We start from the raw sequence: 70,036 nt of genomic DNA, 5'->3' as shown, positions 1-70,036 counted from the left end.
CCGTGAAGTAAATTTGAATGTCAACAAACTCATAAAGTAAAAAATGCCGCTGATGTTGATTACATTTGTCGTTAACTTGTAATTACCGTATTATTTATTGCGTGTATCTAGAATCGTTTTGTCTATTATTTGGCGTAAATGATTTTCTCCCTCGTGCATGAAAAACGTTGCCAGCATAAAAGTTCCTACTAATCAAATAATGTTGCACAAATGGACAATGGGGTGTACCACTATTCAGTCAAAACCAGGGTCAAGTAGTCGGGATATTCTACAAAATATCATTTTTTAAATATAACACCCTGTACATTTTTCCATATGTATTTTGAAAAAATAAGATTTTGGAAAAAAGTCATGCGCATTAAATTAATTAATAACACCAACTAAACTTACAGTTAAAATTCTGCTCTCAGTCGGTAGAGAAATTACAGTTTCAGGGTTTCAGTTCTCAACTTGACCACTCTAGTGACTGTAGCTTCTTGTACGGGATAAAAGAAAAATGTTGATTGTAATTCTCTCGATTTTTTTTATTCTCTTATTTGCGAATTATTGTTGATTTACATTGAATGTTTAATGCCTTTTAATTCTGATATTACAGTACAGAACTGAACGTTTAAAGGAAGCAGCCTTCTAATAATTGAGACCTGAGAATGAAATCTCTTCCCTTAGAGCTTTAAAGTTACTTTTTTGCATAGTTATCAAATTACCGGACTTTTTTTAACGGAAAATCGTATGGAAAGTGTTACTTTTTTTCACGATTTATACTATGCGTTTCCATGGCGTTTTAGTCCTATCCTCGGTCCTATGTATGAAAAGTAGTAATTTTTGAGTGACAGTAAATCGCGAATTTTACTATACATATACATTTGCATGATTAACTCGCGGGCTTCGCCCTCATTAATCAAACTGCAAATTCATGACAAAAAGTACCACTTTCAAAATTAGTTGTACAAACAACTATACATAGGTACGTACATATACCTATTTTGAATAATAATTCAAAAATTTCTATGTATTTTACTATTTTAACGAAATTTTATACTTTATCCCAATAATTAAGGGTTGTATGAGATAATATCTTGAATATAAAGTTATGGTTCTATTACTTTTGCGCACCCCGCATCCTTATCAAAGGAGATGAATAAAAATTCAACTTCTCGCTCATAGTGGTGGTTGGTATTTGAATCGCTGTTATTATGGCGCTTTCGAATACAATATCAAATAAGAAAACTGATCTTATTTACAGTTTAACCCTTTCAGCCACACTCATTTCAACCACCCGATTGTTTAACTATCGCTTTCGAACATAATTTATAAATCATTATTTTATATGAACATGAATAGTAAATATTTTTTATCTGAAATGTGGGACTAGTTTTATCCGTCATGGTACTCTAATGAAAGGTCTCAACGAAAGGAATTACTTTCTACCAACCATAGCCCTCCTCTTCGACCTCTTATCGTGATCGGGTATATTACCTTATATCTCAAGAACGGATTTTCGGAAGAGGGTTCTCACAAAGGACGATTGAGACGTCTGCAAGAAATATATCCATTGGTGATGTCAAAACAAAAGCTTTATCTGCACAAAAGTTGTGCACAATTTATACTTGTTGTAGCCATGTAACTTATTTCACTGCTGTAGTTAAACATGTGTGACCATTTTAATAACGTGCTTCATTTACTACTGGTGCTTACTTCAGACTCGTACAATTTATCTAGGCTTTAATCTACTATTACGTACGGAAGCTGCGTGGATATAATAAGTAGTAGTGTGACAGTAAAAATGTTCCTCATCCCATAGTGAGGATGAACGTCGCTCGTTAAAAGTTTTGAAAGTTTAAATAGCCCTACTTATCCAAATTGCCTTTCAATGTTAAATGGGAACATGCCGTAGGGTTGAGTCACCCGACCATAATTATTAAATAGATTTTGCATTCCGCTGAAGGCCTCCTAAAACCCTTTGCATTATTTAAATGAACTCACGCAAAGAAGTCGATTTTTCACCAAGCTAACACTTTTTCTACAGTTTCGTTGTTTACGTACAAGCGTTTTCCCTTTTAAGGCAGCGGAATGTCACTTTCCTCCGTTCGGTTATAAAAAATTTAAATTTTCTCACCGCCTCTCTGGGAATGATCAACCGTCCGGAAAAGCGGTTTTACTGTTAAGGTTACAACCTTCAGAACGAATTACTCGGTCCGCTTCTCGCACAATGGAAACGTCTCTAATTAGAGATTCCAAACATCTTTTTTCATCCATTGGGGCATTTTATTCAAATTAGATTAGCGGTACACTGTTATAGGTAATAATCACTATAGTTTAAGGTATACAGTAGCGAGTGAAATGTATGATTAAAATTTCATATATAATAATCACTTATTTTTCTTAAATTTATTTTATATGCAAATTTGTACCTATTTCAATCAAAACTTAATGGGTATATTTCATATTAAATTGCGTTAAATTGCCGTACCACACCTTAAACGTTTTAACACCGTAACTTAAATCTTGTTCATTCGTTTGTAGGCATTTTGGTTGATTTATACTGCGATTTGTACAAACAACGGGGAGTTTGTATTAAAATCTAATATGGCAATTTATAATAGAAAGTTAATTGGTATCGTTTCGTTTTGTGTGTGGAGTATAAGAAATGAACGGTAAGGTTGCAAATTAATTGTACAGGTAATAATGAGGCTGTGTGCTTTGCTTGCGCGAGTGTTTGGGAAGGGGGTCATTTTTTGCAAACAAGTTAAATATTTGTGTCATTACCTAGTTCGCTCTGTAATATTAAGCGATCTCGAACTAAAACCAAAAATCAAGTAATTCCGCGAAAGTTTTTAATAAAAAAGAACTAATTGTAATTCCGTTAAGTATGGATTCATTACACTATAGTAGTCTTGATGAATATTTTATGTGGGCCAGTTCAAAGCTCTTCATATTACATCCAGCAGGAGATAGTTTCTAATATTCACCGAGTTGACCACCCGTATATTTGCGAATGTCAATCTATAGTACCCTACTCGCATGGCATCACTGCTTTTTCCAACAACATAGCCCTTTTTCTCGATTTTTCTAGGTTTGGTGCGTCGCGCAGGTTGAATTCTGGATTCGAACATGAGTTAGGTACAGAGAAAATGATTCACGATCCGATTGGTGCCAAAAAAGTTCAATCCAAACGCTTCCCAGTAAATTATTAGTGATTTGAGGATTCGTCTGGTTCGAATTCAATTATCTGAGATGTATGTGTACAAGTTCCAGGATCTCTGGCGGTATTAAGTGAACCCAAGGATCTCAAGGGATTTCAAAGCATATTCCACCTGAATGTTCTCGATGAATCCTCAAGAATGACGTGTCGGAGGAGAGTATATACGTGAACGCTCACAAATTTATCTTCGAATGCCATTTTTTCCCTACCCATATAGTACGTTTCGACTCGCGAATGCAAACAAGAACTTTTTCACTGTCACTTCTTTCGCTATTTAAATCAAGCCCGTTGAAAACTGTAAAACGGGACCTATGTTCTGAACGAAACGACCTTTTTAAACGAAGAGGAAACCCGCATTGTCGTACGTGCTCGGCTTTTCACATAACGTAACGAAAGTTTTAGGTCCGAAGAGATCGCGGCCATCCCGCTCGCTTTCCGCAATTCGTTTCATGGTATCATCAGGCATAATTTTCGTTCATGTTCACTATGAAGCGGTACATGCTAAACAAAATACAAATTCGAAAAAATTTAATTCTAAAACCATCATCCGTTAGCACAGTTACCCAGCAGTGTATCAATATCTACATAAACAATTCTTACATGATGTTGACTGCCTATACTACGTCCCTTTAATTTTCGTGGTAATCCGTCTACGGGTATAAAATCGGCACGATACAATTTCTTCAGTTTAAACTTTCTTCTTTTTTAACGTTAACTATCGGAGCTCGCATTGTTATATTTTACCTTCCAAACATAAACACCGGTCGTGACGGTTGTCCAAAGATTGCATGCACGTTCGTAAATATCAGACGTGTTATCTCTTCGAAAAAATCCGCAGCATTTTTGTACAACTTTGTTTTTCAAAAAAATTGGGAAGACGAACCTACAAATAATGTCATGTGTTAATGTAATAATGTCAAACTCATCTGAATTGGAATACCTACGCATTTTCAAATTACAAATTTCCTAGGAAACCCGAAATGCTATCGACTTTATCTCGATTAAGACTCGAATCAATTAAAAACTCTAATTCTCAGACTACACATCGATTATCCTGGTAGTTAAAAACCCGAATGATCCCAAAATCTCCCTAATTCCCACTAGTAATTTTACTATACCTACTGCCTCTTTTTAATATCACGTGTAATAACCAATTCCCAATTGGGTATTGCGTCAATTGTAATCACTCGATTCATGAAAGCCAAAGACTTGAGCACTATAAATCCGCTGCCTCGTCTCTCCTGAGCTGCGCCAGCAACTACAACCCAATAGCACTAATTTAGAAGAGGAAATATGATATAAATACCAGACGTCTGAGCTGGAGAGGTTTCCGAAACCCATTAAGAGAACAATACTCCATTCAAATTAAACAACGCAGCCAAGATGAGCTTCATTTCCACTGTTGACAAATTTATTCTTTGAATTTCCACCAAGGATATCATTTATTAGGAAAACCAATTAAATCTGCTAAATTTTTATTCTGAAATTTCTATGATATTGTAAGTGCAAAGTCATAACGAAATTTCGAAAAAATTTAAATGCAAATTTACAGTTAGCGTTACATAGTTTGTCCAATGTCTCAATATAATCAAAGCAACGAAATTTTTCTCGCTTGTGCTAATTCTTCAGGCACTAAGTTCTGGTCATTCGTTCGATCGGATTCCTTCTGCAGTTTGAATCTATCTTGTAGAGGAATTATACAGGGTCACTCAAAATTGAGTGCAATGATTTTAAGGGCGTATTTACCAGCCTTCTTCGTTTTCTAGATACAGAGCGTAAAAGTTGTTTTGAAAAAAATCGGTTTTTATTTATTTTATTCCCACCGAAGGAAGGCCCTTATGACGATAAATAAGCCTATCAAATTTTATTTAAATCGGCTGAAAGGTTTTTGAATAATTGACAAAAAAAACGAAAACTTTTATATCCTGTATCGAGAAAACGAAGAAAGTTAGGACATCGATTATATGAAAAAAATAAATACGCCCTTAAAATCTTTGCACTCAATTGTTATTCACCCTGTATTGTTGCAAAAATTGATGCTTTAGTACCTTACAGGAATAAATTACACGAAATATGGGATTTTGTTCCATTATTCAACCCTTTATTTATTTTTTGGGCATTTTTTAAGAATTAAAAAAAAACTGCATGCGGCCTATCTACGCGTTAGTACTTTTGGGGGCGACGTTACCAAATTAAATTTCTTGGGCCGTCACTTGGTTCTCATTTTATATACTCAATTGCTACACCACATGTGCTGGTGCTTTTCAAGTAATGTATCCGGCGCAAATTTTAAATATTACAAGATAATTCCAACGCGACTTTCATCCTTTTCATTTACACAAGAGTAGGTATCCGCTATCGCAGCACAATTACAGACAGAAATTCGAAAAGCACCATATTATACAGTGTGTATCAACAAAATGGAATAAAGTGGTCAATAAGAAATGAAGGCGTGTTCAAAAAAGTTTGGAAATGTCAAATCGGTATTCTTAGTTGCGCATTTTTATCAATAAAAACTTGTTATATAGGATGTGTTACGTAACAGCGGTCAACGTCCACTTACTTTTTTAAATACAACACCCTGTATATTATTCAATTTTGCACTCGTCAAATCTTCAACATACATATTAGGTGATATAGTTTCAGCAAAGAGGAGCACCACCACATTACCATTATTTAAATACTTTATTTAAACAATAGCATTACCAAATCATTGTTCGACAGTACCTCAACCGCATATTTCCAAATAGGTGAATAGGGAGGCCAGCCAATACGCTCCTGATATTACAGCTTCACGACTTCGTGTCATTATGAACACAATTGACAACTTTAACTTGATCGTGGAATTCTTTGCGTGCGTTAATATAATATCATTGAATAATAAATCTTATTATTCAATGATAATATTAAAAATCCCTTATATGGAACACGAGTCATTTGGAGGCATTTATATTGTGTAAACTACGTCATGCGGATGTTTTCTTTTGCATCAGTACCTATAATAATGCAGGGTCACCCTGTATGTGAATTTGATTTATGTATAACGTAAAATGTTGGTTGTAATTTGAGATTAATCACTCGATCATATTCATTCAATTCGATGTTTTGTATTAGAATTATTGGATGTTTAAATAATCGCATTTTCATTTGTTTATTTTATTGTTCAGTTAAGTTAAAGAACCTCTAGAATCCAATTGTTAAAGTTAGCTCTTGTAAATCCGGTAAGTGCGATAAGAAGCTTCGTTATCGCTGCGTTAGTTAATTAGGCGAAGATATGTAGTTTTTTTCACCGACGTAAAAACAGATGGTAGCTATTCGACGACGCAGTAATTTTTGATGAGAAGGAGGAGATGGTTCGTTAAGTGGAACGGAAAGGGAAATTGTTTTAAATAACAGAGAAAGACGTGAGTCGTGGCTTGTTTGGTGGTGGACGTTAATCGTTGCTCTTTGGTATCCGCTTATTGTCTTGGGGATTGGCACTTGCTGCCATATTTGAGCATATTATCGCAAAACAATCCATGTTACCAATTGTAAAGTGTTATGGAAGAAAGTCAGTTGTGTGGCCTAAGAGATTTTATCTAATACTTCGTTGAAAGTGAATGTTTAAGTTGATTCTTGATTTTTTAATTTCTGATTTTGATATATGATTTATACCCAGTTGCACCATTAAAATTAAGCCTTGCTTAAAGTTAAGTCAAACTTAAAATCTATGGTAACGATTATTAAGATAATTGTTGCTGTGGCATTTAATAGTCTCTAGGCGATAGAGACTGTAAAATTGGCAAACTGGACATTTTGAGGTGGAAAAGAAAAAAATGGTGGAATATGTTCAGTTAGGTGTCAAAAACAACATATTAAAAATCCCACCCTCCAGACCCTGTGCTAAAGGCTCCAGCCACCCCACCATCCCCCAAAAACCGTGTTTTCGCTCTTTTTGGCTGATATCTCGCGATCTATGAGGTCTATATGAAATATTTTTAGCTGAAAATATTTCTCGGGAAATTTCATACAAGGTAGATACTCAGAAGTTAGCCTAGGTGTACCTCTTAGCCTAGGAAATTCATAAAAGCGGCGAAAATCATCAATTTTCGTGGCTTTGGGAAAATATATCGCGACCTTTAGGGCTAGATGAAATATTTTTAGCTGAAAATGCTCCTCGTGAAATTTTTTACAAGGTAGATACTCAGAAGTTAGCCTAGGTGTACCTCTTAGCCTAGAAAATTCATAAAAGGAAGCGAAAATCATCATTTTCGTGTTTTTTTTTGCGGTTTTTTGCAAATATATCGCGACCTAGCTAGATGATATATATTTAGCTGAAAATGCTCTTCGTGCAATTTCATACGAGATAGGTAACTGAAGAGTTGGCGTAAAGTCACCTTTCACCTTCAACTTTCATGTGTGAGGAAATATTCATTGTAAAACAAAGTATTTCTATGTACCATTTATTCACGTAAAAACAGTATTTTCATATTAAAATATTCACACATTCATTTATACCTCAACGTAATCATTACCCTTATACTTATCCAAATCAATTCGTACTTTTTCGATCAGACTTCTTAATCAAAAGTTATAGACTAGAAACCAATTTGAAAAAAAATTCAAAGGGCTGTAACTTTTGAACTAGTAGCCCAATCTTGGAACTGTTTGAAATTATGGATTCTACAGGCCACATTCTATAAGAAAATTTTTTTTCCGGGTCGATCTGAGACAATTTTTTTTCGGGGCTCAAAAAAAGGCAGTGTATAACCTTCCTTTTTTACCAAAAATCGACTACACCAAAATTTCTCGGGAAAACACTTTTTCTTATTAATTTGGGTGCGTAGAATCCAAATCAATTCGTACTTTTTCGATCAGACTTCTCAATCAAAAGTTATAGACTAGATGCAGATTCCACTTCTTCAGGCTCTTCGACGTCCTCTAGTGGTAGTGGGTCGTCTGAGATTACCGACTCGTAGTTCTCGTCTTCCGCTTTACCTGATGCATGGGTACCCTGAAGAGACGACGTGGCATTTAGGCACGATGCTCCATGACACTGGACGCCGAGTTCATTACACTTCAGACCTACAACAAGAAGCATTATGTCAAAAAAATTTTTATAATTATGTATACGATTATAATATTCTCTCGTGTGTCCTAGGTGTCCGGTAGAGAAGGTTTACCTGATTTCCTGCAACTGTTTCAGAAAATCAGGTAAACCTTCTCTACCCGACACTTAGGACACACGAGAGAATATTATATTCGTATACCTACTTAATTATAAATTTTTTTTGACATAATACTTCGTGTTGTAGGTCTGAAGAACGAATTCTGCGTCCAGTGTCATGGAACATCGTGCCTAAATGGGACGTCGTCGTTTCAGGGTGCCCATGCAGGTAAAGCGGAAGGCGAGGAGAACTACGAGTCGGTAATTTCAGACAACCCACTAGCACTAGAGGACGTCGAAGAGCCTGAAGAAGTGGAATCTGCAGAGGATAATTATTACGTTGAGGTATAAATGAATGTGTGAATATTTTAATATGAAAATACTGTTTTTACGTGAATAAATGGTACATAGAAATACTTTGTTTTACAATGAATATTTCCTCACACAGGAAAGTTGAAGGTTAAAGGTGACTTTACGTCAACTCTTCAGTTACCTATCTCGTATGAAATTGCACGAAGAGCATTTTCAGCTAAACATATATCATCTAGCCCTGAAGGTCGCGATATATTTGCAAAAAACCGCAAAAAAACACGAAAATTGATGATTTTCGCCTCCTTTTATGAATTTCCTAGGCTAAGAGGTACACTTAGGCTAACTTCTGAGTATCTACCTTGTAAGAAATTTCACGAGGAGCATTTTCAGCTAAAAATATTTCATCTAGCCCTAAAGGTCGCGATATATTTGCAAAAAGCCACGAAAATTGATGATTTTCGCCTCTTTTATGAATTTCCTAGGCTAAGAGGTACACCTAGGCTAACTTCTGAGTATCTACCTTGCATAAAATTTCCCGAGAAATATTTTCAGCTAAAAATATTTCATATAGACCTCATAGATCGCGAGATATCAGCCAAAAAGAGCGAAAACACGGTTTTTGGGGGATGGTGGGGTGGCTGGAGCCTTTAGCACAGGGTCTGGGGGGTGGGATTTTTAATATGTTGTTTCTGACACCTAACTGAACATATTCCACCATTTTTTTCTTTTCCACCTCAAAATGTCCAGTTAGATGTCTTTATCGCCTAGACTATAAGTTAAGGCGATACTTTATTTTGACGGTGCAAATGCCCATTAATCTGTCTAAACTCATTTGGAGAAAAATAAAAATTCTATAAGCACACCTCCAAACTTCCTTGGCAGAAAAAAATCAAATTTGGCTTAATTTCAGAATTTTGAATTTCTAGTTACCTATCGTATTTTGGTCGCTATTTTGTGAGGCAAACCTCTAAAAACCGCCCATGTTGATTGTGTATATTAAGATGTGCTTATCCTTTATAACGCATAGGTATCACATTGTATGCTTTGCATTTCTCGTAATCTGATGGCAATAATCTTTACCCAAAATTGTCATGAAACCCAAGGATGCTATATAATATCATGAAACCTTCATTTTTATGTCTACTTTGTCAGTAAATTTTAGTTTCCATGACAGAGGCAGACCAGACCATTGAAATAAAAGACTAAGGAAGGAGCTTATGTATCTATTATTATAGCTAGGATCCTATTAGGCTTCTCAATATGGCGGATTTAATTTTTTGGCGGATAGTACTGAAATGATATACATTTTACTCCAGACAGATTCATCACTTCTTATAAACGAAATCCATCTATCTCGCCATTCACTGTCTAAAGGAAATCTAAAAAGTAGATGTATTTCAAAAAGTTGTTTTACACACTATTGTTACGGCAATTTATATTAGAATACGATTTCGGGTAAAATTTAGTACAAAACTGGTCAGTAAAACGACATTACTTGTCTCAGATATTAAAGCACTCGGCTTCAAAGGGGCCTCGTACTTCAATATTCCCTCGCCAATAATGTTTCATTTTCCTGACTTTTATGTAAATAACTATGCCATGGGCATTTGCAAGTATACGTTTTAAACTATCTATCCGATACGTGACTAGCTACTATCTGAAAAAATCTTGCAGTTTCTGTCAACGATAAGTGGAAAATATTAACTTCTGTGCACAAACACAACGCAAGCTTTTCAGACAACGCGAGAGCCTGCTTGGCAAAATTCCACTCGACATTCGACAAGAACGGTCCACGAATTTGGTTGGCAATTATAGCAAAAATTAAAAGACTTTTGACACCGTCAAATCCGTCTTTTCCCTAAGTTACGAAAGCACACTAATCCTTCCGTGTCAGATTGATCTTGGCAAAACTATATGAAGAAGTTAACTTTCGCCTTCGATTGCAAAAAAAAAACTTGTACACATACGGAATTGAAGATTTTTTTCCAAAACCGGTAATATCGCGATCACTTCAGCTAATGTGTACACTTCTTTTTATGCAACCGACACCTCTAAGGTTTCATTAGTCGTGTTATTATTAGTACTACATTCAATCAGCGATTGCTATAACGGAACGTTTATTACGCGTTTTTCTACTTCGGGAATGTAACGCTTAATTAGAAAATGCCCATCTAAACGTAACTTTTCTTTTTCAGATGCCTCGTCTTCGAACGAAGCGGTGCATTTACAACAGCGCTTACGTAGTTTAAGTACGGAATTGGTAACGTTGAGGAATCGTCTTCACGTTCAAGGTGCTCCGACTACGAATTTAAAAGGAGTTCATGGATCATCAACGGGAGCACCTACAGTTCAACCTGCAATACCACCACGTGCAGTTCCTGTTTTAGCTCCGCCGGTGGTCCAAGAACTTCGCACCCAGTTACCGACCGCTGGTGCGGATCTCGAAGATCTTATTCATCTGCAGGGCCCGCTTACCGAGGATGCAGTAATGAAATGCCTTCAGGCGAGGTTCGCCGCTTCCAATTTCTATGTGAGTGTTGTTGGTCATTGAACAGAACTGACCTTGAACAGCACCTGTCGCGGTGGTACTTTCGGTCCGCCCTGTTCACGCCTGACCGTGAACTTGCTAACAAAACCTCGACTACTCTGTACATTTACATAATCTCGAGATGGTTTACGATCATTAATAAATTTCTTCCGTACAGACGAACGTTGGGCCGATCTTGCTGTGCGTCAACGCTTACCGAGACGTCGGCAATTCCCTCACGTTGAACAGTACCAGGAGCTTGCCTTTAAGTCCCCAACTCAACAAAGTGGTTCAGGAAGCTGTACGTCAACAGTCGGAAACGGGTTACCCGCAAGCTATTATCCTTTCAGGTGCATTGCTGCGAATACATAAAGATTCTTTATACTGATCGGCTGCTTTATATAGGTACGAGCGGTTCGGGCAAGAGCCATGCCTCTATGTTATTATTGCGACAACTTTTTGCCGTGGCCGGCGGTGGACCCGAGACCGATGCCTTTAAGCACTTAGCCGCCGCGTTTACCGTCCTAAGATCTTTGGGATCGGCTAAGACGGCAACGAATTCCGAATCGAGCAGAATAGTGCGTAATCGCCGAATTGCAATTGATGACCTTTGACGGTTACATTTCAGGGCCAATTTATCGAGGTGCAAGTGACCGATGGCGCACTTTATCGTACTAAAATTCACTGTTACTTCCTAGATCAGACGCGAGTCATCAGACCGCTTCCAGGCGAGAAGAACTACCACATATTTTACCAAATACTTGCCGGATTATCGAGCGAAGAACGTGCGAAGTTAAATCTCGAAGGTTGTTCGCCGTCTACGTTGAGATATTTACAACACGGCGATACAAGACAGGATGTGACCGAAGATTCTTTAAGGTGCTTAGTGTTTTGCAGGCGATCGGGGTAGTAACTCTTCATTTGTAGGTTCCAGGCGTGGAAGACGTGCCTGGGGGTTTTGGGAATTCCTTTTCTGGACGTGGTCAGAGTGCTGGCGGCGGTGCTGCTTTTGGGGAACGTGCAATTTATTGATGGGAACGGTTTGGAGGTCGACGTGAAGGGCGAAACGGAATTGAATGCGGTCGCCGGTTTGCTTGGAGTTTCCGGTGCGGCGCTATTCAGGGGACTCACCACCCGTACGCACAACGCGCGAGGGCAACTTGTCAAATCGGTCTGTGACGCGAATATGTCGAATATGACCCGAGACTGTTTGGCCAAGGCGCTTTACTGTCGGACGGTGGCGACAATTGTTAGAAGAGCGAATAGTCTGAAGCGGCTAGGTTCCACCCTAGGCACTTTAAGTTCGGATTCCAACGAGTCCGTTCACAACCAGGCCGAGATTGCAAGTCAGCACGCTTCGACAATAGGGGGTGGAACCAACGCCGGCAGCAAGTCTATGGCAGCGTTAAACAATGCGGTCAAACACGCTACGGATGGATTTATTGGAATTTTAGATATGTTCGGATTCGAAGATCCGAAACCGAGCCAGTTGGAGCATTTATGCATTAATTTATGCGCGGAAACAATGCAGCACTTTTACAATACCCACATTTTCAAATCGAGCATAGAATCTTGTCGTGACGAAGGCATTAATTGCGAAGTCGAGGTGGATTACGTCGATAACGTACCGTGCATCGATTTAATATCGTCGCTTAGAACGGGATTGTTGAGTATGCTGGACGTCGAATGCTCAATAAGAGGCACGGCCGAATCGTACGTATCGAAAATGAAAATACAGCACAAGCACAACTCTCGTCTCTTCGACCCTAAATCCCTAGAATCGCGTTTATTTGGAATACAACACTTCGCCGGTCGTGTTATTTACGACGCCAGCGGGTTTCTCGACACTAACAAAGATGTTGTTCCAGATGACCTCGTTGCCGTCTTCTATAAGCATAACTGTAACTTCGGTTTTGCAACTCATTTATTTGGAAGCGAACTCAAAGCTCTTTATTCTATTGAAAATGTCCCCCGCGGCATTAGTTTTAGAATATCACCAACCTCACACACGGATTTACTCAACGGCGACGAACCGGTCTCCACGCTGACGCAAGATTTTCATACACGACTTGATAATTTATTAAGAACTCTGGTACACGCGAGGCCTCATTTCGTGCGTTGCATTAGAAGTAACTCCCAAGAATCTTCGAATAGATTCGAACGTACGACGGTTATGCGACAAATTCGATCTCTGCAGATTTTGGAAACGGTCAATCTGATGGCCGGCGGCTTTCCGCACCGAATGCGATTTAAGGCTTTCAATACGAGGTACAGGCTACTCGCGCCCTTCCCTCGGTTGCAAAGAACCGAGGAGAAACTAATGGAAGACTGTAATTTAATCTTAGAACACGTCATCGAGTTAATGTCCAAAGAGCAAAACGTCCATGTTGCCACGAACTGGGCGATCGGCAAGCGACACATATTCCTAAGCGAAAACATAAGGCAACACCTGGAGAAGCTTCGAACGGAAACGCGCCAGAAGTCGGCAGTTTTGATACAGGCCACTTGGCGCGGTTACAGATTTCGGTGCAGATGGGCGACCATTCGAAGAGAAAAGGAATTGCAAACCTCCACGATTAACCAGTCGACGATTACCCGCGCCACTAACAACGGGGCAAGACCGAGACCGCAACCGATAGCCGGCACACCGCCCCCAGATCCAAACGAGAAATGTGATAATAAAATTATTCAGCAAACGTGTAACCTGTTCGGCTTGGATTTGGAGCGGCCGCCTCCCGTTCCGCCGAGTAGATCGTACACTGTCGCGGGCAACACCAAATTGGGCTACCCCCAAACCCGCATCATGAAGATGACCTACCCCGAGGATGGGGGAGGAGACGGCGCCGTCCTGTTGAAAGGTGAGCCGGTACTCGTAGTCGGAGCTTCCCCAAAGAGAGGCCATCTCATCGTAGAGCACAAGCACTACACTCTACACGTACCTTTTCAGTATTTAGAATTAAAACAAAATGTCAATATTTAAATCTTGCCATAACTCCATCACATCAACCTCATGTGTTCATTTGTATATTACTGCAAACCCAACTGTATAAATCTGTAAAATCTCTTCTTGCCATTGTACATAGTAAGATACCGTACGAGATAAATATAATTTTTTACACGATCTCCTTTTTATATTCCTTTCGAGACTCTCTTTTCACTATGGGAAGTTGGAGGTATCACCGCGTCGGAATAATGAAAGGTTGACCATTCCACCGACTCATCATTCGTGCCCGCACGATCTTCTTCATCCACGGGTCCGGTTAGCAAGACCATTATGGCAGCCTAAAACACTTTACACGGTCGAGTGGACACTCTTAGACTAGGCACACATTTGGAAATATAGAATGTCGGAAGCATTTCATATAACAATTTGGGAAACAGCCTTTTTAGACTAATTAAACCTCGCTGAATCCGGAAATGCATGTTTCCACGTCGTGATTTAAACCGGAAGTCCGGAATCCAAGATGGCGTCCAGATTACGTTTGAGCGTATCTATACCTTGTCTCTTTAAATACAATCGTAATTTAAACGTCGATCTTGAGGTTTTCAATGGCAAAGAATTCAATGCAAATGCTTTAAAAAAAGACATCTTGTAGTTTTAGGGCCTTAATTCAATTTTTCGCCCAAAATATGGCAGTAAAAATTTATTTATAAGGGCCATGATTATAGACTAATTCTATGGAAATCCTAACGCGGTATTTTCATTACGAAATAAGGTTACATAATAAACAAAAACGCTCTTTTTTCACTTAATACATTTATTAAACTAACTTTCCAAAATTTAAATTTATTCCTGCTCCTGAGTTAACTCATCACTCAAGATGCGAGAGTTCAGACATTGGCCTTTGCAGTAACACAATTTTGTACAAGACAAATCGGACCTTTTGCATTCGCACATTTTGTTTGCGCATTGCGTTTAACAATTACAAGTTTTGATGTCAATGCACTCTTTTGGAACAGGATCAGGATCCTCCAAATCGTCATCTTCGTCGTCTTAATCGTCCAGTTCAGAATCCATATCATAAAGGGCTCTTTCTTCACCAAGCAACACATTTAAAAACAGTGACTTAGGCACTACGGCGCAGCAGCCTCAGGTTACGAGACGTGAAGTCCAGAGTGACCAGGCGTTGAGTTGAGATCTTTTCGAATCTGCAGTGCTGCATGGACAACTGTTAGGAGGTCATCGGAACGATACTCTGGCAGAGTCAACCCGAGACTCGGGAGTGGAGGCATTTTGTTCAACAAGCTCATTTTTCTTTTTCAGCCGTTCCACATGTGCTGTGTTAGTGAAGCTGAAGTAGCATGAACGATGGTACTTGAAATTTCAATCGTTATTGCCGTTCAATTTTTCTTGAATGCGAATAATTATTTTCAGAATCGTGGAAGTCTTGTTGGCATTTTGAAAATTCTAACAGCCTCTGCTTTCCTATAAGTTCGTTAAGTAGTTCTGACAACTTCTCCTCCTTTCCTAGACTTTTCTGGCATAAAATCACAGATTATGATTAATCGTAGTACTCGCTTGTAGTAAGGAATGTATTGTAAAATAGCCTGCGGGGAATAACCCACCGCGTTTAAAAACAAAAATCTTTCACACGAAAATTAAGAAGAGACGACAGGTGACTGCTTACCGTAACAACAGCTACAACAAAAGCAAAGAATACAGGTTCTCTCACTGCACGTACTGTAGCACTCACATTTATTTACTAGTTGACACGCACTGTTCACACTGATGTATGCATAAAAACTGATCCATTCTTAAAAAACCGTAAACTACACCTCCCGCAATCAGCAAATAATTAACATGCACCATCAACATCAGCTGTTTTTTTAAAGCATTGCATTGACTTTCTTACCTGTGAAAACTCCAAAATCGACGTCTATATTACTATTCTAGCTCAAAAGACACGGTAGATACGCTCAAACATGCTCCGGACACCATCTTGGCCGCCATCTTGGATTCCGGACTTTCGGTCCAAATTTCGACGTGGAAACAGGCATTTTTGGATTCAGCAACGTTTAATTAGTCTAAATAAGTGGTTTCTCCAATTGTTATATGAAATGCTTCTGACATTCTTATTTCAAAACTTATTAAAAATCTATCCTAGTCTATCTCTCAACCCACCTCCAAACAAAAGCATATCCCGTAAACGGCAAATTCGAACCAGAGCAGCGCATGGATAGAACTTTCCAGTTTTAAACCACACCCGCGTGTGTTGATGGTATCGGTTTCTCGTACGTTCCTAAACGAGCAACTGGAGTTGGACAACTTGCGACAACACGAAAACGGAACTTCGTCGAATTCGATGGAATTCCTGACCAATATATCGTGACAGGGATAGCCTCTGAGAAGGGCAATTGCGTGTAATTTACTTTACAGCCTCACTCACTCTTCCTTGTTCCCAAACCAGTCCTTGTACGAGTACGCCCCGCAGCATTGCAAAAGGAACTGTATGTTGTCTATTAGGACCTTAGCGGAGAGCTTTGTGTTGTAACTTCTCATCAACTTCAAGAAGTCGGCGCCTGTGTGAACGCCGACAATTAAAGAAACCACTGTTAAGATAGTTGCAGACAAGTGAAGGGTGGCCGCAACGGTTATGGTCAACCGCTGATAGCATATCGTGTAACCGTAAGTTCTATCCATATTTGGTGTCCTGCAAGACGTACAGTTTGTAACGCATCCCTTGCGGTTAATACGTACATGCGGGCGGTTTTGAAGCGAATCACCGCCGGTAGGGTAACAAAGCAAGCTATCAGACCGGAGAGCGTCGCGACGTGACTCTTTGTAAAAGTTAGCACTTCGGGAATATTCCATAAAAGGACTCCGGTTATTATCAGTTCTATCGAACAGATTAAGGTCAGTAAAGCACAAAGAGAACCGATCCATTCTATGTTGGCCAAAACCATTAATTGAAGCTTAACTTAAAATATGTGCATTCTTAAATGTAAAATTGTCAAAATGTCGGTTACACTAATTATAACATTTTATTGCAGCTGTCAACCTGACAATGCATATTGGCGATTATGCCGGATTAGAAAGTCCCTAGGTGTATATTAAGGTGGGTTCAACGGATGAACTGAATTTTGTAATATACATGTAATCTAATTATTTGTATACTGAGCAACAACATTGGTTTTGTAAACGGTAAACGGGCGCCTACCTACTAGTTACACGTACCGAGGGGAGTTTATCTTAAATTACGTGTACCTTTCACTATGCAAGATAATAAAGAGAACATGCGTCACTTTACAGATGACTCTAAACACCAAGGCTAAGTAAGAAATGATTTCGCCATAACGTTCCCTGAAGTGGCACTTGTATGTAGCGCAAAATTTCCCTTTATAGGGGAATTTCTTACAAAAAATTCCCCCTAAAAACTAAAAAGAGAACTTGGTGTTTCATTTTCGAACGTCATACACATCATTATTCAGATTTCTACAAATGATAAATTTAACCCGTAACATTTGAAATTTTTATCGATACGCCCGTCCGTCTGTCTGTATGTTCCTAACTCGAGAATGAAAAGAGACAGCGATGTCAAACCTTAGCCAATCGATTTCTGCGAGTTCAAGGATCAGGAATGTTGAATATGTGCCGGATTAAAAGTCGTGTCGAATTTTTCCCCTTTGCTATTGTTGAAAAGAAAAACATTAAAATTAGTTAGATCAAGGTTTCAGTGTGTCAAATAAATAGATTTGTTTGTTGACTGTTATAAAAAAAACTGTACGTTTATTTTTATTAAAAATCGTCTTGAATATCTCATCGTCTCTCGTCGTCTCGATTTTTTCAACATGGTAGCAGAGCGTGGTTCCCTATAAAAGAAGTTGGACATTGAATTTCTTTTTGGAATGGAACTTCAAGTACATGGGATCAAGAAACTCAGAGGAACGGAAAACTGGATTCTTTGGAAGTTTGCAGTGAAAAGTTTACTTCGAGGAATAGATGGAGCATATGAGGTATGCATCGGCGAAATTGGGAAGCCAGCTCCTTTGAGAGAGGAAGCAGGAGACGCCGATCGAGCTGAATATAAGGCCAGCTTAAAGCTTGGGATAAGGCGGATCGCGCAGCGAGTCAGCTGATTGTAAAAAACAATCGATTCTAAGGTATTAGCGTTGCTGGTTGCGTGTGAAACAGCACAAGAAATGTGGTTGAAACTACATTCAGTTTACCAACAGCAGACCAAGCAAGCTGCACATATTGTACAGTCAGAGTTTTTTGTATTTCAAAAAAAACCAGTTGATGACATGGTACATCATATTGCCAAATTTGAACAATTAATTTTGCAGATGCAGCAATTAAATGTAAAACCAGACGAGTCATCAATTGTTGTTAAATTACTAGATTCACTTCCTGATGAATTTGAAAGTTTACGACAAGCTTGGTGGGCAAGGTCAGAAAACCAGCAAACTTTCAACAATCTAGTGGAACTTTTGACAACGGAAGACAAGCGACAAATACAGCGAATTGAAAAACAAGATGAGTTAGTTGCACTTATGGCTAGTAAGAAAAACCATAGTAAAAGTTATAACTACAGTACATCTGGTGAGTCTTCACGTAGAAATGTTAAGAAATTTGATATTTCTAAGGTACGATGCCACCGATGCAATGTTTTAGGCCATCTTCGAAATAATTGTCCAAAGAAAACCGAAAATAAGAAAACTCCAGCGGAAAATTTTTCAAAAACTGAAGCATTTGTTGGAGAAGTTCTTAGTGCTGAAGAAAATGATGTCTGGATTGTTGATTCTGGAGCAACGGATCATATCACACATCGCAAGGAATTTTTTTTCTTCATTTGAATTATTTGAAGAACCTGTTAAGATTTACATTGGGGACAAGTCTACGATGAATGCGCTAGGCAAAGGAACTATACAGTTTGATGCGCTAGTCAATGGAATATGGAACGCATGTCATATGGAAAACGTGTTGTATGTACCAACAGCACGAAGAAATCTTTTTTCTGTGACGTCTGCTTTGGACAAGGGAATGTCATTTAGCTCAACTAACAAAGAGTGTACATTTTCAAAAGGAGGAGTTACAAAAGCTTGTGGTGTAAGAATTGGACAGTTGTTCAAAATGATCATCTGCATAAAGCCACCAAAAATTCCAATGGTAAGTGAAGCAAATATTTCATCTAAAGAGACGTTGCAGATATGGCATGAAAAATTGGGCCATCAAAACAAGTGTCACGTGAAAGAGTTGCTAAAGAAGCACAAAATTGAATTCATTGAGGGTGACGATTTTTGCGGAGCTTGTGTTGAAGGCAAGCAGCATCGTAGTAATTTTTTGAAACGTCAGCAACGTGCAACCGAACCAGGAGAAGTAATAGCAGCTGATATTTGCGGTCCCATGGAATGCCTTTCATTAGGAGGATCAAAATATTTTTTGTGTTTTACTTGCGACTATTCGAAAATGCGTATTGTTTATTTTCTCAAAGAAAAATCCGAGACTGTAAGAAAAATTGCTGAGATGTTGAAAGTTGTGAAGAATCAACTTGGGAGAGCAGTAAAAATTTTTCAATGCGGCGGTGGTTTGGAGTTCGATAACGCTGAAGTGCGGAAACTTATGATGGAGAATGGTATAATATTGTCGGTTACGAATCCATATAGTCCAGAACAAAATGGTTGTGCAGAGAGGACAAACAGGACTGTCGTTGAACTTGCCCGGACAATGCTTCTTGCCAAGAATTTACCGAAACAGTTGTGGGCTGAGGCTGTAAATGCATCTATTTATATTCTAAATCGTACTGGACAGAGTAGTATTCCTGGACAAACACCTTATGAATTGTTTGTTGGTAAGAATATCCACTTAAATAATTTTCACATTTTTGGTACAGAATGCTATGTACATGTACCAAATGTAAAGCGAAAGATATGGGATAAAAAAGGAAAACGTGGAATTTTTGTTGGGTATTCTGATAACGTGGACGGATTTCGGATTTGGTTCAAATCAAAAAAACAAAATTGAACGCAGCAAAAATGTAGTTTTTGGGCCGGAATTGACTGGAAGATTGTTAACTTTATTTCCAAATGAAAATCATAGTCATGGTAACAGTCACGAAAGAAATGAAGTAGTACCACTTCCGGTAGATGTACCCGTTAATCAGGTTGACGATATAATACCTCTAACAGAATTTGCGGAAGATATAGATGATGTTGACGAACAAAGACAATTGCGTGATCGTACAACATTAAAAGCGCCAGAGCGATTGCTAGACATTATGATGGCTGAAATAGAAGAACCAAAATGTTATTCTGAAGCAATACAAACTGCAGAACAGAGACACTGGAATAAAGCAATGAAAGAGGAATTGGACTCGCTTGAAGAAAATCAAACTTGGGAATTGGTTGACTTACCGAAAGGTAAAAAAACCATCTCAAATCGTTGGGTTTACAAGATCAAGCGAAATTGTACTGGAGAAATTGCTCGGTATAAAGCACGATTGGTTGTTCGTGGTTTCAATCAGAGAGAGGGCATTGATTATGAAGAAACATTCAGTCCAGTGGTACGTTTTGATACTATTCGAATTTTTTTGAGTATTGCAGCAAAGGAACGGTTAAAATTAGCTCAATTTGACGTAAAAACTGCTTTCTTATATGGATTCATTGATAAAGAAATTTATATGCAGCAACCTGAAGGTTATGAGGATGGTAGTCAACAAGTTTGCAAATTAAGAAAAGGTCTCTACGGTTTAAAACAGTCACCAAGATGTTGGAACAAACGTTTCAAGGATGTTCTAATTTCTTTTGGATTACAAGAGAGCAAAGCCGATTCATGTTTATATTTTCGTCTAAATGAAAATGATAAGTTGTTGGTTATTCTTTATGTTGACGATGGTCTTGTTGCTGCCACGAAACAAGAAATCATTGAAGATTTCTTGGAAAAATTGAAGGAAGAATTTAAAATAACTATTGATAAAGTTGTTGGAAGTTTCCTGAATATACAAATTGATCGTTTCGATGATGGGTCAATTTTTATAAGCCAAAGAAATTACACTAAAGGACTTCTTCGGAAATATAACATGACTGATGCAAATCCTGTATCGATTCCTATTGAACGATGTCAACTGACAGGGGAAGTACTAAATACTGAACGAACTAATGCCCCTTACCGAGAAGCGGTAGGTAGTTTATTGTATTTGACAGTAGCTACACGACCTGACATTGCCTTTGCTGTGAATTATATTTCGCAATTTGTAGAAAACCCTCAAGAGCAGCATTGGACAATGGTAAAGAGAATTTTAAGGTATTTGAAAGGTACTATTAATTTTGGTATTTGCTATACTGTTACTGGAAATTTTCAAGAATTAGAGTCCTACTGTGATGCCGATTATGCAAGTGACCCTAATACGCGTCGCTCAGTAAGTGGAGTACTTTTCAAGTTCTGCGGTGGTGCTATTGTATGGACAAGTAGAAGACAACAAAGTGTTTCATTATCGACGACAGAAGCGGAATATGTAGCTGCCAGTGAGGCTGCTAAAGACGCTGTTTGGTTGAGTCGCTTATTTAATGAAATTTCTCCGCACTATTTGATGTACCAACTCTTCTGATAGATAATGCAAGCGCTATAAAACTTGCTAAAAATCCAAGTTTTCATAAGCGCTCTAAGCATATTGATGTTAGGGCACATTTTATTCGAGAAAGAGTGCAAAATTGTCAAATGAAGATTGAACATGTATCTAGTAAAAAACAATTGGCAGATATTTTAACAAAACCAATTGCAAGACCCCGTTTTCAAGAACTTCGAACCAAAATTGGAATGATTGAAGTTGAAATTGGTTAGAAGTTATGTTAGGTATATCTGTTATTTGTTACAAGAATTTTGTGTTTTAGGGAAGTGTTGAAAAGAAAAACATTAAAATTAGTTAGATCAAGGTTTCAGTGTGTCAAATAAATAGATTTGTTTGTTGACTGTTATAAAAAAAACTGTACGTTTATTTTTATTAAAAATCGTCTTGAATATCTCATCGTCTCTCGTCGTCTCGATTTTTTCAACAGCTATAAATTTGAACGTGGTTTTAGCCCACAACATTACATACATATATATTTGCAAATTTAGAAATTTGAAAAAAATAAAAGGGTGCATTATAGCTTTAGATTCGTAAGAAATTCTCAAATTCTTAAAACAAAATTCCATTTTGCACTTTTTTTTAATACCAAAGTATATGAATATCAAAAATCAACTCTCTTCCATTTGAAAGTATAAGTGGAACTAGATGAATTTTGATATTAAAAGACTACAAAGAAATGGACGAATTGGAGTACCGGAACGCACGAATACTAATATAACCTGCGAAATATCCCGATCACAAGAAGGCAAGGTGTTAATAGGGAAAAAATTAATTAAAAAAAGGTAGAATTCAATGCATCGGATGGACCCAATGCGGAGTTTTGGGAGATTTTGAAAAGATTGAAAAGAATTTGAAAATCTTTAAGAAGCCGATAAACCCGCAATATAATAATAGGAGATTCAAGACAAAAGATTTATACGAAATTCGAAGAAAGGCGATCTGAAGAAACGGGAAAATTGTCAGAATTCGAAGAACAGGACGAATTTAAACACCCGATATCACAAGAAATTAGAGGAGAACCTTATGTATTGGAAACATTGGAAGAATCGGAGTAATTCGATGAAATCGATCATAAAATGTAAAGAATTGGGAAATTTCAATTTATATAAAGGAAGTAAATAGCTCGGGAGCAGTTTGATTTGTAATTTTGAACAAATTCATTCGTTTATTGTATCGTATTGTCATCATCAACATGCTCATGAAATTATTAACATAGGAAAATAGACTATTAAACTTCAAGGCAGTGATTCAAGATTAATTTCCAAATTGAAGCAGAAAAGACAACGGTGTGTCGCAATCGAGTGACGATTGTACCGTGATCGACAGTGACCTTTGATAGTATTACAAGCATGTTACCAAAGACCAACTTAGAACTTTAGAAAATGTATCATATTAGTTTATTTTTTGATTTGCATGATAATTACTAACCTAAATGTAATGCTATTTGGTATGGTTGGAAAGCATTTTTTCAGAGCTTTCCAACGACGTATCGCACATGGGGGGGGGGTCACTATTTAAGATTTAAAAGTTGGGGCGGCTGAGGCGCAAGGGGTTGGAGAGGGTGCGTCGCCAACTATGTCATTGTGATTCCCCCTTCGAATTACCGAAACGGATTTTGAATTTTTAAAATATCTCGTTTCTTTACTAAGAGATGGGGGGTGGTAAGTTTTCAAATTGCCACCCTGTATAATAGATGGCACCAAAGCGAGATATACTACGACTCTAGAAGAAATCACCGGCGAATTCAGACGAGAGGGAAAAAAGACGACCAAACGTATCAATTATGTATGCGCGCCATAGTTTCTGATGTAGTAAAACACTTTCCGAAATTCCCACGGGAACGGGAACAGCAAAAAATATTATTTTATGATTTACAGTCTACAAGACACTTGACATTTAGAACGTAGATTTATTTGAAGGTGTTAAGGTGTACCTACTCCGAAAGACACTTCTCGAAATTCCCACGGGAGCGGCGTACGGGGAAAAAACAGGATTTTCCAAAGGCAGTACAAAGTTCGCCAGTTCTCTATAAAATATTTGCTTGTAGATTTTATTCGCATTTTTGAGTTATATAAACGTTTTCGTAAATTAAGGTTCAAATTATCAAGTGCTCATGCTAATGGATATAATGGTAATAGCGTTTGTCAATTTTGATGTTTGCTGCAGAAAATAGTAGTGCTTTTGTGAATTCATAAGAACACTAGTGGCTTTATGAAAACCGTAATGACATCCAATAATTGGCCATGCTAAATCTGTCATAATGACACCGTCATAGATTAAGTTCATAAAGCCTCGAGGACGCTCGTGAACGCTCTTGGAGAGTGATTATTATTAACAGCACTGAAACATTATTAAAAGGACTCACAAAACCCCATATGTTCTCTTACTAGAAATTTTTTCAAAAACAAAGCAATGAAAGAAGGTGTAGAATGAACACCCCTTTTGCCGTATTATACAGAGTCTCCAATGACCATTATTATAAGGGAAAATAATACGCATACAGTTCTGAGAGTTTGTATACGTGGGTTATTCAATGAGACGGTTTCATATAAAATACTGAGGATCACACTTATTTATTTTAAATAAGAGGCCTTCGTTTTTATAATACGTATACAGTATACAGGCTTACAATACTCACAAATGGACGCGGTATGTGCAAGTACTCTGGCAAAATAAATAAATACATAAATAAAGAAATATAAAATAATTTACTCCAATTTTTTTAATTAAAAAACGAAGATAAAAACGGAGGCTTCCTATATAACATAGCGCAATGTGAATCTACTTCAGAATATAATTAACAGAAAGTTGTGCAAAACTAAAGAATTTGCTCGCCCGCACGATGCAATAGTTTAGCCATAATATTATGGAAAACGTCAAAAATCGACAGTTTTTTGTTACTTTGACACATGCGCGATTCTGCTCAAAAGCTTTTCAGCTTTTCCTTTAATGTCTAAGAATATGTGTAAGTACCAAATTTGGTTCTAATCGATTCAACCATTTAACCGGGAATGAGAGTACAGACAGCCAGACCGACCGACATAATCGAGATTTTGTGTGATTCGTGTATTTCCGTCAAAAAAAGTGGGGGGAGGGGTCATTTTTTACCCCAATGCAATACCTCCCTTACTAACGTGCGGATGATAAAAACCTCTAGTTGAAACTATCGTCGTTGGTCGCTCTGTATTCTGGTGGCACAATTGACTACATTTTGTAGTTTTAATGAATACAAAACCTCTCAGATGCTTAAAATTCGAAACTCCACTTCTAGTTAGGGGCCCGGGCCCATATGAAAGATCGGTCCCGGTTTTGTTTATATTTAAGCGAAAGTATTTATAACGGTTCCGGTTCTGTTTCGGTTTAAAAAAAATAACGGTTCGGTTCTACGCATTTTTTTTTTGGCCCATAACGGTTCTTTTCGGTTCCGGTCTTTTAGAAAGTATGGCATTCAAAAAATTCATTATAACAAGGTGATTTGTTAATTAATAATAGGTGTAAAGAAGCAGTAAAAAGTCATGAAGACCAAAACGTGACGTATCGTTAGTGTAGCTAATTTATAACATACTACAAGGGCAATAAACGTGGAAGAGAGAAATATGTATTTTTAAACTTAATTTATTAATAAAAAACAGAAAACATACACAAAAAATTATATGTATGGAGTATTGTTTTTTATTTTTATGTTCAAAAACCTTTCCCCTCCTTTTATTATTTACATATAGTGGCTAAATTACCGCCACCGCCACCCGTAGTGCCTTCAATTTTGACCCCTTATTAAAAATTTATAATCCACCGGTGGTAATCATAGAGTGATATTTTATCAATTTTCAGAATGTGTTTGCCGGCACGTCCTTAAACTTCCAATGATTTTAAAGAACTGTAAAAAACCGAAAAAAACCGAAAAAATTCCGGTTTCAAGTAAGTTTCTATTTTCGAAGTTTCGGTACGGTTTTCGATCCTGAAAAAATTACCGGTTCCAGTCCAGTTTTCGGTCCTTTTTCGGTCCGCTCAGGCTCTAAGAACTCCTGCGGTAATTTAAATAGTGGACGCCAGGCTAAACGCGCTAGTTTTACGTTAATAAAAACTGTTATTTTTTTACTGGCAGAAAGTTAATTTGTTCTCTTGCTCTTTTTACTAGGTTCATGCAACAACAAATCAATTTATATGAAGAAAGTGATAAAAAGCATTGTCAAACAGAGACGGCTAGTACTAACGTTCGCTGTTATGGAGATATTTAGATTGGGCGTTGTTGTGGTCGTTCTCAAAAATATATCAAAGCTCGAGGGAAATCATACAACCTTCAATCTATGCACTCGCAATACCAACAACAATTTTTATATTCCCCAGAATATTTGGATTTGCACTAACACGGGGCAGTGGTCGACCGGCAGTTGTTTAGTCGCCTCTTACGACACGCAGTGTCCTCTGCGGTAGGGGTATCCGTTGTCCCCCCAACACGGGTAGATTTAGTCCATCCCAAAAATAAAAACGTGACGTTTGTCTCAAGACACACTACTTCCCCAATCAGAATATTAATCAATGCAAAGAATGAAGAAAATGTTTCTAATTTGGATATAAGACAGATAGTGGATTCGAACAATGTTTAATTGACAATCCGTGCTGAAAGTGAAGACGAACAAATTGGTTACTGAACAAATTCGTTTAATGAAAAAATTGAAGAAATTCTTCCAAATGAAAATCGGGTACCACTTTGATGACATGACTAATTTCTTTGTTCAGAATTTCACTTGTATTACCGGTACTTTATTTTAGTTAGTAAGTTCTCAGATATTTATTACTCATAAGGACAATTTTCGTACACTTTTGGGACTTTTTTGGCATTTTTCTTGACATATAAACGATGATACTGCGAACAAATTTATTTGCACACCGAAAGATTACGAGTTTGCTGATAGGTACTTCACAGATATCGCTCATATCAATCTTTGCTCAGATATTAAAAGCGTGCTTTCAATATTGTAACCAAACACTCGGTCGCAATGCTTCGAATTATCGCAATCGTCCTTTGTTTAATAATGTTTACAAGCGGCCAACACCAACTGCCCCAAGGAAAAGTGGAAGTACTATCTCCGTCAAAATTGAAAGTAACTGTACCAGGTGAGAGGAACTTTTCCCACTTAGAAAAAACATTAGTACTTGTAGAGAAGGCTGGAATTATGCGTGTAAGCTTTTTCGGCCGAGTAAATCAAGAACTTCAAACAAACGATAACGGTACCATCGCCAAGGAGTTGCAGCAAACAACGGGCGGACTTTGGACTGTCGAAGACGCTACCGTCAATTTGAAAGCTGGTGATACTCTGTACTATCGTCTGCACTTCGACTACTTCGATGGAAAGACCGTGAACAACGTTCAGCAGGACATGCAGAAACTAGGTACGTCTTAAAGATTTATGGGTTGAAATTGAACGTATTCTTAGTCATTGATAAGCCCATATTGGAAGCTCCAACTACAAGTAAGCCAACAACAACCACACCGAAGTGCGAGTTCACGCCAACGATGGTCAACGGCAAACGTAGCTGCAGTGGAAAAATCATATTTCAAGAATTTTTTAAGGAAATCGCTCCAATCCGATGGCAAACCGAAACGAAATTCGCGCAAGGACCCGTAAGTTAAACGTCCTTAATCCAAGTTTAAGCTTCAGTTTAAGGACTACGAGTTCGTCATGTATCAAGCACACGCCGAAAATTTGTTCATCCAAAACGACATGCTGCACATCCGCCCGACACTTGTCGACAGCAGACTAGGTCCCAAAGCGACCTTAACCATAACGGAGTACGACATAGGAGAAAAGTAATCGCCACATAATCTCTCTCCGAACTGACCTTAAGGATTGTAGCTGTACGGGAGTACCCGACTCGCTCGAGTGCGTGCAAAGACCAAAAGCCTGGATGGTCCTTCCTCCCATCTTCTCATCTCAGATTACTACAAAATATCGCATGTCGTTCGTTTACGGCACGATCGAAGTTAGAGCCAAACTACCGAAAGGCGATTGGATTTATCCACGTACGTGTATTCCTCGAACTGGATTGGAGTATATTGTGTTCTTTAGAGTTGCAGCTGAGATCAAAAAGTGACTATTACGGGCCCGACTACGACTCAGGTTTAATCCAGATAGCGTTTGCACCGGGCAACGCGCGTAATAATAAAGTTTTGAGCGGCGGTTGCGTCTTCGGCGAATCGGTTTTTGCGAGGAACTACGGCGTTCGGACTATACAGTCGACGAAGGAGTGGTCCCAGAATTTTCACATTTTTAAACTGGAGTGGAGGCCAGGTGAGCGCTTCAGATGTCCGGACGGTTTCTTAAGTCGGAATTGCAGATGGGGTTACTTTAAGTGTTGATAATGACGTTTACGGAAATATTTATCCGCCCGATGGGGGTTTCGCTACAGAGACGGAATTGGGTATGCACGGTGCCACGGTCCAACGGTGGCGAAAGGGTAGCCAAATGGCGCCTTTTGACAAAGAGGTATGTATATCATTCGTCAATGGGCAGTAGAGAAGAAAATGGTTTCAGATGTACCTGATGTTTGGGGTTGGGGTGGGTGGTTTTACTTTTGGAAATAGGAAAGGGGTGCAGCAGCCGTGGGATAACGACGATCCGAAAGCGCAACTAAACTTTTATAAAGCCACCGATCAGTGGTACGGTACCTGGAGCAACGACAGCCGGCTAATTGTCGATTACGTCCGAATATGGGCCTTGTGATTATAGTATTTAATTATTTATTTTTGTACGTAAGATTTTATTTATTAGAGTCTCAGCCATGACTTACAATTTCTATAAATCTTTCAGTATTTACCACCTTTCACACATGCTAAAGACGACTGTGTTTGACCACAAACCCCCACATCAATTTAAGGAAGTATTTACAAATTTGGAATAAAGATGCAAATTTACATCAGTCCCCACAAAACTTGCATATTCTCTTCCACAACCTCAACCGTTAGACATTTAAATTGCACAATTCTATAGAACTTGCTTTACGGTATTTAAAAAATTCAATACCCAAGAAACTGTAATAATACCCTTGAAATTTTTTTCGTATATGGCAGCATTAACGATGTGTCTAAGACTATGTTTAAAATGTGCTTCCTGCCTACATCCTTATTCCTTATAATAGGCTTTTGCATTTGGATTTTGCAAGTACACCTTTTTTCTGCTTCTACAACAAGCCACTGAATGGACTTCTTCAACCGAAGTGATTTTATTTACAAAGACGGTGATTTTTATAAACAACACTTGACATTTCCATGGAATCACGAATAATCAGTCCACTTAGAAATGTATAACATCAATATGATTTCATTCTATTTCCCTTATTTTTAAATTGTTTTCAGTTATAATAAAAAATACTATACGCGTTTCTTAATATACTATTTTAATACGCAACAGAATGTTTTCAAAATATGCATGATGACGCTTAATCTCAAGGGAACAGATAAAATAATACGAATAAATTGAACTGCAATAACCTCTGATCACTTCGAGATTTAGTAATTTAATGTAAAAAAGAATTTTTGATAAACTGGTACTAGGCCGCGATTTTTTGGAATCGCATTTTTCGAAAACGAAATCTTTAATTTTTGTGCAAATCATTTATCATATGTATTTAAAATACTTATTTGGAGTTTCAAATGTTTACAAAAATTTAGGCTGTATCATTTGAACAAATATTGATTTTTACGTACGAGGAGTCGTTTTTATATTCCCGAACAAATGTTGATGTTATTATTAATTATGCTGTTTAAGGTTTACAGTCAGCCTTCTGCAGAAAAAATTCATCGATCGATTCACTACGTAACTTACTTGCGTTATCGGCGGTAAGGCAAACAATTAAACAAAATGAACACCCAAGGCTCACTTCTCGTCTCCTGCAGGACATAAGTAAATTCAGAAACTACTGTGTAACGAAGCGCCCAACTTAAAACACTTCTAGATACCGGGTGTTCAGCAAAGCTGTCGACTCGACAAATATGTATAAGGTTTGGTCATAACTTCGGATATGAAACCCTGTTATTGAACGTAATTGGGGATTGGTATTGGAGCTTTCAGACGGGACATCCTGTACAATGTTGTGATTTATTTTGTTTAGGACCTGAGGGACGGTTTATCAAGTCGACACAGAATTTTGGGATTTTATTTAATGGTCATTGTAATGTTTTATTTTTCTTCGTATAGTTGACGACGTAGTTTGGTTGTTCGTTCTTCGTCGGTCATTAACGACGAGGCGGGAAAATAGAGTAGGGGTACTAATCTCTTAAATAAGCGGAGGAAGTTAACGAAGGGGCTGTCCCTTTGATTTTCGAATACCTGCGTAACTCATCTCAAAAAGATTTTTTTTACGAATTTTGTCTCAAGTTAAGCTGATAGTTGTAGTCAGCCTGTATACTCAGAGTTATGTTCCAGCCGCCTTACAATTTTTATTTCGGAATTTTGTAATTGTGTTTTTTTTTATAATAAATATTTGTTTGTATGTGGTACCCGAATGGGATTTCTAATTAGCTTCAAAATTGATGTAGCGTTTCCGTTAGGGAATTTGATTGCGGCATTTAATTTTATTCTGTAAGTGTGCAAAGTCGTCCGGATTTCTCTTTGTGCCGGGGCCCAACTGCACCCTGAGTTTGGTGTTGAAAGTTAATACAATTCAGGATAATAGTAATTATGAGCTAGCTATAATAGGTAGGTGTGCACAGCATTAATTTTGGTGCCCAACGTGAGGCATTGCACTTATTTGAATAGTAATCGCGAGTCGGTTTATTAGCGATACCCGGGCGCGTTTATAATGCAATTGGTTGCAATAGCAGACGCGAGCCGCCAAAGTTGCCTTGGGGCCCTATCGGAAATACCCTCGAGATTAGATATCAATTGAAGCTTGTGGTTGGTGGAAATGCAGTGGTGTTATTTTTTATTGGTAATTCAATGACAAATTGGAAAAAACATGGCCGACATGGACCATTATGTCCTCACTGTCTTTATACAGTCACTGTACATTGTCCACATTTAAAGCGGCATCTTTTCAAGTGCCGTTTTGTACCATAGGGACACCATCGATTTTGGAAAACACTATAGTTAAGGTAACATAATTTTTTTTTGATTTGGATAAAGAATAAAGATCGAATCTCTTTCAGAGATTGTAGAAAATTGCAAAAATTCTTAAAGGAATCGATGTTGGTAAATTGGCAGAAAGGCGTACACCTGTATCACAATTAATAACTACCCGTGGAATCGTCTAGAAAGAATTTTGATTATTTTCATCCTTTTGGAAGTTTTATTTTAGATAAATGAGAATGTTCTTTAAATGATTTCAATTTTGGGTACCTAGCATTTTTTTTGCAAGAAATTGTCATTTTTTTTTGTTCGTGGAAGAAGGAAATGTGGCCACGATATACAATTTAAATTTTCAATACTCGTCATAAACGTAGAAAAATTTAAGAAACAGAGAAACTGGATCTATTTTGATTTTGGTCAATATTCGGTTGATGTATTGTTCCATCGTTCTTTGATTTTAAACGTGTTGTGTGATGCAGAATGGAATCAAAGAAAATCTTTTTTAAACACGTTTTTATTAGGTCCTATTGCGGCTATCGATTTCGACCTTATTGTCTTGAAACACGTTTCAAGACAATTATACACAACCTCACTTTTAGTATACTTAAAAACATCTTTCCTGATAACTAATACATACAACACCGTTAATAATATTACATGCCTCATCATTTCACCGTATTGACGCTCGGCCTGAAGATGACCTTATAAGGTCGAAATCGATAGCCGCAATAGGACCTAATAAAAACGTGTTTAAAAAAGATTTTCTTTGATTCCATTCTGCATTTGGTCAATATACTCAATCACTCAAACCAAAGCGCCAAGTTTTGATTTTCAGATTTAGAGAAAACAAGCTGTTACACGATGCACAAATATACAAAGTGTACGATCTAAGTTTCGAAGTTTAGAATCAGTTGAATATATGAGCAGATAATCAGAAGCAAATATATACTCGGTCTTTGAAGAAAATGGTTTGTTTGTACGTATAAGCTATGATCTGTCCAACTCATATTCCTCTTTCTACTCTAAAGGTTTTATGAGACCTCTACTCCTTCAGTTCTTTCCAGAAATACGAGTACATTTCTTGCACTGAGTTATTTAGCTAATCTACAATTATAACGGACCAAGTAGATAAATTATTACCTAGAAAACGGCTCAGAAATGATGAAAAAATAGGTCACGTCCCATTTTGGGAGAATGATGAAATTGTAACAGGTGGCTTCGTTGCCGTTTCAAAAATTTGATTTTGAATCTGTATTTTGTTAAACATATCGAAGTTTACACATATACCGCTTCAAAGCGCATGTGAGCAAAGTATGTCAGTCGATAGCAAGCCATAATAAAACCTATTAGGGAAAGCGAGCGGCGTTGCCACGATCTCTTCGGACCTAAAAGTGGCGTTCATTCCATTTGAGCCGGCTGAAAAAACCAAAACGCGGGTTTTCTATCGGTTGTTAGGGCACGCCAGTTTAGGCCATTGTGTTTAGAAAAAAACCTTCCACATCAACGCCGTTTAGCACACTGATTGAGAAGGCGTGGCCGAATAAACCTCTAGCGGCAGAATCGCGGACTACGAAAACTGCGCGCGCAGCAGCGTTATTCGGGAAACTTTTGGGTACCTGTGGTACTTTCAAAACACAATTTTTTTGCAAATATGAATACGTTTGTGGAGTTCTTATAAATCAGTAGAGGTAAGAGAAACATATGGAGTCAGTCAAGACCAGAGCTGTGGAAAGCGCTTTTGCAATGGGCTTCATTCCAAAGCCCTCAAACCCGTGTAAGAGGAATGGTGAATGGAAAGCTCAAATTCCTCTTAGCACGAAAAGGGCTTAAAATTCCAAAGCCCTTTAAAAAAGGCTTAAAGTTACAAAGCCTTAAGCTCAAAGCCCTTTGAAATTGAATTGAATTCCTTTTTAAAAATGAATTGAAATCCGTTAGGAAAAGGAATTGGGATTTGGAATTAAAAGAAATTGAAATCCTTGGCAAAGGAATGGAATTCCTTTGCAAAAGGAATTGAAATGTCTAATAAAATATGAATGATTATTTAACAAGTGTTTTTCGTTTTTATAAAATCTTTGAGTGAAGGGATAAAATATAATGAGAATACAGGACCCAGTAGCCGTAACGTAATAAATATAAATAGTTTCCACAAGTGCTGGTTTGGTTTGCTTGCTTGCTAGTAAATAATTGCATATAATTGTATTATAATTTAGTTAAGGCTCTAGATAGAGGTAGGTACTTACACTTTATCCCATTAGAGAACAACAACACCGCACGCACTAACAGTTCTACGTACTGCAAAGTGCAAGCTCACAAAAATTGGAAATAAAAAATGATATGGGAGTGGGAGGCATATAAGGAATTGAAGCCTTTTTAAAGAGGATTTCAAGCCTATTAAAAAGGAATTGAAGCTCTTTAAAGGGAATTGCATCCTTAAAATAGAGTTTTCAATGAAAAAGTGATTTCCATTCTTTTAAAAGGAATTTAAGCTCTTGGTCTGAAATCCAAAGCCCCAAGCTCACGCGAAAAGGCTTTAGACGTAAATTCCAAAGCCCTGTTTTTAGAAAAGGCTTGAAGCCTTGGAATTGCAAGCTCTTTTAGAGCTTGAGGCTTTCCAAGCCTTTTGTACCAATTCCTTTGCACAGCTCTGGTCAAGACCCTAATTTCAAGTTTCAAAATCCAATGCTAGAGATTTCAATTCAAGCTAGAACATGTTGTGGTCGTAAAGTAGATATTGAATTCGTCAAGACCGTAAATCCAAAATCGTCACGAAAAAATCCGTGACATGGATAGTTTGAAATTTCGTAGGAATTTTGTTTTGAACTGTTTACCGATTGACAATCACCTGTCAAAATAATAATAAACATAACCACTTGTCAAACTTCAAAATGACAAATTAACTGTGTCACAATTTTCCAATTGTCGCGTGGCAGAAAAAACATGATACAAAAATTAAAACCAAACGTAAGTTACCACTTCAATGTTTAGAAAAAGCATTAACCGATTATTGTTTACAGGTCTAAGAAAGCATCAAACTTCCGACACTTGTGAGTATAGGCGTTACGCTTGGTAAAGCATTCTCATTAAATTTTCGGTTTGTTTTAGACACGACTCTTAATGCAAAGTGAGAGGGTAAGTAAGTAGAAATAAAATATCAATTGCTTTAATGCACATTGCAATTTCCTCATCATAACGCCCAAACTTTAACTTGGTCGATAACTAGATCGCTGGTATCGCCCCAAGTCTTTTTCCATACATCCCTCGCCTTGTAAAAATTCAACGGTCCTTTGGGATCAAAATTTTCCCATGGTTTTGCACTGCCTTCGGAGTCCGGAAAGAGTTGGCCACCAACCCCAATTCCTAGCACCAAATACATCTAAAAGACCAAATTCACGTTCACCCTATGAAAATGTATGGCTACCTCTTTGTCGAACGGTGCTATTTTCGATCCCTGCTTCCACTTCTCCAGTACTTCTGGACTGTGCTCCAAGTCTGACAAGCTACCAAATCCGTCTTCAGGCGGTTCAACTACGCCGTAGACTTCATCGTCGACCGTGAAGGTGATCGAGTCTAAAATTGCAATTTAAGCCGTGACACGCTTGGAAGTCGATTACCGGCGGTCCAAACAATTTTGAAGTCGTGAAAATCGTGATTCCAATGCGTGGGCGAGGAAACGTTTTTAATTCCGTAATTCCTGCCGAAGTCCGACTGACTTAAAATCACGCCACCGGCCAGAGTTTTGCTCATGTTCGCGTTACCAGCCACGTGCGCTATTTTGATTAGGCCCGACTCGTAGCCTGCGCCATAGAATTCGCTTTTGGGCTTCAGGTACAACTCTAAAATCGAACGTTAGCTCACCGGTCTGTTAAGTTTCGAGGGGCGTACGTGGATATATCCAATCTCCTTTCGGGAGTCGAGCTCGAATTTCTACAATACCGTAGAGGAAAGAGAAATGTTTTTTTGTGGAGATCATGCTTGAGATTGTAGGTGGAACGATCATCCACGCTCTTGGTCTTTGCACGCAGTCTTCCGTTGCTGGCCGGCCCGTGCAGCTGGAAAGGTGTTAAAGAAATGTCATGGAGGAAGTTGGAGCTTACGTATCGCCTAGATTAAGTTCGCGGTCTCCAGTGACGAAACCATTGCCGTACTTGTCGTCGGTAAGCGTTGGTCGAATGTGGAGCTTGTTCTTATTTAGGTACAAATTTTCGGCGTTCCCTTGGTAAATAGTGAATTCATAGTCCTGAAAAAAAAGCGACTAGTGGGGATAGTGTTAGTGGCCAAATTTACCGGTTCGCCTGCAAATCGATTTTCGGTGAACCACTTGCCAGCCAATTTTGAAAAACCATCCTGAAAGATCAATTTACCGCGACAACTTCTTTTTCCGTTCACAAATGTCGGTGTATATCCACAAGCAGCTGCGGGTCCCGTAGGTTTCTTGCTTGTCACCGACGCTTGGGTTAACGGTGCGGGGGTTGTGGTTGTGGTGGTAGTTGAGGTTGTGGTGGTAGTTGCAGTTGTCGATTTTCTCTTATCGGTCAAACCGAGTAGTCCTAAAAATGTGGTTAAATCAATTCTTCTGTGCCGCGTAATACCTGGAAGTGAAATTTGCACGCCGTCTGGTTTTAAAAGTCCCAATAATCCTCCTTCTAATTGCGCGTCAATTACCCGAAAGCAAAATAACACTAAAAGTAACCTAAAACTGACCATTTTTAGTGCAGACGCACGAATCGTAAACGTATAAATGGTACGAAACGATTTGGTTAAGGTGTACTATCATCGAATAACCAGTTTTTGATTACGAATCATGCCGGGTAACTGTCCTCAAGCGGATGGGTACTAATGATAAAAAGAACATGTTTCCACATACGTACCTAAACGGAAAAGATGCGACTCTTTAACCTTGAAGTTTGCAATTATTAACTTCGTAAACACATCAGTGCCAAATCATGGAACACCGCTATCCAACGGATCATAAAATTCCAATTATTGTTTGTAAATTATTCAAGTTATGTAAACGATCAAGGAAATTTGGAGAATGTAGTTTTTACAATTCTCTTAGAATTGTGGCTTTTCAAGGGTGTTCTTTAAAAATACTGCAGCACCCAATTTCTTTTATAGCAACAATTGCAATGTATCTTAAATGCGATGAATTGTATGTACAAGGGTGCCGCTGAGACCTTGTGGTGGACCAGTTTTAAGATTACATAAAAATATGTTGTTTATTCTTCATTGGCGTTCACAGAGGTAAAACAATGTGAGAATCTGATACAAATGCCCAATTTAAAACAATAACTCATGATTGTTGAAAATTCCGTTTCAACAATCATCCGATACTTATCGAAAGATCGATAACTGTCGCTATATCGATAAGTATCGGTATATCGATTGTTCTCGTTATGGCGATAGTTTTTAATATATAGGTATCGATATAATATCGATAAGTTGGGAGTGTGTAGCTCAATAGGTTGGATCTCAACAATAACATAATTTTATCGTACCAATAGTTATCGACATATCGAATATCAATACTTAGTTATCGACATATTGATATATAAATAGTTATCGACATATCGATATATCAATAGTTATCGACATATCGATATATCAATGGTTATCGACATATCGACATATCAATAGATATCGACATATTGATAGGTATCGATACATCGATACTTATCGATTAGTATCGATATATCGATAGTTATCGATCTATCGATATATCGATTTTTTTAGTTCTGCCTATTGTTATTCGATAACTATCGATACCTATCGATATATCGAAAAAAATTCCCATGCCTAGTTGAGGTCATGGAAATAGATATTTATTTGGAATTTTCACCCAAGGGTCCTTTACACAGTTTAGACGACACCTGTACTGCTAGAAAGGGTGACCAAGGGCGAGCTCATTTACTGTTAGACAAAGAGACAACGATAACAAATTTTGTGCACCTTTCTCAAGGTCAAAAGTAGCGTATCAACGTATATCGTACCTCTGTTGAGCAGTCCTAGGTACTTTTCAGTAATTTTTGAAATTGTTGACAACTCAACAAACAAAAATTTATTAATAAACGCGTGCCATCAATTTTATAATGATATTGGTGAGAAAAAATAATAGGGCGCTAGCACATTGACAGACGTTTCTCGTTGTCTTGGTAGCATATATAATAATGTTCCAAAAGTTTGATCTGTCAATATGAAATATAATATCAAATGTATTAATTAAATACATTAGTGGCAGATATAGGGAATGCAATCCCGCAGCAAAATCTCAATCCCGGTATTTGCGGGAACGTTATATGTTAATCTCGCGGGATCCCGCAAAATTTTTAATAAATTGGCAAATAAGCAATTTTGTGTGGTTAACTTCTGTATTAAAATAAATCGCTAATCATCACAATATTGAACACAAAAGAACCTTCAGCCTAACTTAGAACTCAAAAAAACCTCACCTGTACAGTACAAAAAGGTGAACTTCTAAAGTGCCTCAAAAATCATAGTACATTTAAGTTTAACAATTATTTTAACAATAACTTCTCCGTTATGCGTTTTATTAATAAAGTAAACAGAGTCGTCCCCTTGGTCGACAAATTCCTCAGTCCCGCAAATTCCGCGGGATCCCGCCCCATTTATGTGCGGGATTAATCCCGGAACAATGCTCGGGATCCCGCGATCCTGGTATTGCATACCCTACTAATGCATATTCCGATGCGAGATTTTGAAAAAAATGAATCGCTTTTAGTCCGAGCCCAGTTGGATTAGTAGGAAAGTATACCTTGAACGCCCGGACGATTCTAATAATTTTCAGAGGATTCGCCATAAAAAGTTATACTAGAATCGACAACGGTGCCGGCGAAAATCCTGCCGAAAGCTATTAAAAAAAAATTAAATTCGCCCCTTATTTTTGGAAAATGTACTTTATTGTCCCGGACGTTCAGGAAGAGTACTAAAGGGTGCATACGGATGAGTTTTATCGGAAAAAGTCACGGTGCCGGAGCGCAACTTGCCGCAACCCTTGACACCGCGACTACAAATGGGGTGGTAAATCGTAGGTACTACACTACTTTCTCCCCGGACCAAAATGACCTATATGAAAAATGTAGCTTGCGATTATACGAATATAAAGCACCAACGGTGCCGACTCTCAGGATGCCGGAAGTCCTCGGCACCGTCGATGGAATCCTATTGGCACTGCGCCAATAAAAGAGGCGGTAAATTGTAATAATCCAGCTTGTATTCCCGGACCAAAAAGTCCTTAATGAAAAATGTCCGATCACTTCTGTGACTGCGAGAAAAACGACTTAAGTCCATTTTCTCAAACTTGTGACGATACAGACTTGAATGAACACAAATAGGCTTATGCCCTTATTTCGGTCACTTAGAGAATCATTCTTTTATAGGTTGCACCACTTTTTTGTTCAAAAAAACCAAAAAAAGAACCGACAAAATCGTTTTTAATTCATATACCTACGTTAATTTTTTGAAAAGTAAAACAATTGACTTCTGTGGTTATGCCTGAAAGCAACCCAAAAAAAGTAGAAATGATCGAAGTTGACTCGAAATGATTCTTGCTTTTTTGAAATCATTTTACTGCAATTCAATCAGAATTAAACTCATAACTGTTCCGAGAGTCATCTAAATCATTTTCTTCCACATCGGTGTCTAGTTCCGAGTTTCAGGACGGTTGATTTTCAAAATATCATCGACGCTCAAAGGAGTAGGATCGCCCTCGATCGAGCGTGATACGTTGTTTTTCTGCCGCATTTTTCCACATAGTAGTAATAAAAATCGTTCGGAGAATCTTTTGTTTTAATGATTTGACAAGGTCATTTTGATCCGGGAGAAAAAGGTAGTTTAATATGATTTAACATGTAGTCGCGGTGCCAAGGGTTGCGGCAAGTTGCGCCCCGGCACCGTGACTTTTCCCGATAAAACTTATCCATATGCACCCTTTAGTACTCTTCCCGAACGTCCGGGACAATCAAGTACTTTTTCCAAAAATAAAGGGCGAATTTAATTTTTTTTTAATAGCTTTCGGCAGGATTTTCGCCGACACCGTTGTCGATTCTCATACAACTTTTTATGGCGAATCCTATGAAAATTATTAGAATCGTCCGGGTGTTCAAGGTATACTTTCCTACTGGGCTCTTGGACTATTCGTAGATAATTCAAAAAAGTGAAAATCGGCATTTTTAAAAAGTTCAAATATTTTAGTAACAAAAAGAAGTTTCAAATAAAAGTAGCAAGATTGGATGGGATAAATTCAATGAACGTAGAAAAAAATTATTTAAAATGACGGTTTCCGAGATATTGACATCAATTTCCTTATTTTAAATGGATCCCATATTGGATTTTTACGTCAATCGATAGAAAGAAAAATTACAAAACCAGTGATACTAAAGACTTAGTATTTCATTTGGGAATCAACCTTACATTTTTGCCTCGAAGTTTACAATGCATTTCTTATGGCAATAATTCAATACGGTAATAAATCAGATGCTAGTTGTGAAAAAAAAGTATTTCGCGCAATTTAATGAATAATCAGTTGTAGAAAAAATGTACATACATTAAATAAATTAAAGCGATGGGGTATACAAGAGGGAATTTTTTTTAAATATTGATTTATGAAAAAAATTTATTCTTCATAGTTTTTGCTTGCTTTGAAAGTACCAATAACGTTTCGATTGTTTGTGGTTTGATAGCAATACGCTATCTTGATTATAATGTGATATGATGTAATAACTTTCAATAAAAAGAATTAATTTTATTATTTTTCCAGATTTCTATAAATAAATTTTAGATTATCGAAACCTTATTGGTACTTTCAAAGCAAGCAAAAAATATCATGAAGAATAAATTTTTTTCATAAATCAATATTTAACAAAAAAATTCCCTCTTGTATACCCCATCGCTTTACACCCTGTATAACACTAGCGCGAAGGTATTTCGCACATTTGACTGGTATTTTAACTCAGCTTAGCAGAAGTTGATCCATTAAAGGCCACGAATTAATTTGTTAAAGGCTTTTCGGATCTTGAGTTTTGGAGAACAATTTGATGTAGGTATACATATATGCATATAGCTGTAGGATGAGGACAGTAAAAGCCTTTCGTAACTGTAAATCACCTGTATTACTTTCTAAAGACTCATACAATAGCAAAGCATATCACACTAGGCATTCCTTTGGGATTTAGGGTACCTATTCATCTTCTACAAAAAATCCGTCATCAAATGCCACTAGCCTAAGTGGCACTACAACGCCCAAACTTTCACATAATCCACCTCCAACACGCTATTGTCGCCCCAAGTCTGCTTCCAGGTGGTCTGATTCCTGTAAAAATACAAGGGAGCCTTGGGATCACCATTCTCCCACGGTTTATCGGCCATTGAATCTGGAAACGCCATTCCGGCCGCTCCAACTCCCAGCACTACGTACATCTAAAGAGAATACGTCACAAATTAACAGTTATCGCAGATTAATCTTTCACCTCCTGATCAAAAGGCGCAAGTACCGTTCCCTTTCTCCACCGATCAGCAACGGCGGGATCTACCTGTATTATGTTGTGATCGATTGCAAAACCGCCGGCTGGTGGGTATACTGTGCCAAACGCCACTCCGTCCACTTTTACGACAATACTGTCTGGAAGGCTACTTTGAGTGGAACAAAGTAAACAATGAAAGGCATACCGGGCCTCCACTCGACTCGATACACGTGATAAGCATCGGTCCAATGGGAGTAAGAGAAAATCTTTTTCAACGCGTAGTTTCGGGCGGCATCCGAGTCTCCTAAAACGCCACCAGCGTACAACTCATTGTCTAACTCTTGGTTTCCGTATGCCAACGCGATGCGTATACGACCCGAATCGTATCCAGGACCGTAAGCGTCACTTTTTGGTACTAGGCTGATTTCTAAAACAAGGTGAATGTGGCCAAGTTGTGATCGAATGCCAACGTACCTGGATACAACCAGTCGCCCTTTGGCAACTTGGCTTTAACCTCGATAGCCCCGTAGACAAAGCTAAAACTCTCCACTGTTGATATCTGCGCCGAAGTCACAGGAGAAAGTATGTGCCATCCCTTGGGCGTTTGAATACACTCCGGCGATTGCAGGAGCCCTGTGCACCTGAAAGTGTTTAATAAATTGACGTCTTTGAAACTCAACTCACCGAGTATTTAAGTCCAATTCGCGGTTGATCGAATCCCTGCCGTATACATCTTCAGTCAGTTGGGGTCGTATGTGTAAGGCTTCACCTTCGGTGTACAGTACTTTGGAATCATCGTCGTAGATTACAAATTCAAAATCCTGAAGTGAACTGTTAAAGGCAAACGTAAGAGTTAGTATCAGTGTAGCTTACTGGAACTTGAGGAAACTTGACTTCTGGCTTCCACTTCGTCTTGTCTAACCTCGAGAAGGTCTCATGGAAAATGAGCATTCCTTTGCAAGCAGTTTTTCCGTTTAGCTTTGTTTCGCCGCGCACGCAAAGTGGACGAGTAGTCGTCGTGGAAGTGGTGGTCGTCGTAGTTGATGAGACGGAGCCGTCACCTGCAATTAGTTCTGCGAACATTTGTTTAACTAGCTCAGCTTTACAAAACTCACCACTGACCGTAAACGGCTCTCCGTCCTTTTCGTAACCACTTCCATCGTAACGCACATGAATCCAATAATAAAGTTTATCGCCTGGTTTTAGACGAGCATTTTTAGCGAAAAAGGTCCACCGTCCGTTTTCGGCGCCGCGAATGTCCTCCGAAAAAATGCCTGCTTCGCGTCCATTCATCGGACTGTTAATTTTCCCATGAAACGCAAATAGCTGGATTCCATCTTCGTCTACAAGAGCCATATGTGTTCAAAGCGACAAAAATGTTTAATAAACCTGGTATTGAAACTCTCAGTCCTTTTGGACTTAATGGTTCGATTAACACATCGGGAAATTCGTAATATTGACCACTGACACTAAATATACCATAAAAACACAAAACTTTTGTTAGTGGGTGCATTTTGTGCTAGTTATTCTGCACTTGCAGCACGCAAATATTTAAGAAATATTATTTTATGATGTCTTGGTGTGTGGACACTGTCGACAGAGATCAGGTTTCATAGTTAAGATTGCAGTGACCTCTAAATTTTAAGTGGGAATTCTGTGACGTATACCTACGATAATTAAAACTATATCATTAAAAATACTACGAAGTTTTGTTTTTCACTAATTTCTAAGTGTATGAGTTGGATTTTTCATTTTGTTTTGCCCATTAAACAAAACGCAAGATTTAGGTATAGGTAATAATTACTTCGGGTTTCTAACTGCCCCCTACCCCGCCGTCTTCTCATTCAGAAATTAGAATTAAAACCGTGTCTTTATACTTTCCATATACCTACCTATATCCAAAACCTTCAAAAATAATTAATTTAAGGGTATAAGCAGAGAAAACAGGGCGAAAAGGGGCAGACCACAGGAAGCCAAAGATAATGAGACTTAATTTAATTATTTGTTATTAATTTTAATGTTTGTATTCATTTCGAGGTCACCTAATTAACTGTGATTGACATGAAAGGCTTTGTAGGAATGTCAAAACTCGCGTGGGTTGATATAATATCATCCATACAGAAATTAATAACGATAATCCGGCAGTTAGTTTTCCAAGATACCAAAACAATGTGGGCTCAAAAGAGGTTTAAAATAAGAGGTGGGGAGGAGGGGGGGGGGGATCAATAGAAAATAAATACTCGCGTTTAAACCTGCTTCAAAATTAATTTATTTTTGAAACTGAATGAGAGTCCCAACAGTCTCAAATAACGGGCTACACACTGGTTTGTAAGACATGTTGCACTTGAAACCAACCAGGGTTATCAAATCAGGACTTAAACACTGCGTGCGATACATGTTCACAACATCAACTCTGTTTCAGTACGAGACACCGACTGTGCGCATGCGTATAACTCCTTATTCAGCCTGTCCGTCAAAAATCTGCTACTAGTTCAAAAGTTACAGCCCTTTGAATTTTCTTTCGAAATTGGTTTCTAGTCTATAACTTTTGCTTGAGAAGTCTGATCGAAAAAGTACGAATTGTTTTGGATTCTACGCACCAAAATTAATAAGAAAAAGTGTTTTCCCGAGAAATTTTGGTGCAGTCGATTTTTGGTAAAAAAGGAAGGTTTATACACTGCCTTTTTTTGAGCCCCGAAAAAAAAATTGTCTCAGATCGATCCGGAAAAAAATTTTCTTATAGAATGTGGCCTGTAGAATCCATAATTTCAAACAGTTCCAAGATTGGGCTGCTAGTTCAAAAGTTACAGCCCTTTGAATTTTCTTTTGAAATTGGTTTCTAGTCTATAACTTTTGATTGAGAAGTCTGATCGAAAAAGTACGAATTGTTTTGGATTCTACGCACCAACATTAATAAGAAAGTGTTTTCCCGAGAAATTTTGGTGCAGTCACTTTTTGGAAAAAAGGAAGGTTATACACTGCCTTTTTTTTGCCACGAAAAAAAAATTGTCTCAGATCGTCCCGGAAAAAAATTTTTCTTATAGAACGTGGCCTGTAGCATCCATAATTTCAAACAGTTCCAAGATTGGGCTACTAGTTCAAAAGTTACATCCCTTTGAATTTTCTTTCGAAATCGGTTTCTAGTCTATAACTTTTGATTGAGAAGTCTGATCGAAAAAGTACGAATTGTTTTGGATTCTACGCACCAACATTAATAAGAAAAAGTGTTTTCCCGAGAAATTTTGGTGCAGTAGATTTTTGGAAAAAAGGAAGGTTCACTGCCTTTTTTTTGCCACGAACAAAAAATTGTCTCAGATCGTCCCGGAAAAAAATTTTTCTTATAGAACGTGGCCTGTAGCGTCCATAATTTCAAACAGTTCCAAGATTGGGCTACTAGTTCAAAAGTTACAGCCCTTTGAATTTTCTTTCGAAATCGGTTTCTAGTCTATAACTTTTGATTGAGAAGTCTGATCGAAAAAGTACGAATTGTTTTGGATTCTACGCACCAACATTAATAAGAAAAAGTGTTTTCCCGAGAAATTTTGGTGTAGTCGATTTTTGGTAAAAAAGGAAGGTTATACACTGCTTTTTTTTGAGCCCCGAAAAAAAAATTGTCTCAGATCGACCCGGAAAAAAATTTTCTTATAGAATGTGGCCTGTAGAATCCATAATTTCAAACAGTTTCAAGATTGGGCTACTTGTTCAAAAGTTACAGCCCTTTGAATTTTTTTTCGAAATCGGTTTCTAGTCATAACTTTTGATTGAGAAGTCTGATCGAAAAAGTACGAATTGTTTTGGATTCTACGCACCAACATTAATAAGAAAAAGTGTTTTCCCGAGAAATTTTGGTGCAGTAGATTTTTGGAAAAAAGGAAGGTTCACTGCCTTTTTTTTGCCACGAACAAAAAATTGTCTCAGATCGTCCCGGAAAAACACCTTCCTTTGAAAGTGAGAGTATTTATTTTGTACAAAAATCAAATTCCGCCGAATAGCCTAAGTGAATTGTTAATCAACCATATAGTTCACATTCCGCACTACAACGCCCAAACTTTCACATAATCCACCTCCAATACGCTACTATCGCCCCAGGTCTGCTTCCAGGTGCTCTGATTTCTGTAAAACTGCAGGGGAGCCTTGGGATGATCGCTTTCCCACGGTTTATTGGTCATCGACTCCGGAAACCCCAATCCGCCCACTCCAACTCCCAGCACTATGTACATCTATAAAGGATATGGCACAAATTAACAGTTATCGTAGACTAATCTTTCACCTCTTGATCGAACGGCGCAAGTACTGTTCCCTTCCTCCACCGATCAGCGACGGCGGGATCTACCTGTATTATGGTGTGATCGATTGCAAAACCGCCGGCTGGTGGGTATACTGTTCCAAACACAACTCCGTCCACTTTTACGACAATACTGTCTGGAAGGCTACTTTTAGTGGAGCAGGGTAAACAATGAAAGGCATACCGGGCTTCCACTCGATTCGATACACGTGGTAAGCATCCGTCCAGTGGGTGTAAGAGAAAATCTTCTTCAACCCGTAGTTTCGCGCGGCATCTGAGTGTCCCAAAACACCTCCAGCGTACAAATCATTGTCTAACTCTTGGTTTCCGTATGCCAACGCGATCCGTATACGACCCGACTCGTATCCCGGACCGTAAGCTTCACTTTTTGGTACTAGGCTGATTTCTAAAAGTAGAATGTGTCCAAGTTCTGATCGAAGGCCAACGTACCCGGATACAACCAGTCGCCCTTTGGCATCTTGGCTTTAACCTCGATAGCACCGTAGATAAAGCTAAAACTCTCCACTGTTGATATTTGCGCCGCGGTAACAGAAGGAACTATGTGCCATGCCCTGGGCTTTCGAATACACTCCGGCGATTGCACTAGCCCTGTGCACCTGAAAGTGTTTAATAAATTCACGACTTTGAAACTCAACTCACCGAGTATTTAAGTCCAATTCGCGGTTGATCGAATCGCTGCCGTATACATCTTCAGTCAGTTGGGGTCGTATGTGCAAGGTTTCACCTTCGGTGTACAGTACTTTGGGATCATCGTCGTAGATTACAAATTCAAAATCCTGAAATGAACTGTTAGAGGCAAACGTAAGGGTGTGTATCAGTCTAGCTTACTGGAACTTGAGGAAACTTGACTTCTGGCTTCCACTTCGTCTTGTCTAACCTCGAAAAGGTCTCATGGAAAATGAGCATTCCTTTGCAAGCAGTTTTTCCGTTTAACTTTGTTTGGCCGAGCTCGCAAAGTGGAGGTGTACTCGTCGTAGTTGACCCGTCACGTGGAATTAGCTCTGCGAACATTTATTCCAATAACGTACAATTTTTATCTTTAAATATCTTCCCAATTTTTTATTGATGAGGTTAAAAATGCACTAATCTAAAATAGTTATTTATATAACAAGAGCGCGAAGTTCAATTTCGCGCATTGAGACTGAAGGTATTTTGACGAGGCGAAGCCGAGTTAAAATATCAGTCAAATGCGCGAAATAACTTCGCGCTAGCGTTATATACAATATTTTTTCTACAACTGAACTGATTGTTAATTAAATTGCTGTTTAAGTTCAACTTTGTCCCGTGCGCGAAATACTTTTTTTCACTGTTGACGATTTCGCGCACGTTGTCAAGAGCAACCTTACTTATTAATTAACCGATTAAAAATCTAGTACTTCGCGTTTCGAAATCCGTCAGAAAATGACAGGTTTTTTTGACAGTTGTAGAAAAAAATTTTTATTGCCAATTTCGCTCCCCCCGGTAGAGGGCGCCCATCTCGCCACCGCCTAAATACGGCCCTTTACCAAAACTCACCAGTGACAGTAAACGGCTCTCCGTCCTTTTCGTAACCAATTCCATCGTAAAGCACATGAATCCAATAATAAAGTTTATCGCCTGGTTTTAGACGAGCATTTGTGAAAAAGGTCCACCTTCCATTTTCGGCGAAGCGAATGTCCTCAGAAAAAATGCCTGCTTCGCGTCCTTTCATCGGGCTGTTAATTTTCCCGTGGAACGCAAATAGCTGGATTCCATCTTCGTCTACAAGCGCCATATGAGTTCAAAGCTGAACAAACAAATTTATTGAACCTGGTATTGAAACTCTCAGTCCTTTTGGACCTAATGGTTCGATTAACACATCGGAAAATTCGTAGTATTGACCACTGACACTAAATATACCATAAAAACACAATAATGTAATTAGTAGGTACATTTTGTGCTAGTCTGCACTCAAATATTTAAGAAATAAAGATTGCAGTGACATCTGACTTGTATTTATGTGAGAATTCTGTGACGTATACTCTCGATAATTAAAACGTTAATAAGTGTTCTTATCTATGAGCTGTTTTTTTTTCATTTTGTTTGACCCCATCTTCTCATTTAGAAAATTAAAATCGGGCCCGTAGAGCTCCATTATAATTAGATCCACATATATGGTAAAATTAAAACCCCAAAAGTAATTAATTAAGGGTATGAAAATAGAAAAATATGGAGAAAAAGGGCAGACCACCGGCAGCCAAAGATGATTAGACTAAATTTAATTATTATTAATTATAGTATTTATTATTATAATAGTTATTAATTTGAATGTTATCATTCATTTCGAAGTCACCTATAATTAATTCGGAATGAATCAATTCATAAATAACTCATTTTTACAACCTGCACGTTATAGTAAGGGAGGTATTGCATTGGGATAAAAGATAACCCCCCCCCCAGTTTTTTACGGAAATACACGTTTTGAAGCACCAGTAATCCGAATCAAACAAAATCTCGATGACGTCGGTCTGTCAGTCCGTCTGTACTCTCATTTACGGCTAAACGGCTGAACCAAATTTGGTACACATATTCTTAAATATAAAAGAAAGGGCTGAAAAGCTTTTGGGCAGAACGCGATGCGCAGATTAGGTATTAATTAATTATATTAAAATTCAAAACGATAGCAAAATTGGCGAAGTCTTTATAATAAACCCAAGTTCTTTATCCATATTGATTATCCAACATTCAAAATGAGAGAACTTGAGAATAACAATTTTATCATCTTTGCAATAACTATAAATATATAAATATAAATAAACTTTTCCGCTTTGGAAAACCCTAAGTGGTGTCAATGTATGGTTGTCCTCAAGCATTCTTGGATAAAAGGTATTGCGAAATCTCAACGACCAGAAGAATTTGTTTAGATAATGTATCCGGGGGTACCTTAACACGGACCTGAAGGAGTCAAGATAGTTTTTTCTGTTTGATTAAATTACAGGATCAATAGTTTAAGAGGTAATGGATTTTTCCTGAAACTACTTTAGAAACAACTACTTTCGTCTCTAGAAAGGGCGAAGAAAATACAATTTTCCTCACTAGGAGGAAAGTAAAAAACAATTGCTACGTTAATCTTAATAATGACATTTAAAATTGAAAGATACTCGTATCTAGATTGCTAAGTGGCAAACTTCACTAATGCATAAGATAATTTTTTATATTTTGATTGTAGTTTCAGTAAAATTATGTGTAAAACTTGAGAAGAAAGTGTTTTTCAACTCTCGTTCAATTGACACACTCGCTACGCTCATGTGTCAAACTTTGAACACTAATTAAAAAACTCCACTTTCTTCTCTAGTTGTACAAATAACTATTGTATCAATATTCTTGAGTACGGTGGTAAACTTATTCTACAGGTAAAACCCGGGGGATTAATGAAAGTTTTAGTTGATATCTAGTGCGTCTTTTGTGGTGGGCAATAACAATAATTAGACCAGTTTACCGCAAAAATTTCCAACACTCTCACAATGGCTTTAAGTTCTAACGTGTTAATATGATTATCTCATTCACTTTATCGGTCACGTCACGGTCCGCGCATGGTGCGGTCAATTATTAACGAGCTCTTAGCGAGTTCATGATTTTGGACTTTCTGTCCGTCCGTCCGCTCGTCTGTGGACAAGATAACTCCCGAACGATTTCGACTTTTCTAAGTCTGTGTTCAGTATTTTGTCATCGCCCAACGAAGAATTGATTAAATGTTCAGTGACCCAGAAGCTCGTTTGCTATATTTGTTACATGTTTATTATAGCGTGTAGGTATAGCCGGTTAGGTTTTGGTCAAAAGAAAGACACGCTACAATAATAGACCGTACCGTGATCTAAACGTGGCATGACCGGTGATGTGAATCGGCCTTTAAACGTTGAACCTGTGGGATAACTCGTTAACATTAGACATTCCTCGCTGCCTATGCCTTTGGTCTGGATCTTTTAGTTGACCAGGAGATAATTCTTTGTCTTCGTAGCCATAAAAAGCCTAAACATTCCCGCAATATGTGATCATGTCACAGAGACAATAGAACGAGCTAAGTGCCTGTATTTCACGTGATCCAACATCATCGAAGTTTGGTTGAACACGAAGGCGTCCTACAGTAATGATTTTTGGGTTTTCGGCCAATTTTTTTTGATATCTCTATTTTCTGGCGCAAGAGGTGAGCTGATCTCTCAGTTCAAAAACACAACTTTCTTGCCAATTAAAAGATAAGCTAGATATTGGGTATTTCCCATGATACAATAATCTAATAAGATACTCTAAACTAGCGAACGAATTTAAAACTTGTTTGCGCATTACGTCATCCGTTCAAATTTTCGCGACACCGATGTTCGATTTTAAACTTATGTTGTTGATGGCAAACACGCACCCATCCACTGTCCTTCTCTTTCACACGGAACAATACGGTTCAGGCCCGTAGCCAGAATGGAGTAGCAGAAGTGATCGGTATTTTGTAGGTGGCGCTTAAAAAGTTTTTGATAAAGACTTCCCCTGTAATTTTTGTAAAGAAACGCATCAACCGTAATTTCCAGTGGGGCCAAGACACCACGTTCTAGGTGGTTTCAAGACAAAGATATGAAAGAAAAAAACTACTGTCACTAATTTAATATCGGGCTTAGGTAATTTTTACAGGAACAAAGAAAAATAAGTTCTTTAACTACAAATTGCTTGACTTACATTCATTGTCGGCTGTGATACATTGTATTTAGAGCGACTTACGTCCCTTTCCGTTGTCTGTATTCATTTTTACGATAGTAAACTACATTGGAATGGCAGTATAACAATTCAAATAAATCCTCAAAACGCGAAATAAGTTATTGGTACGTCCAAGAAGGCGATTTGATACGATTTCGTCGTGTTTAGTGTAAAATTTTCTGAATAATTAGAATTTTTAGAGTAATAATAACTTTCACTGCTACCTAATAGATTGACGGCGAAGCCAAAAATTCTACAGGGTTACCCGACATTCGTCGCAGCATACGAAAATGCCGTTAGCTGCGTGCAAATATGAATTACAATAAGGAGTACACTTATATAGTAATGCAGGTTTCGACGCAGCATCGGCCGACACGTTAGAAATTCCATGGAAAAGGGAAGTGATCATGCAGGATGAGCACAAGGAAACATAACGAAAGAAAAAAATACATCCTTCGGTTACATTAAAGAAGAAACAGCCTTTGGTAACACAAAAAAAAAGAACAGAGCAGTCTAAGAAAAGAAATTGCGTCGCATCTGCCGTTATAGTATCTAAGTGTTCAAATAAGCCCCCGCCAGTAGGAATCGTGTAATGCAATCGGTTTTCAAATTCTGCAGTCACAGACATGAGTTGGGTATGAGTGATACCCGCAGAACATTCACGGATGGCATCTTCCAAAGCAGCAGTGTTCGGAAACGGTCCACGTGCATAAATGGAATCCAGGTGACCCCAGTAGAAGAAATCGAGAGGGTTCATGCATGTTGAGCGTCAAAATTGTGACAGGAATTATCCGATGAGTAATGACAAGCAGTGACAAATCCTAGTACCATCGCTAACTCGTTGACCAATGCTGCGTCGAAACCTGCATTACTATATAGGTGTACGCCGTATTGTAATTCATATTTGCACGCAGCTAACGGCGTTTTCGTATGCTGCGGCGAATGTCGGGTAACCCTGTATAGTAAATGAAATTTTGGATTTATTTTTTTGTAATAATTGCATAACATTATTCTGCAATTGTGAAAATCGATTCAGTACCATATTCTTAAGAGTTTTTCTACCAGGCAACTTCAGGGAAGGATTACAAAGCTTGAAAAAATGTTTAGTTGCATCGTCGTCAAAAAATGTAAACGGAAGATATTTTGCTGCGACCTAGTCAACGATTGAATTGCTTGTCATTTTCTGTTGGAATGGAGTCTGAAACATACGATACGACTCTTTCAGAAGAGGGCATTGCATTAGTGACATTGTAGTAGTTATAGTTAGTAATTACTAAACTAAACCTTTATTGGAAGAGGGTTACATAAAAAATTTGGTCAAGGCGTTGACTGATCAAAGACTTCTGTGAAACGCCATGTAATTGATTCGCATATTTATCAGCTTTGGTCCAATAGTAAAGTGTGTTTTTTAAGTAGTCATATACCTTAATAATTTCTAAATAACGCCATCGGCTTTCCAATAACACACGATTTTTTAGCGTAATTCCTAATGGAGCTGGGTATGACTGTCGGCCGTCCGTGCGAGGCTTTAGCTACTTTCACAATTCTCAATAGATTTAGATTTTTTTAAAATTTGGTAACCTATAGTCTGGTAGCTGAACCAAGAAAAATTTTTATGATTAATGTGCGCATGCGCAGAGTGTGCAATGTCAACTTCTGTATTTATTAACGAGGTTCTAGCGAGTTCATGATTTTAGATTTTCTGTCCGTCCGTGTACACGATAACTTACGAGCGGTTTCGAATCATCATTCAATGAAGAACTGATTAAATTTTCAGTTGCCCAGGAGCTAGTTTCCTATATTTGTTACAAGTTTATTCTTGCTTATAGTATTTATCAAAGTGTAAAGTTCCATCTTCTTAAAAAACACCCTAAGTAAGTGTCACAACTCTCATGAGGATGGGTCAGTCGTTGTGTACTTGGGCAACCTACCTAGCGCATGGTAAATATTATTGAACGGTTTAGCGACAATAAGATTAAATAAGGACTTCTTATGAAGTTTAAAAGCGGGTAAGATGAAACAAACGTACTTCTTACCTTAAACTGAAACATCTCGGTTAATAACGTTGTTTGACAAGTTCTACTGCTTCCCGCTCCCGATGACTGCCCTTTATGGGAAATCAGCTGTGTATCCGGAAATAGCATAGTATACTCCTTCTTGTGCTTTGATTTCATATGCCTTGAAATTGTACTGGTTCCGCCTCCTGTGATTTTATATTCCGCTTTGATTTTTTCTGCCTTGCACAACACACATGTCGCAAGTTTCGCATTTTTTTAAATAATTTTGAAATCAAAAAATTTGTTGAATTTGCTTTTCTTCGACATTTCCACGCCTTCTTCTGGAACTTTGTCTTTATCAAGAACAACTCCACTTCCCTCGCTGCCACGGCTATCGTCACTGCATTCATAATTTGGGTTTTTCACACTATCGTCACTGTCAAAATCCATTTTTAAAAGTAAGAACGCTTAGCTCAAAGGTTGTAATTTGGAATAAAGACTGTAACTGTAGCTGTAGACTATTCGCGTCACTGTTTTGATTAATAAATTATTATGTAACGTTAGCATTAGCACCATTCGCACTTTTGTAAGTTAGGTACTGGACTGTTTTCACGACTATTTCCAATTAACAAATAAGAGACGTTAGTCAGCACTAATTCATTTGCGTTACGATGGAATAAATCCCTTCCTAAAGTGTCAACTTATGTTTTAGTTATGACGTTTGGACGACCAGTGCGGGTTACAGTACCTATAATCTTTAACTTAAATAACTTTACCTCGAGCTTTACCTAATCCCTTTCTCAAATTTCAATACTTTTCGACCCTTGCCGACATTGCAGCGGGATGATTAAGGTTTCATACTAAATCAGTAAATCAATCACATCGATTATAGACATATTATGTAATATCAATGGCAACAGGCAGGTGTCCCTGCATATTGGCCCGTATGAATAAAAGGAAGCAAATGCTTATACTTAGCAAAATTCAAAGTAAATACTCGTAACTGCCCCTTCATACTGGTCTGTTTAGCATGGTTTAGCAGCGCTGCACTGCGTCCTGTCCTTCTGTTTAGAAGCGCTGCTAAGTCGTCCAGTGCGAAGGAGCACTTACGAGTATTTACTTTGAATTTTGCAAGTATAAGCATTTGCTTCCTTTTATTCATATGGGCCAATAATACGCAACATCCCTTACCAAGCAGTTTAACCGACCGATCGAGCATAGGTGAAGTAACGCAATAATACAATACAATACAATAACAACGTATTGGCGATTGCCGTACCTACCTTTATGTTTAGCATATTCCCAAAATCAACAAAGGAAGTGGTAAAACGATTCTTGGCTAATCTCTAAAGATATTTCCTTTTCTGTTTTAAGGGTAAGCATAACATTATAAATACCGCCGTCCGCCAGGCACTAGAATTCTAAGAATGTAATCCTCTGGTTGGGGTGGTAGCAAACGTCAAGTGACACCTTTAAAAATACGTGTAAAAATAATTTCTTTATTGGAAATTCGTGTTTATTTATTTAAGCAGTGATGTAAAGACATCAAACACATGAAAAGTTGCCAAATTGACCTTACGCTCTGAAAAAAGACAACCAAAATCCATATACCTAGTATGCGTTTGCATAGGAGGTAAATATATAACAGTAAAATTACCTAAAACTCCATAAAAAAAATCTCGAAAAAATATTCCGGGACTTTTATCTCTTGTCGATTCTTTCCTTGATTTTATCAATGATTCATAAACATGCAAAAAACGGTTGGTAAAGGAAAGGAATGTTCCTCATTTAAAATTTTGCGCCCTAGATGAGACGACGTGATAAGTATAAATATTAATATGACATAATATACCTTTTAAAAAAATTTCATCAATTAATTTTTATATAGTGTACCTACATTGCCCAATTGTGCTCGATGATAAGGTATTAAAGGAAATGTTTCATTACGGTCCGGACCGAAAAGACCGTTTTTGTCCGTCCGCTCCGCGGTTGAAGGACCGGACCGGCTCGAAAATGTTAGGGACCGGACCTAAAACCGGACCGATAAGTTGAATCTAGGGACCGGACCGAGAACCGGCCCGAAATCGGCCCGGTCTTCGGTCCGGTCCGGTCCAAAGACCGAGACCGCGACCATACCTACTAAAATTTGTTTTATTTTTTTAAATTAAGTTACCCAATGTTTTTTTTTTATAAATAATTTTGGGGGTATTTGGGAAGCAGGAATAAAGAGTACTAAGTACCACTTAAAAAGAATTATTGGTAATAGTTTATTGACATTTGAAGAATTTTATACAGTCATAGTACAAATTGAAGGTATATTGAACTCACGTCCTTTATGTTCACTTTCATCCGATCCTAATGACCTAACAGCTTTGACGCCAGCGCACTTTATTATTGGTCGCCAAATAACAGCCATTCCTGAAAAGAATTTTACTACACTACCTGAAAATAGATTAAAACGATATGAGCGATTACAATCAATAGTGCAGCACTACTGGACCAGATGGAACAAGAAGTACGTGACCGAATTGCAAATTCGCACGAAATGGAAGCAGCAATCAAGTCAACTTTTAAGGATTGGAACAGTGGTTCTGGTGAAGAATGAAAATACTTACCAAATAAACTGGCAGCTGGGAAGAATCGCGGCATTACATCCTGGCAAAGATGGGATTGTTCGAGTCGTCGATATCCAAACAAGAGACGGTTTGATAAGGCAAGCAGTGAACAAAGTTTGGGTTTTACCGATAGATGGACAATAGTGTTCTTCCTTGAAAACAGTCGTTCAAGGCGGGCGGGATGTTTAAGCGCGTTTTATTTAAATTGTTGAGTGGGAGTGCGCCGGCGCAGACGGAGAACTTACGTCACTGACTGAAGAAAAGTGCATTCCAACTTGGCTACTGTACACACGAAGTTATGTTATGTTATTCTTATTGTTGTATTAATCATGTTCTTAACGTTTTGTAGAAGTAGATAAATTACAGTCCGCTAAACCAGTGTTTTTATTCAACAGGGTGTAAGGTGCGAAGGCAATAATAGACTTCTCTACCGTGGTATATATAAGTACTATTTTTTTCACTACTAGTACTTGAAGTCCTCTAAATTAACATATTATATTGATAAGAAAGTGAACGGTTGGACAGAATTTTTTGTGTATTAATTTAACATGTCAATCAAGTGCGTGGAAGTACAAGTCAAACAGGCCGTATTTTGTTCTGTCATTGAGATATTTTTAAAGAGTAATTTCGTTCGAATTTTATCAAAATGTGATAATTTTAGGTATTAGTCCAGGGAATAGAGGGTTTTAACTTGCAAAATGAGAAGTAGTTCCAATTTCTTTTGCATCTCATAGACAGTCATCTGGTGGTTAAGAATCTAAGTTTTCGACCTCCCACCCCTTGTGCTTCCCCCGTACCACCCCCAAAACCCCTGAAATTTGGTTGGTTTCTTAGGTTTTCAATCATATCTTTTTAATTGTTCACTTTAGAAAAAAATATGTTATCAGAAATTGTAGACCATAAAATTCTACACAACTTTGATACACACTACTTTTTTGTGAATTGTTTATTAAAAAAGATATAGAGCTTGAGAGTTGGTTATATTTTGAAGAATTCTGAAATTTCTATGTAGATGTTTTAACTAAATTTCATACTTTATAATTAACGAGTTTTATGAGAAAATATCTTGAATTTATTGTGGTATAAATCCCTCTACCCTGCACCCTTACCAAAGGGGATGCAAAATAATGAAACTTGCAATCCTTGCTAGTGAGGATATTTGAATTACTGTGAGATTGTAGCGCTTTCTGATATACTTTTGAAATTAAAAAAATTGTCTCACTTCAGTTCAGTTTCACCCCACCCCCCGCGCGGTAAGAATAGATATTTAAACGCTCTTGTGAAGTTAGTCAGAGAGTACAACGCTTATTACATATTTTCTATTCCTCTTTAAATATCTATTCCTACCGTGGTTGGGGGGAGGGGCAGGCGGGGTATGAAGGATTTGAAGGATGAAGCTGAACTGAAGTGAGACAATTTTTTTGTTTCAAACGTATATTAGAAAACCCTACAGTCTCACAGTGATTCAAATGTCCCCACTAGCAAAGGTTAAAAGTTGAATTATTATGCATCCCCCTTGGTAATGGTGCAGCGTAGGGGGATTTATACCGCGATAAGTTCAAGATATTTTTTCATAAAACTCTTAATTATAGAGATAAAGTATAAAATTTGGTTAAAACATCTACATAGGAATTTCAGAATTCTTAAAAATATAAGCAACTCTGTAGCTCGATATCGTTTTTAATAAACATTTCACAAAAAAGTAGTGTATATAAAAGTTGTGTAATTTATAGTCTACAATTTCTGATAACAATATTTTTTTGTAAAATGAATCTATAAAAAGATATGATTGAAAAAGTAAAAGACCAACCAAATTTCTTTGGTTTTAAGGGTGGTACGGGGGAAGCACAAGGGGTGGGAGGTCGAAAACTTGGATCTTATCTAAACGTTTATTGAGCGAAATTTTGAGTTGTGTTTTCTAAAAGTGACAGCGTTACAGTTCTCATTATTGACTACTAGTTAATAATGTCCACATTATTACCCACTTTGAACAACTGCCGAGAAAGCCTACTTTACAAGTGGAAAAAAGGTTAATAATCATGTCATCAGACACTAGTAGTGAAAAATAGTACATTATGTATCAAGGTAGAGAAGTACAGTATTATTACCTGAGCACCAAGATTACATCTCGAGGCGCTTGCGCCGAGGGGTGTAAGGTGCGAAGGCAATAATAGACTTCTCTACCTTGATACATAATGTACTATTTTTCACTACTAGTGTCTGATGACATGATTATTAACCTTTTTTCCACTTGTAAAGTAGGCTTTCTCGGCATTTGTTCAAAGTGGTTAATAATGTGGACATTATTAACTATATAGTAGTCAATAATGAGAACTGTCACGCTGTCACTTTTAGAAAACACAACCCGAAATTTCGCTCAATAAACGTTTGGACAAGTTCTCTAAAATGAATAATTGCCACCATCCGCCATTTCCAGAGAAATTACATACCTAAAATTATCACAATTTGAAAAAATTCGAACGAAATTACTCAGAAAATATCTCAATGATAGAACAAAATACGGCCTGTTTGACTTGTACTTCCACGTACTTGATTGACATGTTAAATTAAGAAACAAACAATTCTGTCCAACCGTTAACTCTCTTATCAATATAATATGTTAATTTGGAGGATTTCAAGTGCTAGTAGTGAAAAATAGTACATTATATATCAAGGTAGAGAAGTCCACTATTATTGCCTGAGCACCAAGATTACATCTCGAGGCGCTTGCGCCGAGGGGTGTAAGGTGCGAAGGCAATAATAGACTTCTCTACCGTGGTATATATACCATTTTTTTCACTACTAGCACTTGAAGTCCTCTAAATTAACATATTATATTGATAAAAGAGTTAACGGTTGGACAGAATTGTTTGTTTCTTAATTTAACATGTCAATCAAGTACGTGGAAGTACAAGTCAAACAGGCCGTATTTTGTTCTGTCATTGCGATATTTGCAAAGAGTAATTTCGTTCGAATTTTTTCAAAATGTGATAATTTTAGGTATGTAATTTCTCTGGAAATTGCGAATGGTGGCAATTATTCGTTTTAGAGAACTTGTCTAAACGTTCATTGAGCAAAATTTCGGGTTGTGTTTTCTGAAAGTGACAGCGTGACAGTTCTCATTATTGACTACTAGTTAATAATAAAAAATTATTAACCACTTTGAACAAATGCCGAGAAAGCCTACTTTACAAATGGAAAAAAGGTTAATAACCATGTCATCAGACGCTAGTAGTGAAAAAAATTGTATATATAAACCACGGTAGAGAAGTCTATTATTGCCTTCGCACCTTACACCCCTCGGCGCAAGCGCCTCGAGATGTAATCTTGGTGCTCAGGCAATAATAGTGGACTTCTCTACCTTGATATATAATGTACTATTACATTATTTGTATGTCAAATCAGTTTACGTTACTCGTTTCGAAATTCCTGCCTCAGCTACGCTTCGGCAGTAAACATCTCACTCGTTAACGTAAACCTTGATTTACCATACTCATATGTAAATAACTAACGTTGACGTCTTGGCGAACTGCCAAATGAAAAGTTACCAAAAACAATGTTACAATGGAACTCATTGAAACACTGTCTTTGCCGAAAACAGTTGCACAAAATTCTCATTGTAACACCGAAATAGAAAAAGAATATTTTGTGTATTCTGTATTCTTCCAACTATTGACAAAATTTCTTTAAATAATGTCATGCGCATATACGTTGATTAGGTAAGTCTACAGCAAGCTAGTGGACAGCAAAGTGAGGATAGCAATGATAGTATTTCGTAGTCATTGAGGTAGCCAAGGCTACAGCGGATTAAGGAGATTTTGGTTAAGAACAAAAACTTGTGATTTTACTTACATGCGTTCTGCAATGGTAGGGAATGCCAATACGCCACCGAGTATACCCAGTCATTTTAGCAGACAACACTAATGCAAAACAATTCTGTTATCGGCTTCTTCATGATCAGAAGTAAGAAATTGACAAGAATCTCCTAATTCAAAATTAGCTAACATTTTTGAACCCTTGACTGGTAGCAAACTGGATCTGTCTAGTTTTAGAAAGGGTAATTAGTTGTTCTGGTAGAACAGGGTCAAGGAACCAGCCAGGTCCCTCCTACGCAATCAATACCAGCAAGTCCACTACCCATATCCCGGGAGTCTGCCTCCAAATATGTACGATTATCCTCAACAACAGCCACAGTTTCCTCCGCAATTTTCAAACCAGACCTACAAAAGACCACACATTCGTACGATTCACCATCACACCTCAACCAGCAGTGAACAGTACTATACAATGAACCAACACACCAGTCAAGAAGCAAGCAGCCAACGCCACCACCACGGACACCAACCCCGCATCGTGCTACAACTACTCCACCGTCAAGTGTCTTGTCCTTGGATTTCGAAGGAGATTCAAATGATTGGAACATTTAATCATGAGCAGTATTCCACTTTTGTATATTTGTATAGATAGGGCCTACAACACATTTATGCGAAAGTAGGAAAAGAATCTTTCCTCACTGTTCCGCAATGAATGGAATAAAACATTGAAGGACCCATGAGTATGTCGATTTTGAAGCAATGGGTGAATCCAGAACCGTCTATTTCTTCTTCGTGGCCGGCTCCATAGCAAGTACATGGTTAGCACTTTCTTCTTCCGCGATGTTAACATTTCAATAGCTGAGCCTCAACCGAGTCTAAATACGGGAGTGGCGCGCGCCGGACGAAACCGACGTCGCGTGAAAACGCGTCATGTTTCGGTCACATTTAAAATTGTGACGTGACGGTAATGACCGTCATGACATGGTCATTTGACCGACTCACATCTCTGCTTTCATTTGTGCAAATGGCAGCAAAACCATTTTTTTGCGTAACATCGGTTGAATATTTGTGTAACTTTGATCTAATTAATTATTTATTTCACTTATTGTTTGGTATGAAGCTAACTTCAGTCATGATTATTTAGACGTAAAGATGCTTCTTGTAAAAGTTTTGTTAATAAATTATTGTCTTGTCTCTTTTGTAAGATACCCAGTATAAAACACTTATATTGATATCCTAGCATAGGTATGGGTTGGTTCATATTTATTTTGAAAACTTATAGTTCTATGATATAACCTAAACTTATGTTATCCATTTTATTAAACTTTGTACATTGGGAATTGTTTGGACAAGTGTCACTAATGTTCCTGAGAGAGAAGAACACTCTATAAATGTGACAGATGATGGCGACCAATCTGGGTCTGGTGAAGTAGAAGCTGGAACCTCATCAAGAACTTCCTAAAGATATTGACAAAGATATCATGAATATTTCAGTTGAAGATATATTACCTTTGCCAGTTAATACACAAACTACTCGAAAGGTCAACAAAAAAAGAGGAAAGTATGGATTTTTGAATAGTACACTCGAAATAAAAGCAGTAAAAGATCTAGTCGCACAAAAGGCTGCAGAAGCTGTGAGAAGATCTGCAAAGGCTGCTAAAAGACGTGTTCTTGTTGAAGGAGATGTACAGTACAAAAATGAATTTCCTGACAAGATCTGGCAGAGATGTTCAGAAACATATTGTTGTAGGAAATGAAGATACGGAAGAAAGTAGTGAAGAAGGAAGTTTTGCGGGAGAATACGCCGAGAATGATGTATCGTGTATATACTGCAATGATTTGTATTCTCGTTCCCGTTCAAAGGAATTGTGGGTGCAATGCCAAGAATGTAGGGAGTGGTGCCACGCAGTGTGCTGGTGCAGAAAAAAAATTTAAAACATTCATCTGTGACATACCAGCCATGTCCTAGAGTATTGTCTTTAAAAGGATTTTGTCTTGGACATTTGTCGAGAAAATCTTTTACAGAAGCTATGATATCTTCAAAACGCCGAGGAAACCCTTTTCTATAACTAACCGTAATCCAGTCTACTAACAAATGTTCTTCTTCTTCGGTTAGAACAGGACTTGGACCGTGGCCTACTAACAAATTTATTGCTTAGACGGAACTGAAGGGTGGATCGTAGTACCCCAAATTTTGCAGATGCACGTTTTTTTGACATTTCATTATTTATCGCTTCAACAGCATCCTTAATGTTCCTTTCCGTGTATTTTTCACCTTCTTGAATCTTGACCATCTGCAAAAGTGTATAAAGAATCTATAAAGTACCTAGGTAGATAAGTCTATTATAGTTTATCCTTTGTTTGAAACAAAAATAGTCATTGGCACATATAACAGATCAGTTATTGGCACCGTGCCAACTACTGTTTAAAACTGCAAAATGGAAAGAATGTTGAAGCAAATGAAACTCTGCCTTATTAACTTTAACTTAAAAGTCATAACAAGGATAGCAAAATTTAAACCGAAACGACAGTTATTGGCACCCCCTACGAATTACTGAATTTGGGTTTAAATTCTAACTCAGTTATTGGCACCCTATATTTTATATAAAAAACTGTATTCACCATTAGAAGTGTATTGCAACAGAGAGAACAATACTCAAGTTTTCAAATAGAACCATAGGTAAATATTAATAATCGAAATAAATCGTATACTTTTGCATAGATTCATTGAAAATTAAACGCAATTTCTATTTTAATCAATTTTATGCCCACATGCCAATAACTATCACGGTGTCAACAACTGTAGCGCTTACCCTACCTTGATCTCACAAAATACCGCCTTAAGTATTTTTTTTGTGGACCACACAGAGAAAATACTGGAACTGACAGAACACAGACAACATTGTACAGCTGAAATTTGCCGGGAAATTTAAACATTAGGCCGGATTTTGGTGGTTGACGAAAGTACCTCACTTCCCCTAATTCAAATTTTTATCTCTCGCAGCACAGATTGGTTATACGAAAAATGCCGAACAATTGTTGCGTACCTAAATGCAAAATACGAACAATAAAGCTAACGATCGTGAAGGGAAAGTATCCTTGTTTTCATTCCCAGCTCCCAGAGAAGAGCTTTGGCTTCGGAAAATAAATTGAGATGGATACAACTTAATTCGTACTTAAGAGCCCTGCGATAATTGCACTGTCCATATCCATGGCAACTGGCAACTCCTTTGGACACTTTCCTAATACACCGACAATTTATAAGTAGGTAACGTCAGTTTGACAAGTAATGTTTGTTCGCGAAATATTCCCCCAAATTACACTCGTGCATCAAAATAAACCTGATAATTTTTTATTCAAGCATGTAATGATGTGAAATGTTATAAGATTAATTTGTAATTTGATTCCTGTAGGAATTGGAAATTAATCTAGATTTCTATCAGGAGAGGGCGGTAGTTTCAAAGACGTCATGTTTGTGGACATTCCCACCAGTACGATTACCATCACCATTACATTCCCACTTCCTTCCACAGACTATATAAACAGAAACCAGACCAGAAAGGGGACTCGTCTTAGAATTGTTTTCCTGGTCCTAAGAAATTCTTTCCTGTTTCCTGGTCAGACGTTAGCGATTGTAAATCGCGCTCTGACACCCGCCCTGTTGAATAATTTACCTCAGACGTGCCGGTTGTAGTACCGCGCTCTGAAACCCTTCCTGAATTAAAAGTGTACGGCCGTATAGCCGTGCCGTTAATTTGGGGTTACCTGACTATCCAGTACAAAGAGGTGCAGGTCGTATGACCGCGCTCTTCCTGTTACCATCCGTGGAAAAAGTATACGGCTGTATAGCCGTGCTCAGAATTAGGTTATCCCTGTGGTGAAATTTCGGTAGACGCTGCGAATGTAAATTCGCGCTCGACTGGAACCAGCCTTCCTGTAATCTACCCCGAATATTTTTGTACTTGAGCTTCTAACGTAAAACTTACTTGATTTATATTGATCCCGTGTAAAGTTAAATCATAGAAGTGGTCTTTGAAACTACCTACCGGTTGTTCATACTGGAAGCTAACGTGATATCAGTTACAGGTTAACAAAACTACCACGAGTGTCAATTGTCCCGGTCGACCCCTCCTACTTGGGTCGCATTCAATCATTTTTAGTTTTCTTTATTTTGTAAATATTTTGTACATATATTTGTTTAATTATATTTTCTTGGAAAAAACAGGGTTTTAGTTTATTAAAAGTGGGGACCTGATATCTCCGGCTGTAGAGCTACGCAGCATCTCCCGGTGAACCTGAACCATAGGCAACCAACCATACAGTGTTGTATGGGTGAACAGGAGGGGGTTTAGGAATGGGAGATTTTTTTGGAGGTCCTTGGGTTACCAATAGGCAAAGGGTAGTTTGTAACCCTTAGGACCGTTACAAAGTGGCGCCCGAGCAGTTTAAAGAAGAGAAAAGTACATGCAAGTAAGCTATTAACAATTAAAACTATTCTAGCTTCCAAAAAGGATTTGTGTAATTTTCCAGTTTGAATTTAATTTTGTTTTCCAGGATAATTTTTATTTCTTTTAGTTTTCCAGAACCTGTAATATAGTTAGTTAATTAGGGAATAGTTACATACGTACCACGATATGCCAGGAGACGAACCTCAGGCGGAGAAAATGGAACCCGAACCAAAGATCGGGTGGGTCTACACAAAGAGGAAGGAAGAATTAATCGCAGAATTAGACGATAGGGGAGTGAAGTCCACTGGTACAGTCGAGGAGTTGAGGGCCAGGTTAATACGGTATATTCGTGATCCACTGGGAACTGCAAGTGACCTAGAACCAGAAGAACATAAGGAAAAAGAATCCATAACTTCAAAAGGAACAATACCAAAAACCAGGTATGAGACCACTTCCAGATCAGAGAGACATCAGCACACAAGGGAGCCAGGGCAAGTGCCAGTGGGTAAACCAACAGCTGCAGAACTAAGTGATAAGGTGCGGAAGTGGGGAGTTAAATTTGATGGTACTGGTGATCCAATATCATTCCTAGAAAGGGTGGAAGAATTAAAAACTTGTTATGGATTCGAGAATGAAGATTTATTAAGAACCTTACCGGAAATGCTAAAAGGTAAAGCGTTGCTTTGGTACAGGAACCACAAAGATGGGTGGAGAAATTGGGCCGATGTCGTCGATAGTGTCGAGATATACTTCCTTCCATACAGGTATCGATTTAAGCTGGAGGAAGACATCCGAAACAGAATTCAACGGCCAGGGGAAAAGGCAGCAGACTACATCACGGACATACTCACATTAATCCGAAGGCAGGGAGAAATGTCCAGGCACAGCCAATTGGATAGAATATATGAAAATCTGCGAACAGAATATAAACATTATATTCGGCCAAGGGACTTCAACAGCTTATCGGACTTACTGGAATTCGCAGGGGAATTTGAAAGGTTGCCTAAGACAGTAAATCCAGTCAGTCACAATTGGGGTAGCCCGAGGGTAAGGTTTGAAGCAAGAACAGCACCTAATAGGTTAGAAAGAAGTCCAGATAGAGTAAGCGGGGAAGCAACAAATACAATGAGAAGAAAAGAGGATAGAAGTAGTTACCAAAGGAGTGAAGTTTGCTGGAATTGCGGAGAAAGGGGCCATCAAAGGAGGTTTTGTCGGGGTGAGTTTAAACCCTTTTGTTCTAGGTGTGGAAAAGAAGGAATCTTGTCCAAAGATTGCAATTGCCAGAGAACGGGAAACGAGAAACGCCAGTAAAGGAACCCCAGGAGTCCCTCTACAACATGGCCAAATATCCTGAAACAGAATTTAGTAGGAAATTGACTACTAATCCAAATAATTGTCTATGTCATACAAACCAGTCCTGCCAGATGAAGACTGCCGTTTGTTTATGACAATCGGAATTTTTGGAAATCCCTTTTTAGCATTAATCGATACAGGGGCAGCACGATCCTATATAGGGAACAAGGTAGTTGAATTACTCAAACATAAAAAAATGTTACCAGCAGCAGGCCAAGCGATAACGGTCCAATTAGCAGATGGTACGGAAGTAAACACGAAGGGAAGATGTCGAGTTCCCAGCCAGATAGGGAGGAATCACATGGAGCTGGAATATCAACACCTTCCTGGACTGACATCCGACATAATAATAGGAATGGATTTCTTGATACAGAAGGACGTCCAGTTAAATTTCAGACAGAAAACGATGAAGCTCTTTGATGAGGTAATAGATTTAAATGTAAATCATGCATCCAGGTTAGATGGCATCAAAGGATTAGAGGGGAACCAGTTAATCATCTTGAATAAGTTCCTAGAAACAGAATTGGAGCATTTTAAAAATTCGCCAGGGAGAACTGCTGCAATTACACATACAATAACGGTAAAACCAGAAGCAGAACCATGCAAACAAAGGTATTATCCAAGAAATCCAGCCATACAAGCAATCATTAATGAAGAAGTGGATAAGATGTTAGAGGACAAGGTAATAGAACCATCCAGAAGTCCTTGGAGCTCACCCATCGTGTTAGTCAAGAAACCATCAGGCAAGTATCGTTTCTGCATTGATTATAGACAGGTTAATCAAAGAACAGTCAAAGATGCGTACCCTTTACCACAAGTCCAAGGGATACTACATAGATTAAGAGAAGCCAGATATATTAGTACTCTAGATTTGAAAAATGGATACTGGCAGGTACCTCTGAGTGAAGAAAGTAAGCCTGTAACCGCTTTCACTGTCCCAGGAAGAGGACTATTTCAATTTCAAGTACTCCCGTTCGGTTTACATTCAGCACCAGCAACATTTCAAAGGTTACTAGACGAAATATTAGGACCAGAAATGGAAGAAAAAGCATTCGCATATCTAGATGACATCATCATAATAAGTAAGAGTTTTAACGAACATTTAAACATTTTGCAGGAGGTTCTACGTAGGCTAAGGGAGAATGGTCTCCAACTACAAATAGAAAAATGTGTCTTTTGTAGAACAGAGCTTAAATATCTAGGACATGTGGTAAATAGAGAAGGAGTCCGGCCAGATCCGGAGAAAGTAGAAGCTATTGTGGGGGTAGTTTGTAACCCTTAGGACCGTTACAAGCATGTTGTCATTAAAAAAAACTGCATTCGGTCATTTTCATATTTGGTAAAAGAGCTTTCGCCAAAATATGAAAATAAACTCATGCAGTTTTTAGACAACATGCTTTCAAAAAAAAATTACCGGTAATTTTGATGCACTTGTGCAATTACTTACGATAAATGCACGTGTGGTATTTCAGCGACAATTCAATGACATTTGTCAAACTTCCACCAGTGAAATGGGGCGAAATTTTTTCGTATTAACTGGAACATTCATCTTAGTTTGTTAATCAATTTCGCAAGCGCTCGTGGTATTAATCAGCGTAACTAGCATTCGTGACAGCACCTCAAAAATATTCGACAATACTTCGACTACTTATGGTATTATATATGAAAAACGCTTTGACGAAAGATTTATTACCAGAGAAGGTTCCGCAGTGAGAAACGACGGGTCTATTTTGAGAAATACCGAAATTGACTAATGATGCGTTTCCGGTCATATATCCCGGACAACCGGTTTATATGACCCAAAAGTGACCACCGAAAAGACAATTGCCATCAGAGCATGAAATTGAGGTCAGAAAAAATGAAGCAGAACAAGAAAAGAAGCTAGAGAAAAATCAGGTCAAAAGATTTTGTAACGGTTAATTTTCTATATTTTCTCCGGAATCTCGGTTTAGTTTAATTTACATTCAATTCGGGCGGCAGGTTGGGAATGTTTTAAGGGCAGGTCTACCAGAGGATTAAGGTGCGTTGACACGGTGCTAGTGTGCTCGGCCGAGACCACTAGCATGCCTACTCGGCCGGTACTCGCATAAAACTCGTACTGTGTAAACAAACAAGCGAGTACACTTGACAGTTGTAAATTCTCGTACGAGTTAGTCGGTCGTCTTCCAACTTTCGGCGTGCGAGTTTCATGCTAGTTCTCTTTTAAAACATGGCGGTCAAAAGATGGACAGAAGCGCAAACTCTTAAATTTGTTGAATTGTATGAAGATGCAGAATGTTTATGGAATTTTCGGCATGCCCTTTATAAAAATAAAGACGCAAGAGACACAGCCTCAAGAAATTTGATTAACCAAATGAATTTACCGAATTTTGATAACAATGATCTGAAAAATAAAATCAAGAATATAAGAAGCACTTACGTCCAAGAAGTAAACAAAATAAAGCGTGCGATTAAATCCGGAATGTCACCTGATGAATCGTATGTTTCGCATTTGCCATGGTTTAACACAGCCCACAGATTTTTAAAGGAAGTGGTTAATACCAGGGAACATTTCTCAAATCATGTAAGTAGAAAATATACACATCAAATTTTATTTCAGGCTTATACACATTATTAGTCCCAAGCAAATCAGAATTAGTTTACTAGTGTATCATATTCCACTGCCATCCAACTGCCCCTTCTCCCATAAAATAATCGGTAAATTTTCTTCTGCAATTTGCAGCCAAAGTAGTGAAGTTGTTACTACCAATTCCACACACTATATCTTGTAATCCCAAACATGCATTTTCATTTCTCCATGAGCCTAATATAATTTGTCCATTTTCATCTTCCCTGTCAACAGAAGAAGGTGGCATGTAAGAATTAGGCGATGTTTGTCGTAGCCAATTGTGAATGGCACATGTAGCTTTGACGATATCATCCACTTTTTCAGGATTTAACAAAATATGTGCTCTGAAAATTCTGAAACGCATTGCCAAAACGCCAAATGCGTTTTCCACGATTCTCCTTGCTCTAGAGAGTCTATAATTGAATACTTTTTCAGAGTTTGATAAGCGACCATGCCTTGAATACGGTTTCATCAAATAATCTTTCAGTGGAAAGGCATCATCTCCAACAATAACCCCCCACTTTGGAAATCCTACTGATCCATTTTCTATTGCTGCCTTCAATGAACTATTCCTAAAAACCGTGCTGTCATTTACACGTCCATTAGATCCAATATCAATATAAGTAAAACAGTAATTGTGATCAACTAAGGCGAAAAGTATGGTGCTGAAATATCCTTTGTAGTTGTAGAAGTCACTGTGACTATTGTTGGGACACTGTATGTTGATATGCTTGCCATCTAGTGCGCCGCAGCATTTTGGAAACTGCCATCTCTCTTCAAAACCTTTTGCTATTGCTGCCCAATCGTTTGTAGATGTAGGCATCTAAAAATAGAAAATTTACTTGTTTAGTTGCAATAATTTGCATTTATTTCTTTCAGTTTGAAGAAATTGCTCAGTACTCTGGAGCCTCGCAATTGGAGCAAGAGAACTATGATGAAACTGAAGTGGAGGCAACATCAAATAAAGGTGAAATGAATGTTAGCCAATCGAATACTCAAGAGTTGAATATTCAAGAATCAGACCCCCTTCGCACCACATTGTCTTCACCAATCAGAGATTTAACCAGGAAGCGACCCATGAACGACAGTACAACAAATGTGCCAACAACTTCACATGGCAGCATGAATCGATCAGCGACACCAAGCATTCCACGAAAGGCAAAACAGAAGGCGTCTAACTCAAAGGATACAGTTCCCCAATATGTCACAAGTGCCATCCAGTCACTGCAGGATCTAAAACGATCCACTGAAAGGACTGAAGATGAATTTTTTCATTTCGGAAATAATGTAGCCAGCCAACTGAGGCAACTTCCACTAGATCTTGCTTTGCATTGCCAGTCCGAAATTATGGCACTGTTAGCAAACCAACGTGTTACGTCGTTGCAGAGGTCACAGTCATTTGTCAATCGCTCACAATTTCATTCTGGACATGCTGAAACACCCATTCCACGATACTCCTCCGAAACTAATAGTACAGATTCTGGGGGGCAATATCAGTTTAGTGATAGGAACTACCAACATTCCCAAGAACCAGATACTATAACTGCTGCCATCAGAAGTATTGGTGGCTTTGATGCATTAAATTAATAATGTTTACTTTCACCTCGTTCACATGTACGTTATAACAATATTATGTATTTTCAGTTGCTTGTTTTTTCTAATACATACTAGAAATAAAGTTGATTTACTTACCTTTATAAAATCTTTCAATCCCTCATATATAGCTTTTAAGACTTCTGGTAGGAACTTGGATATGGTACTCTTTGGAATTCTATACATATGTTCCAATGTGCTGAACGAATCTCCAGTCGCCAAGTAACGAAGAGTAATCTGTAATTTTATTCTTGGCTCTACAGCAGCTCTCATCAAAGTATCTTGCTTTTTAATTAAATGTTCCACCATTGATAACAGTTCTTCAAATTGGTTTGTCGTTAACCTTAGGTGGTTTCTGAACGTCTCTGGATCCTCTAATGCTACTTCTCTGAGAAACGTTGCAGATGCACCAAACTCGTTTCGTCGTTTTATCCACTCCCGAATCCACATTCGTCTAGGACGTCGTTTTTTTATAGCATGCAAATTGTTTAATTCGTCGATTAGTAACTGTGCAACAATAGCAATACCAGCACGCACAATTTCTGCCATTTTGCATTATACTAAAACCAAGCTAGTAAAATTGTGTGTGTCAACAGAACTCGTACGATAGTTCACTCGCACCGAGCGGACTCGGCCGAGCACACTAGCACCGTGTCAACGCACCTTTACGTTCACTTCTTTCATTTTCCTTTCGAATGTAAGTTTCGCTCCTCTATCTGAGCTCTTCACTCTTCATCTTTCCTTGTTTTCTATTCTATGGGACGGGTTTCAGGAGTACTCTATTTCTGTCAGCTCCAGGGGTTGGTCTATTTCTTATTGGGGATTCTCAGATATACCGTAAAATGGGGCAAAGTCGATCACAAAATGTGAGTTTTTCCGTTTTTTTTCCCGCAATTATCATTACTTTCATAACGACACCCCCCTATATCAGTTGCTCATTGCTTTGAGTAACAATTGTGACTAACAACTTTGAGTTTTAATAAATATTAACAATAAAAAAAAATAAATATTTATGGTCGACTTTACCCCACCTTTGGGGCAAAGTCGATCACCACTTGATTTATGTGGAAATCGACTTTAAAACGTAATAGGGGTAATGTCGATCACTATTAGAATTTTAAAAAAAAATTTTCCACCCTTTGAAATGAAGTAGGTACAAAAAATAAACAGTAAATCAGTAAAATTCTTTATTCTAAATTATAATCTGGCATACTAAAATAAAATCTTCCTCTAACAACGCGTTTTAAACAAAGCTTAGAAACAATATCCTCTTTTGCAACAGTTTGTTTGTCTTGTACATGAGGAAAAGTAAAGTAAGTGCCCTTCAGAGTTTGTTTTCTAAAAAAATTAATTGTGAATTCTTGTCCATTATCACTAATATTCGTCACTTCTCCTGCAAAGAATTTTGTTTTCTTGTTGTTTTCACAGAGGAAAGTAACCGCAACATAATCACCAGTGCTAATATTTTTGTCAGCTTGTGGATTATCCGCTTGATTTTCATTTTGGTCCTGCATCTCAGTCGCCATTTGATTTTCTAAGAGTTCTATGTAATTCTCAGGGTCATTTGATTCATTTACCACTTGGTCTTGATTCTCAATCGGTTCAGCCTCTTTGCTGCAACTTGGTTGGTTACCATCAGTAAGATCTTCTGCTCGAATGCTGACTCCGGGTTTCAAGCGTCTTCCCCTTCGTTTTGTTTGCTTAGTCTCAGGAAATCTTCTTTTTTCTAAATGCTCAACTAAAGCATTGGTCCAATGCCCATTTTCAGCAGCGTCTTCACCCACTCCCAAAGGTAAACGCTTCAACACCTGCTCAGGATTGCAAGGCACGATTCCACACGATTTAAACCCAGCCAATATGTTTTCGTGGGATCTAATTCCAACTTCTTCTATGGCCGTTTGTAATAATTTGGGGAATTCCGTTTTAGGAAAAACGCCTCTATTTTTCTCCTTCCACGAATTCAGCACTTTTCTTCAAGCCCCCTTGAGTGGCCTGAAAAATGCTACATCAAGGGGTTGACACAAATGCGTAGAATTAGCAGGGAGTAAAATAAATTTAATGCCATTTTTCTCGCAAATCTGAATTACATGCATTGAAATGTGACTTGACAGGTTGTCACAAATGATAACTTTGTCTCCTTCAAGTCTCCTGAAGTAGGTAACCAGAATTTTTTCCACAAAATCGGAAAATATGTCTCCATCGAACCAACCACTGCTATTCGCACCATAAACAGCATTTGGAGGACCATTAGCACACCATCCAGGGTAAACTTATCGTGCCTTGTATAAAATATAAGGGGGCAACATT

The 70,036-nt window shown here is 38.0% G+C and overlaps 7 protein-coding genes and 1 long non-coding RNA gene across 10 annotated transcripts; 3 read left to right on the top strand and 5 right to left on the bottom strand.

Moving 5' to 3' along the window:
* The first annotated feature begins 11,006 nt into the window (after window positions 1–11,006).
* On the top strand, window positions 11,007–14,075 carry LOC116171590 (unconventional myosin-IXb). Its single transcript, XM_031488522.1, is given in 6 exon segments — window positions 11,007–11,190; window positions 11,366–11,537; window positions 11,593–11,765; window positions 11,816–12,066; window positions 12,115–13,906; window positions 13,909–14,075. Coding segments are annotated over 6 exon segments (2,460 nt in total). The 5' UTR covers window positions 11,007–11,148; the 3' UTR covers window positions 13,939–14,075.
* Window positions 14,076–14,316: 241 nt separating this feature from the next.
* On the bottom strand, window positions 14,317–17,160 carry LOC116170692 (CD63 antigen-like). Its single transcript, XM_031487197.1, has 4 exons — window positions 16,886–17,160; window positions 16,575–16,838; window positions 16,310–16,529; window positions 14,317–14,469 (listed from the first exon to the last, which is right to left on the bottom strand). Exons 1-4 carry the CDS (start codon window positions 17,089–17,091, stop codon window positions 14,317–14,319), a joined length of 843 nt encoding a protein of 280 aa, XP_031343057.1. The 5' UTR covers window positions 17,092–17,160.
* A 9,009-nt stretch (window positions 17,161–26,169) lies between these two features.
* LOC116171714 (beta-1,3-glucan-binding protein-like) lies at window positions 26,170–28,545 on the top strand. Its single transcript, XM_031488694.1, has 8 exons — window positions 26,170–26,870; window positions 26,916–27,146; window positions 27,191–27,378; window positions 27,422–27,564; window positions 27,611–27,777; window positions 27,824–28,045; window positions 28,092–28,240; window positions 28,289–28,545. Exons 1-8 carry the CDS (start codon window positions 26,753–26,755, stop codon window positions 28,475–28,477), a joined length of 1,407 nt encoding a protein of 468 aa, XP_031344554.1. The 5' UTR covers window positions 26,170–26,752; the 3' UTR covers window positions 28,478–28,545.
* Window positions 28,546–33,681: 5,136 nt separating this feature from the next.
* On the top strand, window positions 33,682–33,958 carry LOC116171390. Its single transcript, XR_004145440.1, has 3 exons — window positions 33,682–33,781; window positions 33,835–33,864; window positions 33,923–33,958. It is a non-coding gene; the product is annotated as an uncharacterized LOC116171390 (long non-coding RNA).
* Window positions 33,959–33,964: 6 nt separating this feature from the next.
* LOC116171389 (beta-1,3-glucan-binding protein-like) lies at window positions 33,965–35,663 on the bottom strand. The gene is made up of 7 exons (XM_031488203.1): window positions 35,410–35,663; window positions 35,105–35,367; window positions 34,915–35,057; window positions 34,703–34,869; window positions 34,432–34,653; window positions 34,239–34,387; window positions 33,965–34,193 (listed from the first exon to the last, which is right to left on the bottom strand). The coding sequence occupies exons 1-7, from the start codon at window positions 35,522–35,524 to the stop codon at window positions 34,005–34,007; spliced, it is 1,248 nt and encodes a 415-aa protein (XP_031344063.1). The 5' UTR covers window positions 35,525–35,663; the 3' UTR covers window positions 33,965–34,004.
* A 4,263-nt stretch (window positions 35,664–39,926) lies between these two features.
* On the bottom strand, window positions 39,927–41,916 carry LOC116171388 (beta-1,3-glucan-binding protein-like). Of its 2 annotated transcripts, none has more exons than XM_031488202.1 (8): window positions 41,686–41,916; window positions 41,412–41,639; window positions 41,170–41,357; window positions 40,981–41,117; window positions 40,771–40,937; window positions 40,502–40,723; window positions 40,303–40,454; window positions 39,927–40,252 (listed from the first exon to the last, which is right to left on the bottom strand). In XM_031488202.1, the coding sequence occupies exons 1-8, from the start codon at window positions 41,807–41,809 to the stop codon at window positions 40,067–40,069; spliced, it is 1,404 nt and encodes a 467-aa protein (XP_031344062.1). In that variant the 5' UTR covers window positions 41,810–41,916; the 3' UTR covers window positions 39,927–40,066. The 2 variants fall into 2 exon arrangements, with proteins under 2 accessions (XP_031344062.1, XP_031344061.1); XM_031488201.1 differs by having other exon boundaries at window positions 41,170–41,369; window positions 41,686–41,914.
* A 2,267-nt stretch (window positions 41,917–44,183) lies between these two features.
* Window positions 44,184–46,544, bottom strand: LOC116172644 (beta-1,3-glucan-binding protein-like). Of its 2 annotated transcripts, none has more exons than XM_031489890.1 (8): window positions 46,391–46,544; window positions 46,118–46,342; window positions 45,431–45,603; window positions 45,242–45,378; window positions 45,032–45,198; window positions 44,766–44,987; window positions 44,567–44,718; window positions 44,184–44,516 (listed from the first exon to the last, which is right to left on the bottom strand). In XM_031489890.1, exons 1-8 carry the CDS (start codon window positions 46,512–46,514, stop codon window positions 44,331–44,333), a joined length of 1,386 nt encoding a protein of 461 aa, XP_031345750.1. In that variant the 5' UTR covers window positions 46,515–46,544; the 3' UTR covers window positions 44,184–44,330. The 2 variants fall into 2 exon arrangements, with proteins under 2 accessions (XP_031345750.1, XP_031345751.1); XM_031489891.1 differs by having other exon boundaries at window positions 44,766–44,844; window positions 45,060–45,198.
* Window positions 46,545–66,085: 19,541 nt separating this feature from the next.
* Window positions 66,086–68,397, bottom strand: LOC116172512 (protein ALP1-like). Its single transcript, XM_031489743.1, has 2 exons — window positions 67,829–68,397; window positions 66,086–66,959 (listed from the first exon to the last, which is right to left on the bottom strand). Exons 1-2 carry the CDS (start codon window positions 68,276–68,278, stop codon window positions 66,171–66,173), a joined length of 1,239 nt encoding a protein of 412 aa, XP_031345603.1. The 5' UTR covers window positions 68,279–68,397; the 3' UTR covers window positions 66,086–66,170.
* Window positions 68,398–70,036: the final 1,639 nt, after the last annotated feature.

Source organism: Photinus pyralis, unplaced genomic scaffold (genome assembly GCF_008802855.1).
Source record: "Photinus pyralis isolate 1611_PpyrPB1 unplaced genomic scaffold, Ppyr1.3 Ppyr1.4_LG5, whole genome shotgun sequence".
Classification (NCBI taxonomy): domain Eukaryota; kingdom Metazoa; phylum Arthropoda; class Insecta; order Coleoptera; family Lampyridae; genus Photinus; species Photinus pyralis.
The sequence above is the reverse complement of the archived record's forward strand: the minus strand, read 5'-3'. Positions and strand labels throughout refer to the sequence as shown.

What these genes read in the sequence shown, in the direction of transcription:
- LOC116170692 (XM_031487197.1), bottom strand. Translation starts at nt 17,091, where the DNA reads ATGGTTTTGGCCAACATAGAATGGATCGGTTCTCTTTGTGCTTTACTG. An exon ending in CGCTTCAAAACCGCCCGCAT is followed by an intron (nt 16,839 to 16,885) that starts GTACGTATTAAC and finishes TACGTCTTGCAG; the next exon opens with GACACCAAATATGGATAGAA. An exon ending in GGATATGCTTTTGTTTGGAG is followed by an intron (nt 14,470 to 16,309) that starts GTGGGTTGAGAG and finishes AAAGTGTTTTAG; the next exon opens with GCTGCCATAATGGTCTTGCT.
- LOC116171714 (XM_031488694.1), top strand. Translation starts at nt 26,753, where the DNA reads ATGCTTCGAATTATCGCAATCGTCCTTTGTTTAATAATGTTTACAAGC. An exon ending in ATTGAAAGTAACTGTACCAG is followed by an intron (nt 26,871 to 26,915) that starts GTGAGAGGAACT and finishes TAGTACTTGTAG; the next exon opens with AGAAGGCTGGAATTATGCGT. An exon ending in AGGCGATTGGATTTATCCAC is followed by an intron (nt 27,778 to 27,823) that starts GTACGTGTATTC and finishes TGTGTTCTTTAG; the next exon opens with AGTTGCAGCTGAGATCAAAA.
- LOC116171389 (XM_031488203.1), bottom strand. Translation starts at nt 35,524, where the DNA reads ATGGTCAGTTTTAGGTTACTTTTAGTGTTATTTTGCTTTCGGGTAATT. An exon ending in AGGAGATTGGATATATCCAC is followed by an intron (nt 34,654 to 34,702) that starts GTACGCCCCTCG and finishes GTTCGATTTTAG; the next exon opens with AGTTGTACCTGAAGCCCAAA. An exon ending in TAGCACCGTTCGACAAAGAG is followed by an intron (nt 34,194 to 34,238) that starts GTAGCCATACAT and finishes TTGGTCTTTTAG; the next exon opens with ATGTATTTGGTGCTAGGAAT.
- LOC116171388 (XM_031488201.1), bottom strand. Translation starts at nt 41,809, where the DNA reads ATGCACCCACTAACAAAAGTTTTGTGTTTTTATGGTATATTTAGTGTC. An exon ending in ACTGAGAGTTTCAATACCAG is followed by an intron (nt 41,640 to 41,685) that starts GTTTATTAAACA and finishes TGGCTCTTGTAG; the next exon opens with ACGAAGATGGAATCCAGCTA. An exon ending in TTGCGCCTTTTGATCAGGAG is followed by an intron (nt 40,253 to 40,302) that starts GTGAAAGATTAA and finishes TATTCTCTTTAG; the next exon opens with ATGTACGTAGTGCTGGGAGT.
- LOC116172644 (XM_031489890.1), bottom strand. Translation starts at nt 46,514, where the DNA reads ATGTACCTACTAATTACATTATTGTGTTTTTATGGTATATTTAGTGTC. An exon ending in ACTGAGAGTTTCAATACCAG is followed by an intron (nt 46,343 to 46,390) that starts GTTCAATAAATT and finishes TGGCGCTTGTAG; the next exon opens with ACGAAGATGGAATCCAGCTA. An exon ending in GAATTGGACTTAAATACTCG is followed by an intron (nt 45,199 to 45,241) that starts GTGAGTTGAGTT and finishes AAACACTTTCAG; the next exon opens with GTGCACAGGGCTAGTGCAAT.
- LOC116172512 (XM_031489743.1), bottom strand. Translation starts at nt 68,278, where the DNA reads ATGGCAGAAATTGTGCGTGCTGGTATTGCTATTGTTGCACAGTTACTA. An exon ending in GATTGAAAGATTTTATAAAG is followed by an intron (nt 66,960 to 67,828) that starts GTAAGTAAATCA and finishes TTCTATTTTTAG; the next exon opens with ATGCCTACATCTACAAACGA.